Source organism: Vigna umbellata, chromosome 5, assembly GCF_029865625.1.
Source record: "Vigna umbellata cultivar VRB3 chromosome 5, Vumbellata_1.0, whole genome shotgun sequence".
Lineage (NCBI taxonomy): Eukaryota > Viridiplantae > Streptophyta > Magnoliopsida > Fabales > Fabaceae > Vigna > Vigna umbellata.
The window spans coordinates 56,476,160-56,548,248 of NC_142169.1; the positions used below are offsets into that span (position 1 = coordinate 56,476,160).

Here is a 72,089-nt window from a genome sequence, read left to right on the forward strand (position 1 = left end):
TAGCTGGAACCCCAAGCTATACGCAACCAGGCCTCTGCTATTCTCACCACATACGCTACCATTCTCTACTTGAGACTCGGTGACTATTAGAATGTCAGGATGAATGACATCTTAGTCTGACCATATTCATACTTTACAATTCTATTACTATTTCTGAGATATTCCTCCTTGGAACACTCGTTCATATCCATATAATACAATCACATCATATTGTAATGCAATCATACTTTTTCATATCAATACTATTCCACTCATATCACATTTTAAATACCATACTTCATTAACAACATATTTCCTCATCTATAACACCTTTAAATAACTTCAAACCAAACAGTAAAACAAACACCACCTTTGAGCACAACCGAACGGAAATATCAACACTTATTATGAACAAAATCGGATGGTAGAACACCCCCATATGCGAACATGACCAAACAGGATATTGTTCCCTAAAGGTGAACATGACTGAACGATCATGTAAAGAGTGAAACTCAAGCATGAGTCGAACACTATTAGCTTAATCCGAGTACTATTGAATTAGACCGAACGCTTCTTGATTAATGCCAACCACTATTAGACCAAACCGAACACTATTATCTTAGACTAGTCACTATAGACTTAGGCCGAACACTTAGGGCTTATGCCGAACGTTATAACCAGGCTAAACACTTTAATTGAACCAAATACTTATTGTGAGACAGAACATTTTCTCATTATTCAAAGACTATAACCGAACTGTATTTACTAGATAGAATCCAAAGAATTGTCTGAATACTATAGAACATCTATAATTGGACATAATCAAATACTAAAGCTTATAATCAAAATCTAAGAGCTTAAACCGAATACTACGAGCTTCGAGTGGACACTCTTAGTTTTCAATTTCAATTACATAATTTTGGTAATATGATGAGACCGAGTGCTTAGTGCATCATCGAGCACTACTGAAACTGAGTGCTGGCATCTGGCCGAGCATTACCGAGACCGGGTGTTGGCATCTGGCCGAGCACTACCAAGACCGAGTGTTGGCATCTGGCCGAGCACTACCAAGACCGAGCGGTCACTAACAGTTACAGTATATGACAGATCGAACGCTATATTAAATTATAAATCAACACTAGACTGAGTGGTCATTAATTGAGAATCCACAATAACAGAATTCAGTTAAGACCGAGCACTAGAGAAAAGTCGAACGGTCAATTAAAGACCTTCAGCAAACTACAAAACTCTGCAGAATAACTGAAAAATTATGATCACCACCAAACCTTACCAATTTCACTCGGCCATTGAACCATAATCGTACAGAAACTCCAAACTTCATGAGCATAGCATATAACAGTCCACACCCAAAATCACCAAACATCAAACAATTCAATTTCACATACATGCAACATCATCAAACAACAGTTTCATACATTAAAACTAAGTAATTAAATTAGTTAGCTTCCCTTACCTCTTTGACCGAACCGAACAACGATTATTATTTTCCAAACTTTGCTTCCTCACCAGAAAATCCCAAGAACACCTATATTTCATCAATTGGTGAAGAAAACCAACCCAAATTACCAGAAAAGTGATCAGAAATAAGAAGAAGCTGATGAACACATGCAACAAAAAACTTGGCTTGCATGTGTCCGAGAATAGAATTTCTAAGAACAAGAAGGACATACCAGCTTAAACAACCACTTGATCGGTGAAAAGAGAATTCTTGCCACTAACCAAGCTCAGACACAATATGATTAATGATCAGATGAGGGAGAAAGTGAGAATTTTAAGAGAAAAGAAAGAAAATTTTAAAGAGAAGTTAGAGAGAAGGAAGAGAAAAGAAAAGGATGGAGTTTTAGAAAAATACAGATTTTGAGAAAATGAGATGAGTTGTGGTTTGAGAAATTCTATAAAATATTAAATCTCTTTCGGTTGAGACATTTGTTCCTCCCTTCCGGGTGTCATTTGTTCCTCCCTTCCGGGTGTCATTTGTTTCTCCTTCCGAAAGAGAAATACAGATTTGGAAGTTTTTAATAAATCAACGAGGACAATTATAAAAAAAATATAACAGTAATTAATTATTAAAGTTATTTTTATAAAATTTTCCATTCAGTATTTTAATTTTAGCATTCATTTTGATTCTCTTCTTTTTTTAATCAAACAACCAAAAATAATATAGTGCTCAAAAATTTCAATTGTTTTTTAATCTTAATTTTCAATATAGTTATGATTATTTTTATTTGAACGAGTTTCATAGTAAAAGATCAATCAATTCAATAATATAATATTCATGTTTTCTGTCATTTGAAAAGTTCAAAATTGTTTAAGCAGAACATTTTGAAAGAAATATAAGATCCAAATATATGACCCTTAAAATAGAGATATTCTATAAAAATAAATTATTCGTATTGTGGATGCAAAGTTATTAAAATTTTCATCACTAACAATTCATTCCCCTTATGCATATAAAACAATATTTAACTAAATTTAGTATATATTTATTTATTATTTAACAATTGGCATAAAATATCTCAACTAAAGATTAAAATGAATAATAAAATATAAAGTAGTGTAACAATTTATGGGGCGTACTGAAAAACATTGATGAATTTCTAGGCTAGAAGAAAAAGTTGATTGAACAATTTAAAATACAAAACTTAGCATAAAGAATTGTTACAAATTATAAAATATTGCTTCCAAAAATAAATATCCAATTTATCAAGACCAATAAAGTTAGAGAATTTTGATGAATACTACTACATATTATATTATATTTTAATAAACTCGTATGATTAAACTATTTAAGTAAGGATTATTTATATATAATGACATTATTTTATTCTAAGAAATAACTTTTCTCAACAAATGAGAGTATGAGATATATTGTTAATATCTCAATAAAACATTTAATTTGTGAAAAAAGAGTGATGTTTTTATTAATAGGGTTCACAATAAATAACAATGAAAAATTTAGAAATTAATACATTTAAAAGTAATAATATACTTTTTATATAACTAGAGAAATATAGTGCAACCATTAATTACTTATATAACCAAAACCCATTCATCACTCAACCCAAAACCCTACCGTGTACCTACTAAATAGGCCCAAGTTAAAAAAAATTATATTTCGTTTTACACTTTTAATGGTATACTCCCATAATTTCTAACTGCACCCTTAAAATTTTCAAAACCTTTTGTAACGTTGATTTTGAGATTAGCTGTTTCAAGAATCTTTTAGAATGAACTTAATGAATTTTTCGAAAACAATTTCTGAAACAGAATTTTTAGAAGATAATTTCTTGAGTTGCCGTATAACATAGTAGTTCATTTTCACGGTCAAGATTTCCTTTTAGAAATTTATGATTAGATTCTCATAGTTTGAATTAACAATTTTATGTTTTGAGTTACTTTAACAACAATTTAATTCTAACTTTGATAATTTTTGGATTGAGTTTAAAGTTTTACGATATATTCTTGAGATAATATTTTTTATTTTCACAGCTTGAATTTACATTTAATAAGAAATATAAGTTTATAAGTTTTGTATTTGAAATAAGGTGTGAAATACCATAAATAAATATTAAAATATTTAAATAGTGAATAATGGCTTCACTACGTGAATCTATTAGAAAAAATATTAAAATAATAATATTATAATAATATAATCTTTTTATATGATGGCAAAATGAGAAGTGAAATCATGAGAGTTTTTGATAGTTGGGTCCATAAATCTTTCTTTCTTAAGTTATTCCACAACTTCATAAAATCACAATATAACTATGTCTTAGCTCCCAAATTTGATCAATTAAAGGTGACATAGAGGAATTATTATCAATAACAAAACCAAGATTCTACAAGAACAACATACACTCTCTAATACCAGTTGAATCAAACTCACATATCTTTAATTAAATCTTACAACAATAACTAGATTACACAATTACCACCACAAGTTCAATGTCAAACCATTTCACTATTTTAAAACCTATTGAGTCCAATTTACTAATTATTGAGACCAATCACACTAGAAGATTATGCTTGCACACACACCACTCGAATGACATGATCAACTTAACCAAACATCACATACAAAGTTTCAACCAACGAATTCAAACTATATAATAAATTCAATTTAACCAAATCATAATTTCATCACAATTGTATACAGAGGCACAACATATATTTAAATAACTCATTTTCCTTATCTATAAAACAACTCTAAAGTTTCTTAATAAACAAAAATGCCTTTAACATCCATAGAATATTCTATCAACACATACAAACATTACAAAAATATCATATCATACCATTATTGATGATAAAAAGACACGTGCACAGAAAAGACTCACATGCAACAAAAATCAGAAATAGATCAAGAGAAAGGATGATATTCAACTTACCCAAACTAAGAAATTGATCTGTCCAAATTAAAGAGTTTGTCGTGAGGATCAATCATACAATTTCGATTTTTCAATTAGATAAACAAATAGTGAAAAAGAGAAGAGAGAAATCAGAAAACACTAAAAGATGATTTTCATAATGTATTTTAAAATATCAATTTCTTGTGACACTTAACATTGTATTTACTATAATTTCAGAAATACAAATTGCATTATATATAAATTATTTACATTCAAATTCTATTTATTTTATACTTTTTTAAATAAAATAATTAAAATATTTTTCATTTCAATTTTATTATTTATATAAAATAATTTAACTTTCTTTCAATTTCACTTCAAAAATATTTATTTTAAAATATAACATTTAAAATTATACTTTATAAAAAAATATTAGTCGAATTTATATAATAAAATAACACTTTTACATTTAATTTTTAAATTAAATGTATCAAAATATGGATATAGAGAAAGTGACTAATTGTGAAATTTTATTTTTTTAAGTAAATTTCAAATTTTATTATTTTATTTTTGAATTACCTTCTACAAATTTTTAATTTTATTTTTATTTTTTCATTAAACAATTCTTTTTATGCTAACCAATTTCAAATTTATTAAATATATAAATTACTCTCTTATCAAAACACACCATAAAAAGAAAATAAAAGGACTCTCTGGCTCTCACTCTCTCGTCTTCTCTTCTTTTCTTTCAATGCTTGTTTTTATTATTTTTGAATGTTGTGAACATGACCAACAAATGTGGCCATTGCAGCTGAAACCATGGTTTTGTGAACACATTTTAAAAACCATGTTTCTAAATATATGGAAATAAAGTACTCTACAACTTTAAAATTAAGAACTCGCATGAAATATTATTGTTGTAATATGTTATGATGTGAGCTTACAATTTGATAAATACTAAAACTTTTTTTTAGGTTAATCTTAATGAATTTAGTATAAACAACAAATCCCACAACTTCTTTTGGTGCATATATTTAGTTCCTTATGAAACTAAACAATGCCATTCCTATACTTACTTAATGAGACTATGGTGCATAGACTTGAAGCCTCAACCAACAGCAGCATGTTGTTCATGACATCATACAACATTTGGTGAAAAACAGCCCATGTTCTTCACCATAATCACTGCACCACTACCTCTCATTTCTATATCTATGTTACCTTGCCACTCAACTTAATTCTTAGTAGTAGTAGTACTCTTGCTAGTGGAACAAAGTCAATTATTAGATTTTGACATTATATTATGTTTTGATACAAACATTTGCAAAGAAAAAAATAATAAGGAAATTGTCTTTTGTTCGCTTTCACGGACTTATTGGAAAAGTTTGAAATATGAAACAATAATAATATTTTGACACAGTTTTGTTTTTTAACATTCATTTGATACGGTGTGAGACTCATCTTTGCTGAATTTCTATACCATCATAATGTCTAATTTTAAAATTTAATGACATCTGATGTGTCAAATGAGTGTTTTTACCACTTTGACGTGTCAAAGTATGACTACTCAATATGAAAATATCTTAATAACGAGTGATTTGATAGTTGTGGAACGATAATGAATGATAAAATAAATCCAACAAAATAACAATTTTATTAAGATATATTTTATATCACTCTAATATTATTTTAAAAAATAGATTTTAAGTTTAAGTTAATCTAAAAACATTACTCTATAAAATAAAATTTACCTCTACTTTTATATATACAAATAATATTTTCTAGCATAAGTGTTGGTTGGTTTTAGTTGTTTTTCTTTTTTATAGAAGCATTAACTTTATAGAGCTACAAAGGGAAAGTGGGGTAGCCAAGATTTTCTCCAACCAGAGATAATGGGTAAGTGGTCACAATTTTACCACGAACTGAACTGATACAAATTATCAACATTTATTTTTCTATTTCTTATATACCAAATAAACATAGAGACACTGACAGCATGTTCAACCCCTCCAAGGATATATCCTTAATTAGTTCTCAACCGGTGATCTTTGTTTCAGCCAAATTTGCAACAATGTGTCATTAACTACACCCTGACAACTAGGCCATCCTAAAAGTAATTAGCAAAATTAGCCTTTAGAGGACAAACTACAAGCATAGTGGTATATGTTTTTGTGCCAATTCCCAAACTCAATCTTTAAATACTTTTGGAACCTTTTATCTCTAGAAAAAATGAACTAATTAGTCCTTCACACACAAAAAAGACTTAAAGGATCATTAGTCCTTCATACACACAAAATCAAATGTTATGAATGTACAATACATTTTAATTTGATATTACAACTTAAAGGGTCATTTTGATTTGTAGCACCCAAATGCTTTAAGGTTTATTTCATAATTTTTAAGAACTAAACTAATTTTTAATGTTTTATTTGCATATCAATTAATGAAATTTGATTTGTTAGAGTAACTGTTCTTCTTCACTGATTGCTTACACATAGTTCCTCAAAGTTTTTACATTATGACCATGAAAGGTAAGCCCTTTTCATGCTTTTTCTTAACCATGAGATGAGAAAATATGGAAAGATGTATGGGAAAAAAAACAGAGAGCATTAGTTTCATCTTTAGTGTATTTTTAAAATAGGAATGAAAGAAGAGGAAAATCAGCAGAGTACGTAATAAAATGACAAAAGATACTTGTTTTTGCATATTTTTAAATATTATTATTATCATTATTTTCTATTGAATTAAGAGGAAAAAGTTAGCTTTTTTCTTATGATGCAATCTAAGAATTATCTCCTCTGCTGATTCTCTTCTCTCCTTCATTCATTTGGATTCTCTTACTGAATAAAACATAACAAAACATATACTTGGTATCCCAACCTTCAGCACTTTGTGTGGTTGAAATAAAAGTGACATTGCTGTAACGTGATTTGTGGCAGATACAGACATGAAGTACCATGTTAGTTACAACATCATCTCACAACCTGTCTTTGTACTGTTGAAACGGCAACGTCAAAAAAGGCTTGGGCTATTTATGAATGGCTCTCCTTTGTTATTTTGCTTTTGAACTATGCTAACATTCTGAACACACCCAATTGGAAAAAATTGTTCATTTACAGTTTCATTTTTCAAGTATAGGACTTTTCTAGAGTGCAAGATCTGCTTTAAGCAGTAAAATTCTCAATAATAGCACTGCTTGAAACAGTTGATAACATAATTTTATCATACATTAACTGCTAATTGTTCAATTAGCATTTATTATTCTGTACTTTCTCTTTAAAATCCATTCAATACTCAGAACCAAATCATTAAATAGTTTTAAGTGTGTTAAAATTATAGTTGGCCGAACCATCATGGGAGGATTTTTTAAGGAGCGCAACTCTGACGTATATAACAGAAACGCTTATTGAAGTATATTAATTGATCAGGGTGTTGAGAAACAGATTCATTTCTAACATATCATGCTTTTCAAAGTAAGTGCTTTCTAGCATGTATGGTTTATGAAAGCTTATACATGTTACCTAACAATTGATTTGAGTAGGTAGCATATATATGTTCTTAGTTACATAGGAAATATTTTAGGGAGAAATAGGTCAATTTGGTAGCATCAAAACTTTTTTACTCGGACTTGGTCCAAGAATCTTGGTGGAGCTTGGGATCAGTCTGATAGTACACAATGTCCCCAGTGTCGCTAACGAAGTGATCCTGACTTATGCTTTGTAGCAAGTACTTCAATAGATGAAATGGCAATGGCCCAGATTTCTGAGGCTCACGATAATACTTTCCAAGCACTGATTTTGCTGATTTAGTCTGTGGTGCCAAAACAATAGAAAAAAAAAGGAAGAAAAGGGCATATCAGAACCATAGAAAAAAAGGAAAATATTATTGTGATTATTTAACTGATACTACTTTTGATCTGTATAATGATCTGTGGAGAAAGAAGAGAATACCGCTTCCACCAAATGGTAATGTGGAATTTGAGGGAAAAGGTGATGGATAACATGAGTGCCAATGTCATGGTGAACGTTGTTAATCCAACCATAGTCACGATCTACTGTTGTAAGACCACCCCTTAGATAGCTCCATTCCTGTGAAATTACACAGACAGAGTAACATGATGGATGATGTAATATCTTCTTTTCAAGTATGGCAAAATTGCACATAAATATGTTGATTGTTTAAATAACCATGTGACAAATTGAGCCAAAGTGGGTGAAAATAGTGAAAATAGTCAAAGAAAGGTGGTCATAAATCTAAAAAATTGAAAGGTAGTTACTTTTGTAATTGTCTTGAAATATTAATGAGATAAATGATGTTTAAGGATGATACCTGGCCCCGGTACCAAGGTAGTTTATGCGTGTAACCATGATGATGCAAGTAGGTGACGAAATCCAGCCACATGACGAAGATCTACACAAGTTGAAGTAAGTAAATGGTTGGAAATGAGTTAACCAATTAATAGTGAAGAGTGTGACAGAGATAGATTACCAAATAGGGTACCCCATAGAGCTTGAGCATGAAAATTGGACCTATTGTTAGGGAAAGATAGAGAAGCAGAGAAAGCACGATGCCCCAACACAGGGTCGAAGTTACCACGCCTTTTCTCTCACCAGAGGAGAACAAGTTGCTGTAAGGGTTGAAATGAGAACCTTCTTTCCCTGGGCTTCTGTTCCACTGAAATATGGTTCATATCAGAATGAGAGTGAGAGATGGAGAATTCAGAGTTTAAGGTAAGATATATCAGGAATAACAGGAATTAAAAACTAGAATAAAATAATGCTCTCACCAAATAAAAGGGATATGCAAAGATTGGAAAAGGAAAAGAGTATCTCAGCATTCTTGTCATGTTGTCTAGATTCTTGTAAACCTTCTCCGTTAACTGAGGTAAATCAAAAAGACACAACAATCATGAACTGCCTCATGAAGTTCAATCACATACCTAGATTTTTCCTCTTCCTCCTCTTCTTGTATCGAACCGACAAATCTAATCATTGATGGATACTGAGAAAAGAGAAAAAAGTGGAAACTAAGGAAACTCATACCGGAACCCAGGATTCATCGTTCTCAACATGGCCGTGGTTTTGGTGGTGAGTCCTGTGGCTGATTCTCCTGCAGAATCCATGAGTTGTGAAATGGTTAGGTTGTCAAATCAGAATAAAGATTTAGGAAACAAAAGAAATTCAAGGACAATGTGAACAAGAAAAGTTGCTAAAAGGAACCGACCATCCATTGTATGGTACAAGGATCAAGGAGTGCAAGATGTGGCCCACAAAGCTATTCAACTTGGAACTGTTTGAAAAACTTCCATGCCCGCTGTTCAAAGCATCAACAAATTAGAACTCACCAGGATGAAAAACATGGATTATAATCACGCAAAACTAAGAGAAATAACATAATCAATTCTTATTGAGATACCAATCATGTCCAAGAACAAACAGGGCCCAAAACATTGTGCCTTGTGCAGGCCAATAGAGTGGCCAGAAGAACCAGCTATTGAAGGCAATTGCTGCAGCCGCCAATGCTGTGACCACTGAGACATCCCTGAGAACATAACTGAGAGATCTCAGTGTGCTTTTCTCCCAGCAATGCTTGGGAATTGCTGCTCTGATATCTGCAATCTTAAAGGGTGGTGGAGCACCTGGATCAAAATAAGTTTGATCTCCTTCCCTTGCCCCATTACCAAAATGCTGCAGAGTTTGAGCTTGAACCATTTTTTCTCGATGGTTCTTTCTCTGTTACAATGTTTCTTTGGAGAGGGATTATTTATACACACACACACACACACATATATATATATATATATATATATATATATATATATATATATATATATATATATATATATATATATACACACACACACACATGTCTGTGACCCCATGTGTGATGCTTGAGAAAATTCACCAACATCTACCTCAACACTCATTATATATGTATAAACAATAAATCATGGTAATATAATAATCTTAATTATAACACAGATTAAATTTATTAATTAATTTAGTTTTGTACCTTTTATTTGCGCTGCTTTCTTGGCTATGTATGAAAATCAGAGAATCTGATACAGAGTGTTTTGGTTTTATCAGGCCAGTGGGTCCAACGGGAAAGGTTTTTATTATACCCAATATAGAAACATGCAAAATAAGGAGAAAATGTTTATTATGGCTAAATTTTAGAAATATATTTATTCTTTATTTAACCTGATGAGTTCAAATATACCAAATTACGAAAAAACAATTCTAGGAAATACTAACATTGATGTTATTATTTTATATGGTTAAAATTTTAACAAGTATTTTGATCATTAATTCTCAACAATCTCTTCTAAAGGGATTTGAAATTACTCATAAGTGAATTATCTTTTCAAAATTTGAATTCCTAAGCCTTTTTTAGTATATTTTATTATACTATTATTCTTTTTTTGAGTAATTTTTTTTTCATTATTAAGTTTTCTGTCTCTTGACTCTTTGAATATGGTGACATAAGCAAGGTTCATTCTCTCCCTAAATATGTACGTGTTACCTTTTCCCCATTCCTTATTTTTATAATACTTTTTGCAACTTACCTATTTTCAGCTTATTTTCCACGTCTTTTGAACAAGTCAAATGAATGAACTATGAATATACATTATATATATCATAATAAATGGTCACATGCATGTGTATACCAAATTCAGTTCAGTTTTATTTGACTTCTGAGCAAGTTCTTTCAAACTCTTAGGTATATTATTCTATAACGGGCTCATAAAAGTTCACCCTTGTGATCAAATCTCTAGTGTTCATTCAACAAGATATAAAGTTTCTTTCGTCGTTAATTATCAGTTTTTGTTTCCTCTATTTTTTGTTTTGTTATAGAATAATTGTTTACATTATTTATTTATTAATAATATAATATGATGTTTTTAAGTCTTTTCTCTCTAACAAAATGTAGCAAGATAAATAAGAATAATAACGTATTGAATATTAGGTTGGAGATTAATAATGTCTAATTAATAATGTCTGATTAATAATGTGTGTTTATTATTTGACTCACAATAAAAAGAATTATCGGATAATATTTGTTTAAAAAATATTTATGAGTATTTTAAAATTTATAAATTGATACACGTGAATACGTATTTAAAAAATTTATTTTATAAATTTTTAAAATAAAATATAAAAAAAATTATAAAAAATATAAAACATAATATAAATTAAAATTTAATTTTAATTGAATTGAATTTAATAAAATATAAATTAAATTTTAATTTTAATTTCTTTTGCAAATAATAAATATTATGCATGAATAATATAATATTGAAATCTATTTATAAATAGATATTAAAATATATATTATTTACACTTATAAATATTTGTAAATGTAAATTTTATCTACGAATATTTTAAATACATCTATTTTTGTCATCTGTCATGACAAAACAAAAAGGATATAAATTTGCTAATTATAGGAACTTGGAAAGCAAACGTAAAAGTTTATTTGGATAATTAAGAGTTTTAGATATATATTTCCTTTGTTTAACCGTGAGGACTTCAAATATATCAAATTAAAGAGAGAGAGAAATTTCTAGATGTTATCTATTATTACCAATTAACACCATTCCTTCTTATCACTATTTTAATTAAGTTTGATGGCACATTTTCTCACGAAACTAGCATCATTTCCTAAATCCTACTATCTAATTTTTTTTTCACATATTTTATTATTATCTATATTTTTAAAAATGTCCATATTTTACTACCTTGCCAAATTTATAACAAGTACTGATGTTTTAATAAAACGACCTCGTCTTATCACCTTTCCTTGCAAAAAAACATAGTTTAGGTATTAATGTAATAATAAAATTTGTAAAAATTGAAAAAACATAATAATAAAACGTCCGAGAGAAAAAATAGAGTAATAAAATGTCTAGAAAGTTAGAATTTATCGATAAATAGGTTAATAAACACATGCTTATCTATTAAAATTTCACGTGTAATAAACATTGAAATTTGAAGCATCACAATCCATGAGTTCATAGCATATTTTTCTGTCTATTGCTTAATTTTGACTTGAAATTAAATTTTTTTTATAAATGATTAATGATTTGATAGTGGATGACATAATAAATTATTAAACGTTATTTAAATATTTTGATATATGTTAACAAGTGATATTTAATTTATTTTATAAAATTAACTTGTAAAATAAAAATTATTCATATATATATATATATATATATAGGGGTTTGCTAACGCGCGTACGCCTGTTTTTCAGTTGGTACATTTTAGCAATGTGTACCGGATTTTAGTAGACAAAAATATCCTTATATATAATGAATTCTAAGTTTTAAGGTTAAGGGTATTTTAATAATTTTCATTTTCAAAACTAAAAAAAAAAAAACCCCAAACCCTTACTCACCTCTCTCATTCCTCTCAACCCTTTCTCTTTCATCTTTCTCACTCCAATCTTTTCTCTGTCATCCCTACTGTAACCCCAATTGAAAAAATCAGAAACACTTGCCGTTAAACAATCTTACAAAAAAATGATTTTATAACGAGTTCTCATCTTATAATTTTTGTCTTATCTAATTTTATCCAATTTTCACAAGCACAAAGAAATTGGTAATTGACTTGGAAAAAATCAGAAATACTCGTTATAATGAGTTTTCATTTTATAATTTTTGTTGTATCTAATTTTATCTAATTTTTACAAGCATAATGACATCCGAAAGAATTGGTAATTGGCCTGGAGGGTTTTTTTAGAGATGATGATTCAACGTATGCAGATGATGAAATTAGAGAGGTTAGTGAAGATGGTGAAATTGAGGAGATCTTGAATGAACCTTTGCCTGAAGGTGAATATGTCAATGATTCAACTCTTTACAAAGGCAAATTGTTTAAAGGCAAATGTTTTTTATTTTTTCAATTGGTGCTGCAGTAGGAATGACAGAGAAAAGGTTGGAGTGAGAGAGATGAAAGAGAAAGGATTGAGAGGAATGAGAGAGGTGACTAAGGGTTTGGGGGGTTTCTTTTTTTTTTTTAAGTTTTGAGAATGAAAATTATTAAAATACCCTTAACCTTAAAACTTAGAATTCATTGTATATAAGAATATTTTTGTCTACTAAAACCCGGTACACATTGCTAAAATGTACCAACTGAAAAACAGGCGTACGCGCGTTAGCAAACCCCATATATATATATATATATATATATATATATATATATATATATATATATATATTTGATTCTTCTTATATAGTTGATATAAGATTTAAAAAAAATGAGATTAAATTCAGCCTTAAACAAACAACTTTTTCATTTTAGTTCAAACAAATGTGAAAGTTAATTTTGTACAAACCCCAGTAAACTAAAATATTTAATGAAGCTACATACGTAATTAGTTTCTGAAGATTGATCCATTGCTTTTGGATAAGTGTTTTTAAAAATTGTACAAACACGTATAATTAATTTGTGAACTGAAGTTACAGAAACAAGTGTTTTAGAAAAAGTGTTTTAGAAACAAGTGTTTCTAAAACCTCAATTTTTTACTTTTACTTTTCTTACTCTTTACATTTCTTCCATCTCACTCCATTTGTTCAACAATCAGACCGTACCTGAGTGATCCTGGTATCTAAAGCTTTCCATTCCATCGATTAGTTCTGAGTTTTGAATCGGTAAGTTTTGTTCTTCTGTTTTTAGAAAATTTTGGTTTCTAACACATGCAAGCACAATTCTGTTTGCATGTGTTTAACTCTTTTCTTTTCTAGTTCTAACTTCAATCTTGGTTCTATGGTTGGTCTCCTTTCACCAATCGGAAATCTATAGACGTTTCTAGAAATTCCTACGGTCTAAGCAAGAGTTTGAAGGTGGTAAAATTTGTCCAAGTTTCTTTGAGATAAGGGAAGCTAGTTAATTTAATTGATAAATTTAGGCTTAATACCCTATTTTGTCCCCAGTTTCGCTTGAAAATGTCAAATTAGTCCATCCTTTAAAAAATGCGTCAATTACGTCCTCACTTAATAAAATTTGCATCAATGAAATCCCTTCCGTTAAATCCGTACAAACGGCGTTAATTATTTTTCTCTTTCTTCTACTTAGATAATTAACGCCGTTTGTACGGATTTAACGGAAGGGATTTCATTGATGCAAATTTTATTAAGTGAGGACGTAATTGACGCATTTTTTAAAGGATGGACTAATTTGACATTTTCAAGCGAAACTGGGGACAAAATAGGGTATTAAGCCATAAATTTATTGTGAATGAGAATGTTGTTTTGAAGTTGCATGTGTATGAATTGGGATGATTGTGTGTTCGACATTGGCTATGATCATGTTGAATTGTTCTGCATAATTTTCTGTTATTGTTTTAAAGTGAATTTTAGGAAGTGGAGTAGTGAAAATGGAAATTTGGGTTTAGGTGTTCAATCGGTTAGTGGGATAAGCTTTTATGAGTAAATTATGACTTGTTAGAATCTTTAAGTTACTTAAACTATGCCAAAAACCAGTAAGATTGAATTGAGTCCTTAAGTTAATGATAATGCAGTTTTTTATCGTGAATTTGGTAGCAGAACCTTTAGGAAATGTTTATAAAACTTTAAACACCCTTGGTTTAATGTAATTTGGTATAAGATACAAATCTAGAGGATTAGAAGTTGGGGAAAATGTTTAGTTTGGGGATAATCTAGCTTGTTCATAATTCTGCAGAAGTTCTGCAGAATTATGCAGAAAGCTGAGCGTTCGTTGTTGACCGCTCGGTTACGTTCAGGTACTCGGTCATTAACTGGATTCAGTCTGTAGAGTCTTACCAGTTCATGACCGTTCGGTCTTAGGTGGGTGCTCGATCTTGGTAGTGATCAGTCTTGTACTAGCACTCGGTCTTGATAGTTCTTGGTCTTGTTCTAGCGCTCGGTCTTGGTAGGGCTCGGTCTTGGTAGTGCTCGATCTTGTACTAGCACTCGATCTTAGTAGTTCTCGGTCTTGTTCTAGCTCTCGGTCTTGGTAGGGCTCCGTCTTGGTAGTGCTCGATCTTGGTAGTGCTCGGTCTTGTACTAGCACTCGGTCTTGGCAGTGCTCGGTCTTGTTCTAGCGTTTGGTCTTGGTAGTGTTCGGTCTTAACTGCGTTTGGTTTCTTCTGGGTCTTCTATTAATAACGGTTTAGTCACGCTTTAGTAATCGGTTTTATGATATTATTCGATCTACAATATAAATGTTCGGTCTAGGCCATAAGGATTATGTCTAACTTCTTAGTATTCAATTTAAGTTCTAAGTGTTCGGCCTAAGCTATAAGTGTTCGGTTTAATTATAGTATTCGGTTCTCAAACTGTGTTAGGCTCATGTTTGAGCCTTACTCATTAAATGACCGTTTGGTCATGTTCGTGTGTTGTGAGTGTTTTCCCGTTCGGTCTTGTTCGTAGGTTATATTTATCTTTTTCGTTCGATCTTACTCATGGGTTGTGTTGTTGTCGTTCGGTCTTCTTCTACGAAATGTTATTTGGTATTCAAATACTGATTTTATGGTTTGACTCTGATTGCTTATTATAGTTGTATTGATCTATTATGTATGAGAAATTGTATTAATGTTTAAATAAGGTATGTTGTTTCAACTGGTATAAAAGAGAATTTCAAGGAGGAATGTCTCAGTGATTGGTTATCGAGGTGGTGTTATAGTATGAATATGGACAGCGAAATCCACGGATTTCGTCCTGACATTCTAATGATTACCAAGTCTCAAGTAGAGATGAGTAAGTCATGTCGTGAGAATAGCAGGAGGCCCTAGCCGAGGGAGGGGGAGGGTTCTATGGTGAGTGATAAGAGGTTAACCTCGTGCGGCAGCTAATGAGTTTCCGTTACTGATAAGTGTCAAAAATTACATATACTGAGCACTTATTTTAATCTCCTTTGATGTATTATGGAGTAAAATCTCATGAAAAGTTGTATAAAATGTATATATAATTGATTTTATATCAATATGAGTGTTTTTGTGTGTTTATTTCGCAATAGAATAAGGATTGGAAAATATCAAAGAGACCCTGCGTGCATCAGTAGCCCAGCCAGAGTGCATCAGTGGCCCAGCCAGAAGGAGCAGAGTGGCCCAGCCAGAGCGCATCAGTGGCCCAGCCAGAGCGCATCATTGGCCCAGCTAGAGGGAGCAGATTGGCCTAATGACCAGGACCTAGTGGCCCAGCGAGTTGACCCTGCTCGCCCAACGAAAAATCACTTATGACCCATCTCTTTAAGGACACGAACCAGAGGCAGAGAAGGCAGTTTTAGAGGGGGAAACTCTCCCATAACTCAGGTCTTTGGTTCTTTGGAAGCGCGATTTCACTGCAGGAGCTCATGAAGGGCGCGAGGAGCTTGTGGGAACATCTCCTCCTCTTCCTTTGCGTCTCTTTCTTCTTCCATCCACCATGTTTGTAAGCTTGAGGTTCTTCCATGGAAATGGAGAACCAAATTCATCTTGTTAAGAATTGATGTAATTACTAGATTCTTGTGTATTTGTTGAATGATTTGAATATATATATGCCTGCTCTATTAATTTCTAGTTTCTTGTTTCCAATCTTTAATGCTTTCTTGTAATGGAAACATTCATGAATTGATTTTTGGGATTCATGGGATATGGGAACGTATCTTGTGATCTAGACCTGAAACAAGGGGCCTAGTGAATGTATGAATCTAGTAGGGAACTTACTACATTAGTTGTCTTAAGATCTTTGTTCTTTAATGCGGATTTTCTTATTAATTGATCATGGATTTGATTGTTAATAGAGGATTTAGGCTTTTCACCTAAGAAATTAGGGATAAAGTAATTTCGATGGTTGACATTAGTAATTAATGGAGAGGAGATGAAACTTTTTATGCACAAGAGTGAAAGTGGTGAAATCTAATCTGAGCAAAGCCGATCCATATCATTTCTTACCTTTATCCATATCTAAGTGTCTTCACAAAGTCCAACCTTGTAATTATGTATAAATTTATGTTTCTCCACTTGTTTGTAAATTGATTTTATGTTATTGAGTCTAGATTAGTTGTTAATCGCACAATTTTCTAGTATTACGAGTCTTTTGGGAAAACGATACCTAGTCTTACCATGGTTTATTACTTGAATGATTCGGTACGCTTGCCGAAATCGTCTAACAGTTACTACACCCACAAGTGCACGAACGAAAAAAGGCTACATATTCATACTAGTCCAGACAGTCAAGTTAAAGTGGTCGGTCAATATGTGTTTATATGTTTTATACATGTGTATGATTATCTGATTTGTATGTTTGAATTTTATGTTCACATGACTATTAAATTATACTAGCTTATCCTTGTTTTTCTGTGGTATGTCTTTGTATGCAGTTTTCTCTTTTGCAATGATCACTTTGCTGGTGTGAGCTTATGGATACAATCTTTCCGTTGTCGCAGCGGGAAACTAGGAGTAAAGCTTGTAGTTTAGGTTGAATCTTTATTCTTCAGGTGAAGAATTTTGTTCATAGTTAATCTATAGTTCTTATTATATCATTAACCATGTAATGTTTTATTTTATTAGTTTTATATTACTAAATTGGGATGTTACATAGTCTATTACCTTTAATGCTTAAATAAATTTTTTTAAGTCAATTCTAATAGTTATTTACGTTTAAATACGTTTTTCCAAATTAAAATAAATATATTTTGATTTTGATTGTCATAAAAGAAATATTCATTATTTTTTATTATTAAGGATGGTTGATTTTTACTTTTTGGTTTCATGTGATAGACGTAAGGTCCAATCTATTTAACTTAAAGAAACGTGGTTTTAAGATATTTACAAATAGATTTAAAATATTTTATTATTTACTCATTTTGTATTTCTAAATATCCTATCTTTGTCTTAAGGTATTAGTTCATCAATTATCTTTTTCATTATCAAATTATAATCAATGGTAAGACAAGCTAATTAAGGTTAAATATTGAAAATTACAATCGAAATGCATTCTTTTCTATTTCAATAGTTTTGGTTGCAATTTTTTTAGCTTTTTACATATTTTGCTTGAACACTAAGTTTTTATCCAAGTAACACTTAAGCGATAGTATTATATCTATTCAATATTATCATTCAAGCATCACATTGGTGTTAAAGTGAAAATACTCTATCCTAAAGTATTTTACTTGAAATAGTATCATTATCATTTGTGGTGCTGATATTAAGAACATAAACTCATTAAGAAAATAAAAAATAATAAGTTCACTTATAGTCATTATGTATATTAACATATAAAGTTAAAAGAGTTCTTGCATCAAATTTTATAGAATAGGTACAAGAAACTATTTTAACAAATATAAGGAGTTAAATTAAATTGTCAATAATACTTTAGATGGATAAATATTATTGTATAGCGAAAAAAAAAGTACTTATAGAAATTATTTAAAAGATACTAGAGATGTTAAATAATCTTCTTATTATAAGATACAATTAAATATTCTTGCAATCTTAGATTGTATATAAAATATAATTTATTGTTATTATACTCTTAGAATTATAAATTTATCTAATTATGATAAAAGTCACCCTTCGTCCAACGTCATTTCTTCTAGCCTAGCATTTTCTATATGTTTGATAGTTTCTCACTTCTATATATTCATGTCTTCATCTTTTCTTGCAAGATTTGTATTAGAAAACTTCTCTTCTATTAATATACATCTTTTATAGTTTTTCTCTTCCTTTCTTTCAAACTTTATGTTCTCTTTATTACACCTATAGTTTCTTAACCATGGACATAACATCAAGTCTCTTATGGTATCATAAATCTTCTTTTGAAAAGTTCTATTGTATAAATTTTTTGACTTCGTTCTTGTTTTTTTTCTTTTTTTGAATGGTTGAGGAAAATGTAGGATCAGACGAAAGTATTGTACCAAGCTATCTTTATGTGCATCCTAATGAATATTCAATCATCTCCCATGTTTCTCTTATGTGGATGTCTTATTTATAAGGTGAGATTTATACTCACTTTTTATATTGTAAATTAATTTTATCTCTAGTCAACATGAGACTCCCAACACATATCTCTTGCATCAATGCATATACATTTTGACTGTGAGATTAGATATTAATGGGTAATTCGATAACAGTTCAATAATAGGTGGAACAATAAACCCAACAAACAACAAACTTTGCACAATATGCTCTAGCTATTAGTTATAATATCATGTTAAAAAATAGACATCAAGCGTAATTCAATATTACAAAATCAATATATTATAAATTAATTTTATCACCAGTCGATGTGAGATTTTCGGTACACTCTACTCATGTCGAAACATATACATCTTGAGCATAAGACTAGACATTAGTGGATGATCTAATAGCAACTTGATAACGGATGAAACAATAGAAACAAAAAACTTCACAAAAATAGACTCTAATTCATGGTTTTGACACCATATTAAAAAAATAGACTTTATTTCTAATTCAATTTTATAAAATTGTCTTGTAAGATAAAATTTACATCCATTATATATATTGTAATTTAGTCTTATCACGATAAACTCTTAACAAATTTCAACTATAATTATATACATTTTCAAAGATATGATTGTTTAAAAACAAATGTTCGTTAAAATGAATTTTAAAAACTTAACAAAGATATGGCTATGTTATGAAGCTAAACTTTTCACGCCAAAAGATATGAAGCAAGATATATATATATATATATATATATATATATATATATATATATATATATATATTAAAAAGAAAAATAAAGACTTAATTAAAAGAATATTTAAATGATAGGGGAAAACAGCGTAGAAGAAGGCTAAAAGTTTGGTGCGTGCAACAAATGATAAACAAGTTGTTGCCGTGCAAGGTGCAACAATTAATCTACTTTACATAGCTATTCCTCCATCAATAAATTATACTTAATAGGGTATTGGCTACTTCTATCCAAAACCTTTTGTATTATCTAGCCTTTTTTCCAACTAAGTATCATTGTGTAGGGTTTCACTTTTTTTTTTTAATAAAAAAGTAGAAATAAAGCAATAGTCTTATTGACAATCGATATAAAATAGTTAATATTTTTAACAAAGGAACAATTTACTATGTACATAACAGCTGATTCTTCATCACAGACAAAATTACTTTATTTTTATCTTTCAAAATAAATTATTCACTTTATAAATATGATTTTTTTCCTCTAAAAATAATTATATATCTATTATACAAGGACACACAGCTTCCTAGATATTAATTAGTGTGAACATTTGAGAAATTGATAGTGAAAAAGAAAAAATAGTCAAACCAATTTAATTGCACAATAGATAAAAACGTGATGTTAGAATAACGGGTTGAATCGATTTATATATAAAAAAAAGTCCTTTGCGTCTAAACAAGTATTACGCAAAAGATTTTTAAATAAATAATTATTCGCTTATATATAGATTACAGTTATTGAGTTGTTCATTATATTCGTTACTCTTCTACAACTCATAATATATTCTTTATGTCAATTTAAAATTTTATACAGATGCGCATTACATGACAAAATATTTATTTTATATAATTAAAATCATAAAATGGTTATTTATTTGTTCTATGACACGTATTTGAAGATAGAAAAATGTATAGTAATAACGTTACGTTGATTTAAATCTACTGTTTGAAATTATATATCTCATACAACTACTTGCATTAACTTATACACGTCTCTTTGATACTTTTCCCTTTCCGTTTTTATGTTGTCCTTTTTTTTCTATATATTTTGTTTTCTCCTCTTTTTTAATGCATTCTCATTAGAATAAAAGAGATGGTTGAAAACACCTCAGCATCACCCATGTTGTGGCCTTAATAAATAGTATAATGCAAGAAAAATAAAATATGAACGGATGCATATTAAAAGAAATACAGAAAAGAAAAGTAGATATAGACGGAGAAGATCATAGTTTCACACAAAAACACGAATTAAACATGTGATTATTTTCATTTAAAACATTAATTTTGACCATAAATTTATGTCATCAAACTCTTCCATAATTCTTTTTGACTTTATATATCTCCTTTAAACGTGTTCATACAGATTTCTTCCCTGTCACAATAATCATGTTTATCTTACAAAAACAATAAACCTCTATTATATGAAGGAAAGAATAGTATATATATAACCATAGTGAAAATCCCTTTTGTTGTGTAATTAGTAAGTTAAAATCACTAATGTTGTGTCTATCGTGTTATTAAGTATCGTGTTATTAAGAGGATTGACTTTAAAAACATAATTAAGCTATATCATCCTGAAGTTATATTGTCACACTAAGTACATGAATATGATCACCATTAATCTAGGTATAGGAACAGCTGTTTTTTAAATCTGAAACGCAATGATTTGTTAGATGTAATTAATTATAAGTCACACGTTTTGAGTGCTGACACAATAACTATTTTAAAATGTTAAGTGGTCTTTACATATTTAATTTGATTGTAATTACAGATAGTTTAACACTAATACATAGACTATACTTACGTTTAGGTACAATATTTTGGGAGTGGTGTCCCCTGACAGGGAAGCCTGGTTTTGAAGAAGTCATTGCATTTATTGGAAGATGCTACGTGTTGTTGGGTCTATCGAAAAAGATGTTCTATATGAGTTAGACAAACACTAATAACATCTGAGCCAATTATATTAAAGATCGACATCACTCTTTACCCAAAACCTTAAAACAATGTATTAATGCGTCTTTCATCTTTATATACTGGTCTACTTTCTTATTTATATCTAATGTGAAACTTAGACTCACACTTATATTCCTAACACATGTGTGTTTAAGTCCATGGATTTATATGTTTATTCACATATATAATAGAAAATTTGAAGATATTTTGTCATATAAAAGAAGTGGTAGTTGTTATTTAAATGACCAAATTGAAACCTACCTACTTAATGCATGTACTATAGTTAAGGAGTGAAACTTGCTCACGTAAAACCTTAAATTATGCATTCATTTATGTTTCATGCTTTGGTAAATAAAAATGTGTGCCTCGTGCGTTTCTTGCGTTTCTCCGTCAATTATGCTATAATTGCAACCAAATATATTTATCTATAATTTAAAAAAAAAAAATTAACGAGAGTTGTTCAGAGTTTTTATTTCTTGATTTAGCTTTAAGAAAATGAGAATAGAGATTACAAGAAATAGCAGATTCTTTTAAGTTCCTTTGTCCAACTTTGTAATTAGCTGGTTAATTTTTTTTTTCATGATAAAAGTTAATGAAGATTTAAATAAAAAGTTATTTGCTTCACTTACCAATTATGATCCATAATTTTTTCAACTTTTATCTCTTAGAGGATGACTTCGAGAGTGATACTCTCCAAAACTTTTGAGAAGAATAATTTCATCAATAATATTATAACAAAACCTTTCTGAATTTAATAATATGAATACACTTTAATAAAAATTGCATTAGCCTTGTTAGAATAATGGTTAAAGTTTAATAGTATTTTAATAAACTTTAATTGAGCGAACAATTTAGATATAATATCAATCAAATCTAAATCTCGATCATATCAAAATTGATACCACTTTTAATCCAAAATTTGAAGAAAATGAATTTATTAATTTTGTATTCTATATGGTATTTAATTTTCTCAATTCTATTCTAAGATTTAAATTTACATTTAAAATTCAATAGTTTTTTTAAAAAAATAGGATAGTGTTATTTTACTTTTCTTTTATTATTATATCTTCAAAGTATGAAGGTGAAAAAAAAATAGTTAGCGAGAATAGGTGTATTTTCACTTTTAATATAATAAAAAATATAAAAATTTTAATTTCATTTGTAACATCCCAAATTATATTGAACATATAACATAGTAAGTCCACATTTATATAAGAGATAACAGTTAGAGTAGACTGTAAATAAAGTTAAGCTTACAGTCATCCCAAAACGAGGCAGAACTTAAAACTTAAGCAAATGGAGTATTTCAAAAGGGTAAGAACCACAGGTGGATTCATAACAACTGAATAGTAATTCCAAATACCAAAAAAACAATTATAGAACCCTGAGGAGACTAAGCAGCAACATCGTCTTCCTCCAAAGCCTGCTCCAGAGGCACCTCATCCGCCTCTGCTCTCATCCAAATGGATGATCATTGCAAAAGAAAGCATACCCAAGCAAACACAAACACGCAAGCAAGGGTGAGCTATATATAAAAGTCATGTTATAGCAATCATACACAATAGACAGTTAAATACAGATACTAGCCCATACAAACTTGACTTGTTACACTTAAACTTGACTCGTCCGGACTAGAATGATTGCCGAGCTATGACGGGTTATGCACTCGTGGTGGCCTCTACTGCTTTGCAAAGCCATTGCCAATGGGTTTCACCCTACCACACTCACGAGGTTAGTCCGTTATCACTCACCTTGGGTCATACTGGAAGCATCCAAGACTAGGACCTCCTGCTACTCCTCACCACATGGATCAATCCTCTCTACTTGAGAATGAAAGACCATTGGAGCATCAGGAAAACCCCCAATATTGAGCTACCATGCAAATCATTCTAAACATTAAGGGCACCACCATGAATCTTCTCCTTGAAGATCATGAAATTACGTCCAACACTATAGGGCACCACCATGTGACCTCCCTTTGAGATCCATGGAATTACGTCCATTAACCATACTTGTTGCACTTACGCCAATCACAACTTTGTTTCATATATACTTTCAAACTATAATTCACATGCAATACACATACCCTCAATCATGTTGCAAAATCAAGCCACCCAAATCAGCTATATAGACATACATACACCCTGGCAGTCAAACAACATCAAACAACTCAAATAGATGAGGAAAACTGTGAAACCCACTGAACCAGGTCGCACAGCGCACCACCCTTGGTGCGCTGAGCGAATTTTCTTGACGAAGGGAGTGTTTTTCAGCTAAAATTCGCATAGTGCATCACCCTTGATGCTCTGGGCGAATTTTCCTGACAAGGGAACAACTAAAATTCGCATAGCACACCAAGTTTGTGCGCTATGCTAAACTAAAAATACTAATACAAATTATCACACCCTAAACCCTCGCATAGCTCCCCAAATTTGCTATTTGAATTAATTTAGTCTTTTCTTAGGCAACCCCTAGTCGCACGGCGCCCGGATTCGCTATGTGAATCACCAAACAGAGAACAACCCTCTCTAGCCATTCGCAGAGCGCACCAACTCGCGGTGCGAATGATTAAACAAAGAGCACCTCTCTACGAGGACTCGCTATGCGAAAACATTCGCTTAGTGAGTCTGCATAATCTGCAGAACGTAAGTTTTGCTAAATTATGCAACTCACACACCCCTTACCATTTCTAATCATTTTTCCCAACTTATAACACCTCTAATTTATATTTTATACTTAATTAAACTTGTCTAGATGATCTAAAACCTTCCTACTACCATTCTAAATTACAACTCAAATTCAACTCTAAAACATAAATTTCCACCACTTAGGTACCCAAATTCGATTCAACCATTTTGCACCTGTTTTGATCAGTTTGATGACTCTAACAAGTCACAAATAACCTCCCTATATTGTCCCAACAGACTACAAGACCCCTAGACCCTTAACTCTCAAATTCACTATCCCACTTCCTCTCAAGATGACCTAAGAACTATATAAGCTCCAAATTTCCTATCCAACCAAGGTTATATAGACTTCACACTTCACTCACTTCCAATCGATCAATTATAACCATTCCAAACCCATCCAAATCAATTCCAAACATCACAACACAGTTTCATAACATATGAACAATACGTACCATTTCATACACTCAAAACTTAACATATAGTCCAAACAGCAGAATATTACATATTTCATCACGCATGCACACCATACAATAAAATCAAAGAATGTCTAGCTCCCCTTACCTTGTGGTTACAGTACAATACAACTCACAACAATAGCAAGGCTTTGATAGCTACACAGCCAACACCCAACAAGACCCTACAATCCACTGAAGTGGGAACAACACAGCTCTTAGAGCTAGAATGGACAGAAAATCGAAATGGGGCACCACCAGTTGCATGCAACCAGTAGAGTTGCATGCCCTAGGTTCAAGAAAATGGGAGGAATTGACTTACCCGTCCAAATCAGAATTTCAATCAAATGAAAGGGAAGCTCTCAACTCCGTGAACGAGAGCACACCACCTATTTGAAATTTCAACGGTGGAAAGTGGTGGAAAAGTAGAGAGAAGTCAGAGCAAGAAGAGAAGAATGGAACTGAGTTTAGAGAGAGAAAGAGTAACTGAAAAATGAGTTCAGAGTTGGAGAATGAAGGAACCCCTTCTAAGGTCATGGTGCCTTTGGCCCTTTGGGCCTGGCTGCCTTAGAAAATAAGGCCCCACAGCCCATAGAGTTTTCCAAGACCTTACATCATTAATTTTGTTTAAATTTTGTTAATAATTAAAGTAACAATTTTAATTCTATCAATTTTATTTAATTTTTTTAATTGATATAGTAATTGAAAACATGTATTATTACTTCTGTTTATTAAAAAATATATGTAATTAATCTTAAAATAATTTATTTTGTAAATTTAAAATTTTGAATGGTTTCTCCAAAATTAACTACATGTTAGATTTTTTTTAATAAATACACGTAAAATCACTAAAAAATGATATAAAAAATTATTAACGAAGTTAAAATATAAAAAAATTATAATAAAATTATAATTTTTCTTCTTTTATTGTACTGTAAAAAAAGAAAAATATCAACACTTGTACTAGAGTATTTACACTAAAAAAAATGATATTTCAGCTTTATATTAAAAGTTGGAGTACGAGAAAATAAAAAAATAAAAGATTGATTGAAATTAATATTGAATGTTTTGAAAAATAAAGTGTTTTGTTAATTTGACAGCTACCATAAACTTGTCGTCTTACTTTATTAAATGGGTGGAGGAAAAGCAATAGAAGTTTGTGTTTGTAAGATGTCCTAAGGCTGCTACCCTCTGCAAGAGCATTGTCCGTGTTTTCTTTCTTTTTTTCCCTATGTTTGCATATACAAAGTGAAGCAATGTTTTTGCCCTAATACCTAACTTTGTGGGAGAATTAACACACAAACATCTTTTTGCTTTTCACTTTCTGACTATGGGGGCTGTATATATCTATGCCTTTTCCTTTTCATATTTTTTCCCATATACTATTCTTTTTTTATTTTAATTAATACAATTATCATGAATTTCACTTAAAAAAACTAAACTAATTTGAAAATAATAATTAACTGAACTAAGTTAGGATGCTTGTAAATTATATATTTTCATCTCTTTTTATTTATTCTTGTATTCCTTTTAACATTTATTTTGTTAAGAAAAAAACTATATATTTATTCAAATAATAATTTTGTATTCAGTTCAGTAAAAAAATAGCTTAAAAACTTGTAAACAATTCACTATTAACAAAGTTTTTCTTATTCATTCACATAGTTTTTTAAGCCTTCTTTTCATACTGATATGATTTATAAATATTTCATAACTTAGTTCATTTCAATATAATTTGACGAAGCAAATCTACTCAAAGACTCAAGTAGAAAAACCAAAGTAGAAAAGATATTGCATCGATTAATTTATCTTTATCAGTTTTTTTAATGATATTAACTCAACTGTTGTGAATGAATGTAATCTCATGGATGCATATGATTTTAAGATTCACTAGTTTGTAATAATTGTACACAGGATTTATTAGGTTTATGTCACCAATAGAAGTTGCTTTCAAGGGGTCCCGAATGTTGAACTTTTTTTTTAAATAAAAGTTTAAAGAAAAATAATAGGATGGTGTTATTATACTTATTATAAAAATGTAAAACTTTCTTTAAAAACGAACCTTAGATTTAATTCAAAAATAAAAATATAGTGAGTTGTTTAATTTAATTTGTCAGAAAAAAAATTATCAATTGCTTTAACTAATTTTAATGAATATTTGAAAACAAATAATTAAAAGTACACATTACTAATTACTATTTTTTATTAAAAAATATATTTTTCTCATAATTTAAGAAACATTATTTTTTGAAATTCAAATATAAAGTTTCCTTGACAATAATTACAAGTCCTTGTTAATGAATATGAATAAAATATTAACCAAACCAATGAAATATAATATGTTAAAAGAAATTATTAATATTAAAAAATAATTTGTGGTCAACATTATTTATATTACATTATCTCAAGTAAATCTTGATCATTTATATTATATTAAGTTAAGTAGATTTTAGATCATTAAAGGAGTGGACCTCAGATCGATGATTGAGATAGTGTGCAAATCGTGACACATACCGAAAACTTAATTTAATATATAAGAAACAAGTTTACGTATAAATTATATTTTTAATCAATAGATCAAACAATAATCAATCATTAGAAAATGTAGATCTCCCATTTCTTAAAATATTGTTATTTATATATTTGAGAGACAAGAAAATAATAGTTTTATTGGAAGAGAATATTTGAAGTAAGAAAAAAAATATTTCTCAGCACATGTAAGAACAATTGGAGTCGAGAAAGATTCTTTCCTCATTTCAAATATTTTTCACTAAAAAACCAAAACATTATTTTCTTTTATCGATGTTAATAACAATACCTTCAGAGAAGTCCAAGATAAAATTACTTGCAAAATGTCTTTCATTTAATTAATTGATATTTATGAGGAATAAATATTGTTCAACTAAACTTCATAATTGCAAAATGTCTTCCTATTTATAAATTTATAATGGACTTATGATCCATATTTTAAAATAAATTATTATTGTTTGATTTATTGATTAATGGTAAAATGCATATATAAATTTGTTTCTTATGACCCTAAATTCTCACTATATGTATCTAGTCATTTATAAACAATGTGGACCATTCGTCCAAGATTCTCTCTATTATAGTGGTGCGAGGTCGACTTGGCCATACATATAACATTCCTTAATTCAATATCAAATTATCAAAATTGTCTGATAATATATCTCATATGTCTCATAAATATAAGGAAAGAATTCATTACTTGTAATTAAACAATTTGAAACCGAATAGAAAGTACTTGCATGCGCAAATTGAGAAGAACCCTCAAATCAAATAAGTTCAGTGCAGCTCTTATTTGTAAGATTAAATTTAAATTAGGAATTGTCAAAATAATTATTGAGAGTGGCATTGTATTGGGAAAAGAAGAGTTAGGAAGTTATTATGTTACGTTTTTTTTTATATTCATTATAATATGTTATTTGTAATGATTGAAGATATTAAGATATGTATATGAAAAATCTAACGTTAACTTTATAAATTGAAAATCTCTATAAAATAAAAATATATCAAAATCATATTTAAAAGTATCTAAAGGAGTGTTATTGTTTAATTAATTAGAATTAGAGCAATGTTTGAGTGAGAAAGAGATAGTGAGAGAGATGTCCAACCTAACAAACAATGTGTTTATGTCTTAGTTGACAAAGAGAGTCAACTTTGACAATTAAAGTGTGAGTCTTTATTGGATCCCAATACCTGTGAGATGTTATTTCGAATGGTTACGAAAAGTCAATGGATGAAGAGTAGACAATGACTCAAGTTATTGCATTGAGAAAATAACTTGTGAAGATTAATTAGCTCTGTACATATTGTACCAGACTGTTGACGAATTTGGATTTGAGAAGATAGTGAATGCAAAATCTTCAAGAGAAGCATGACATATTTTGGAGAAAACATACAAAGGTGATAACTGTGTCTGGCAAGTCAAATTTCAAACTCTTAGAGTCGAGTTTGAAAGTCTGAGAATGAAGAGTAGAGAACGAGTGACCGATTGTGGAAAAGATCATAAGGTCGCTGACTAAGGACTTTAATGATATTGTGTATGCTATCAAGGAGTCCAAGAAATTGACCTTGCTCTTAGTTGAACATGAATAGCGAAGAAGGGCATTGTTTGAGCCACTCAATAAGTCCTTCAGGCCAAGCTTGACCTGAAGGGAGGCGCTCGAAATTCTCAAGGCTAATGTGGTCCTAAAGGAAGAGGTTGTGGACAAAGTGATGATGAAAGTGATTATAAAGACAACAAAGAGCAAATCGGTCAACATAACTAATGTGACAATGGAAAAGAGGAGACCGAGGAGGTCGGTCAAGTAAGTCTAATGATGAATGTTATAAATGCGGCAAACATGATCGCTATGCGAATGAGTGCAAATCGGTAAAATGTTATTGTGTTTGTAAGATTGATCATATAGGAAAATACTATTAGGATGAGAGAAAAAAGGAGACAGATCTTCTTATTGAGGAAGTTAGTGAAGAAATTGGAATTCTCTTAATAGCAAGAAGCTCAAATGCCAAGCTACCAAGTATGAGCTTGGATGTTGTGTTGCCGAGCGACAAGATTGGGGTGCTAAGCTTCAAAATCGTGGTGTTGAGATTCAGAGAAAGAGCCTAGAAAGGGGAAAGGAAAGCTCACACAACCTATAGAACATTGACAACTCGGTGTAGATCTCGAAGGAGAATTTAGTGAACTCGGTTAAGACAACAACAATGCAAATCTTTGTAGAGAATTCGTTTGAGACCTCGATGCACTAGTGCAGAAAGGGCTTTAGACGTCTGTTATTTTGGCCTTTTGACGTCCAACATGCACCCGACGTCTTTGTGGGTGACGTTAACCAAACGTCTGTTGTACAAGGTCGGACGTCTATATAGACGTCCGTTCCAACACAACAGACGTCTATATAGACGTCCGTTTGTGTCGAAACGGACGTCTAAGGGTTATTTAGGGTTATGGGGTTTGGACGTCTATTTGTGCACTGCCAGACGTCTAAGGGTCACTCAATGAAAATTATAATAAAACGTCAAAAACATGCATACACAAAACACTATCAAAAAATTATTAAGGAAGAAACTAACCTGAAGAGCATATTCAAAATGAAAATGGAGGGAAATGGAGGAGTGCACGACCTAAAACGTAGGCCAAAAAACACCGCCCAAGAACACGGAACAAACTGCACCAAAACGCACCGAAAACAATTTTTAATCGGTCCAAATGAAAGATATTTCATCACTGAACAATTTAATCGGAATAAAAGTAAGATTAAATGGTCCAAAACAGATAAAAACCAACCTGGAAATGCAAGGCACAGAGGGAACTCTCACGGAAGCGCGTAACTCCTCGCGGGTTCGCGTTTTGGTATATATGTCCTTCTTTTAAACGTCTTTTAAACGTCCGTTCTTGAGGGGGTCGGACGTCTATAATATTATAGACGTCCGACCCCCTCCAGAACGGACGTTCAAAAGGCTGAAGCAATCAACTCTTCAACTCCCCCCTTCAACCTTTTGAACGTCCGTTTTGGAGGGGGCCGGACGTCTACAATATTAATATTATAGACGTCCGGCCCCCTCCAGAACGGACGTCTCCACACTCAATTATTTACATTTATGCCACCGGTCAATTATTTGCGTTGGGGTTTTGGTGGACCGACGTCTATTGGGTGACGTTAAAGGCCAATTCTACACTAGTGATGGATGGTTTACGAGAGAGTTCACTGGATAGATTATTGGAGAGCTCGTTTGGGAGCCTAGTGGAGCATTGGACAAGCCCATATTGATGTCTACATAGTTTGAGGGAGAACTTGGAGGAGTTAGTGGAGTGCCCGAATTGTCCAGGAGAGTAGGTGGTGAGCTCGAATTTCTCTTTGTGAAGACCAAGTAGCTCGGTAGAAAGTGAGACCGGCCTAGTTAGCTTGGCGGTGCCTTTGTGTATCTCGAAAGAGAATGTAGGGAGCTAGGTTGATTATGAGAAAAAGGTCAAAAAGGAAGTGGAGAGCTTAGGAATGGATAAGGTAAACTTGATTAACTTTTTGAGCAATGAATTTGACGAGATCATGTTTTAAAGTGATGATGAGGGCAATAACGATGAAGACGACAATGATGATGCTCCTGAGGAGGAGGAGGCAAAGGATGATCTAGAGCAATTGGCTGAAGAAACATAAGGCAAATACAAGGATGCTAAGAAGACAACACTTGAAGAGGCCAAGAAGAAGCAAGCAAGAGGAAATGCGTATATCTCATATTTTGCCTAATATTGAGGGCTTGAAAGGATACCTCGTAAAAATCTAGGAGGAGAAGCTTCAATTACTTGTAGAGAATTTTGTCCTCCTAACTATACTTTCGCAACCAAAATCTAAGGAAGCAGAATTGTTGATAGAGAAAGGGATCCTAGAGTAGGAGTTTGAAAACACAAGAGAGCAACATGTATTATTGTAAAAGGTTATGCTTGAGCTTTTGGAGATCAACATGCAACCTAGATCTGAAGTGACCAAGGAAGAGGAAAAGGAGAATGAGTTACAATCCAAATTAGAATCCCTCCATCTGGACTTGATGGATTTGCAAAGAACTAATCTATTGGTCAACAAGTCGACCAAGGTAGCTAAGAGGACGGCCAAAGCAAATAGAGGTCGATCAAAGCAATGGAGAAGAGAACCACAATGAAAAAGAAGTCAGTCATGAACCCAATTGTTATTATTAATGAAAGGAGCAAGTTTGATGTGAGTTAATGTAGGAAGAAACATGAAGTAAGATAAAATTTAAGCTTATGAAAGAGTTTTGTAGAAATAAACTTAAATTTAAGAGTTATGGGATCATTATTGAGAGTGGTAGTTGTTGCCAATGAGGAGCATTGATGTCTTGAAGTGATTTTGATGATGATACCCTTGAAGACTTGAAGAATCTTTATTATCAATGTTAAAAGCATTCTTTATAGAAATTATTGTATTGAAATCTCTTTGCATTAGTAAAAACACTTAGAAGTTTTGTATATAGTGACCTTACGTCAATAATCGATTATTCCCTTGGATAATCGATTATCAATGACTAAAACAGAAAAGAGTTACTTGCGGCAATAATCGATTATCACAGGAGATAATTGATTATTAATGGCAGTTGGGAGCAAAATTTTCAATTTCTGACTCCTGGCCTATATATACACCTTTCTTAAACCTTTAAAAAGAATCTAAGCCTTTTGAGAATACAAAATTGTTCCGAGGAAGTTCTTAAGCTTTAGAGTGTGTTCAATCAAGTCCTGTGAAAATGAGAAGCTTGTGTTTAGTGTGTTTAAGGTCCAAACGGTTTTCTTCAAGTTGATTGAGCTGAGTTCTTTGCATCGTGTATCAAAGGAAGGTGTTTTCTGTGTCTAAATATTTGCATTATTTTGTTTGTAATCTGATATTAATTTTTAGTGAAAAAAGTTAATCAATCTTTATAGTGATTGATGACTAGATGTAGAATTTATTGATTTCAACCAGGATAAAATCCTTTGTACGATTTTCTTCAACTCTATAACTCTTGCTTATAAATTGTTTGATAAAAGTTACGAAAGAAAATCATAATTTTAAAAGAATCCATTCACCCCTCTTTCTTGGTTATTGACGGTTTACACGCTCTTTAAACGTTCTGCTAAGCCGATACCAATTTCAACAGTAGTGGTTATTGCATTAGAAGATGAAGAGACAAAATTTTTTTCTATTATGATTTTCTTATTTATGGTCATTATAGTATGTTATTTGTAATAATTGGAGACATCCAGATGAGTGGATGAAAAGTCTAATGTTAACCTTATAAATTGTGAGGCTTATGTAAAATGAAAATATACCGGACATATATAAAAAATATGAAAATACACCAGACATATGTTAAAAAATATGTTAGTGAGTGTTATTTTCTAACACCATTTGATTTGCATGAACGATCTGCTCATTCGCTTTCAATTTAAGTTATAACAATCTGTTGATCACCGAAAGAAATGCAAGGTCTCCACTGCAAGGAGTTATGCTTGAATAAAAATTCAATGAAAAATGAAATTTCCACCTCGTGCTTGAAATTCAAACCCATCACCAATTCAAATCTGAATCAAGGGAACCTCAAGCTACACACTGGATTATTATCAAATTCAGTGTTCATGCTTGGAAATTCAAAGTCACCAAACAACGTTGCTTAGTTACATATCAGTGATGTACGAATGAACAATGAATCTGTTCACGCTGACGTGCCTAAATAAATCGAACTGTTGATTGCACATAATTACAAGTCCATCAAAATGCACCAAATAACTCCAAGATTCATAATTAATGGGCCACTGACAAGCAAATATTTGTTCAGTTTCTTCCTTGTTACAGTAACCTTTGCAAAAGGAAAAAATTATGACACCATTGGAATACTTTTACGAGAATAACATGTTCTTATCAAAAGTTAACTTTTGTATTTTTAAAATAAAGAGGGACTAAATAGTAATGAGGGGTAATGTCAAATAGTAGTAAAAAAAATTGGGGTGTCAAAATACAAGTATCCTTTGCAAGATGAAAGTTTACACATAGGTGCGTCATATTCCTATAATGTCATTATTACATGGTTGATATGCACAATCATAACTCTTATGACTTCTATACAAACAATGGGCAAAGATTGTTGTTTGATTATACAACATTTGAACGACTGAATAAATGCAACTTTTGCTATCTCTTGATTCGAGTTTGACTTGATGTCTTTCCACTAACTCCTGATAACTGCTTTAGAAGGGTAAGAGCATCTTGAGCATGTTTCCTCGTGTTGGTATTGCCATGCTTAAAGGCTTCAACCAAAGCTCTCACAAGAGAATGATTGAGTGCATACCGACTGCTGATATTTTCCACTCTCAATATCTTTTCGATCATCCAAATTGTCTTCTCCCGAAGCTCCTCAGATCTAACTTCAGTAAAAAGAGTGGTAAGAGCATCAACTGCACCCAAATGTTCAAGCTCATCAACAACTCTTTTAAAACTGCGAGATGTGTGATCTAGTAGTAGTAGAGTAGAAAGTGCATCCACTGCAGCTAGTTGAACATCGGTGTCACTGTCATTGAGGATATTAACCAGGGGTTTGATACAGTTGCTCTTGAGTAGGCACAATTGACTATCTTCATGGCACGGACGGTTGTGAATTGGACAGGTGGAAGGTTGACTAGAGGCTCTCCCGCACACAAGCACAAGGGAGGAACAGAATCCACTAGAAGATGGTGGTTTAGAATCCCTAGCAGTATCTGACCTTCCAAATTCAGACAAGTTTTTCAGTCCGATGGCAGCTAGTCGTTTTACCTTTGGTTTTGAACTATAATCTAGCTGCTCGCAGAAAATGGCCATAAGGTGATTTTCTCTAATTATATTAAGAGTTTCTTGATCAAGGTTCCTAGTGAAGTGAAGCAAGAGACCTATAAGACCTTCCTGCATGCCTGCTGCAGTCTGAGAAGACCTTGCATTGGAAACACGCAGCTGATTCTTGAGAGTAACAGCAGTCCATTCCACAAAATTACCTCCTAAAAGTGTCCGTATTTCATCTTCTGAGAGGGAAATATTGGCAAGTATCTGTGCTGCATCTGATCTCTCATCACTTGTAGATTGGTTATTTAACAGTTTTTCTTTGAGTATAGTAAGCTTGTTTGAAAGTCTCAACTCATTTGCAATGTATTGACTAAACCATTCAGATAGTAGCCTTGTAAGCTTAAAAGCAAACACTCTATGTTCAACTTCTAGATGTTCCAGAAATGGTATAATCGTTCCAAAGCCACCCTTAGACGTGATATGGCTTGCTACTAACTCTACATAGGAGAAACAAATGTACAAAATATCATTAACCATTATGTCAGTGTGAAGATGGATCCTTCTACTCCACATAGCAAAACAATACAAGCGAGCCCCCACCACCAAAGCAGGATGACTATCATTACATATACCATTTGTTAAACCAATCTCATCTAAAACTATTTTACATACGAAAAAGAAAATCACGGAGAAAAATTATTAATCATTATCTAGAAAACGAAAATAACAGAAAAAAAAGATCAATAATTACAAGAAACTAGAACTATGGACCCTATATAACTTCAAATATTTGGGTTTGTCGAAAGTTGGAACTATTACTTCAAGAAATGTGCGATTTTTGCAAAAGTTTTCTAGCATAAAATTCTAAGTTATTACAGTTATTTTGAGTTTTGACTTTAACAAATCAAAACGACTAAAATGCACCCTAAATATATTTGAACGCAGCCACGCACACAAACTCTGGATTATAACATAAACTTTATTATTTGGATTTGTGAAACTTTGACGTTTGCTGTAATGCAATTAAAAGTTACTTTTCTCTGTAACAAAGACCTAACGATTAAAACAGTTATCCTGAACATTAACACATTGACAGGAATAAAACATAACCAGAAATAGGAATTGAGGGGAAGTCATTTAATTGAACAGCACCATGTGCACACACACCAAAAGATAAGTGCACTTTTTCAAAAGGAGTAACTGGTTTCTTTCCAGTGATATAATCTTCTAATACTAACTTCTAGGAAAGTGTCACAAAACTGCTTGAATATTCATTGTTTGTATAACCATGAAAAATAAAAATTTAGTGTAAATATCAAATGGTGCAGCTCTCACTTAATTACAAGGCTAGATTGAGGTTGTGAACTCTAGAAAAAGTGCAATGCCTTCATGAAGAAGTGCTATTAATTTAATGCTAGCTTGTGGAAATTACCTGATGCTTGAGGAGATAATGTAATACCACAAAGAATGCGAAGAACTATCACTTGACACTGAGAAGGCAAGCAGTTCAAAAGCCCCAAAAGTCTTAAAACAATAATTTCTGAATGCATTGGGTTTCCATCCTTGTCAGCAGATGCTAATTCCCAATGCCCTGGCTTAGATACAATATTCGCAATTGTTGAAGCTGCTAATGACTTCAGCTCATGAGATGAATCCTCAGTATCAAATAAAACTTCTATAAGAGATGGAAGAACTGAAGACTCAATAAGGATAGTTGCATTGCCATCCAATCCTGACAAATTATACAATGCTTGCAGACTCGGTCCCCTTCCTTCTTGATGAGACAGAAGTTCAACAAATACTCGGGCACCTTGCCTTGCAATTTGTTCTTTACAGCTATTTGTCAAAGTCATCCTTCCCACCAGAGAAGCCATCTCTATCTTTACACCAACAGAACCTGCTCCCGAATTTGGAAAAATTATAAATTATAATTTAGTATATTCAACCTTAAAAGTTACCAAAAACCGTGTTCAAACATCACCAGAAGTTTATTTTGTGGTGCTATATTTAACCGATAGAAAAGGATAAATATCCACAAAAAATCATTCAACTGGTATATTTTTAATAAATAATCATTAGCATATACTCCATTGGGGACAAGCAGAAATGATACATACCATCACGTAACCGTGAAATCAATGGTCCAAATCTTCCAGCTGCTGCCAAACATTGAACATTATCCTCTACCCTCTCCATTAGCCTCAAGACTTCCTCAGCTAATTTTGACAAAGAAGGATACTCCATATTTCCTGCTATACTTGAGAGAAGAACTAAAGCACCCTTTTCTGATGCTATTCTTGCACAACAATCTTCATCATTGCAGAATTCCAGTAATAACTTGGTAGCATATTCTCTCTCCTTCGTAGAGCTCCCAATAAGACTATGTACGGCCAATCTAGTGATACCCCGTTCCAGCATTATTTTCTAGCATTAAGTAAGAAATTGAATCAGGAACAGTAGTACATATACAGAAAAAAGCATACGTTCCAAGAAACCAACAGAAAAGTGTAAAGCCCAAAAAGAAACAGTTGGCATCAACATCAATGTAAATAATTTCTTAAAGCTTGCTTTGTTTTTGGGTAATTTGTCTGTCATTGATAATGTAAAATCAGTACTCAGTTTTCCACTAGAAAGAGAACAAGGAGAAAAATGCGATTTTCCAAGAGATAAATATGGACGAACATTTGATATTTACACCACAAAACAACTATGTAATGATGTTTTCTACTTACTTCCGCATGCAGCCATCCATCATATAGGACTGATACTGGTTAGATTTAATTTGGGCTTAATTGTACTTTTAGTTGCTCTAGTTTAAACCTGTGCAATGTAAGTGTCTCAAGTTGTTTTAAAGTCAATTAGCTTAATTGTACTGAAATCCCTCAAATGTTATTTTTTTCACTCAAAATCATCACAAATTCCATAAATTAAATTAAGTTGTTTTTGTTTATCAAAGCCCTTGAAGGTTTGAAAATTTTTTAGAATGATGGTTGGTTTTGATGATGTATCAATAAGCTATTATGAGTTGCTTTCATGTGTGAATGTGAATTATTGATGCATTAATCTCAGTCTGCATCAGTTTATGCAATTAATATTCATTAGCTTATGCAATTCATATTCATTCCACGCCTTTGAGGAAAAGTTAAATATTTTTCCGAAATCTTCTGAATAGTGATTTGAATATATTAATCGATTACTTTAAAATATAATTAGTATCTTTTGTGTTTGCACATTGTTGTACTTTCACCATAAGGTAGATAATTGATTATCTTAGGTGGTAATCAATTATTTAGAACTTGGTTCAAATACAAGCTTCATAGATAATCAATTATGTCTAGATATAACCGATTAGAATTGTTCATATTAAGTTTCTAAATTCATTATGAACAATATAATTGATTATCCTTATAGTTGATCGGTTAGACACTTCTGTATCAGTTTAATAAAAGTTTTTCTGCGTATTTCAAAGTCTCAAACAATTATAATCATTCCTTCTAGCTTTCAAGAACTCTCCAACATGTTTCTCTTCCGAAAGGTTTCTACATGGTTTTGTAGTTTTCTTGATAAGTTTTCAAGAAAGTTGTACATCTTGTGTTATTGCATGTTTTGCATATAATATGGATTTCAAGGTGGAGAAATATTTCCAATAAGATTAAAATAATAATTTAAAAGTGTTAGACAAAAAAAAAACAACATAACCAAACTTTCCTAATTTAAAAAATATAAAAAACATTACTAGCTAAAAAAATAAATTTAAAACGCCAACATCGCAATAAGACAAAATTGAAGGGACCAAATGAATTTAGTTTTTAATTTACTATGTGTCATGCTGACGATAAATTATAGATGCCTGGTTTAGAAGAGTTGTAGACGGTGAATACAGAACCCGACATGAAGTATGGGAACCTAAGGAAAAACAATCTTCCAAAGTTAAGAAACTTGTGTAACACAGAATAATTATCAGTATCCTGTAAAGGAAAGAAATGCAGCAAGCGAAACTTTTTTATATGATTTGAACATAGTCCTGTTTTCCTTTTCCATACCTCGTCATGGCACTTTGACATATTGGTTGGTAACACTAGCATAATCTTATTTTGTTAATTTGTTGAGAAAATTAAAGAAACAAAAGATTAAAAAATAAGCACAGAAAGATAACTAACTGACCTTGCTTTCTTCATCCTTGGCCATACTAAGTAAAGTCGTTAGAGCTTTGCTTCTCAAACGTGATCCAATAGTTTTGGAGTTATTACTGAGCAGTGTTACTATCAACTGCACAACACCAGCATTTCTGATTATGTATCTGCTAGAGGGGTGCTCTTCAGAAACCTTATAAACATGATCCAGAGCACGCTCAACTTGATCAACAGACAAGGGTTCCTCATTAAGAGACTGCACTGAAGATTTGATTTGATAATCGATAACCCTGCCAACCCACTCTTCAATTGCCCCAGCCAACCCAATATTAGGTTTCAGCTCCAAGGACTTAAGAACCGTGCCAGTAACCGGACAAGTGGGATCACGGCCATCTTGAATGCACCGTTCAAACCAGTACTCAATAGCAGCCCTCTCATAGGCCTGAGAAGACTCCAGAACAACCACAGGGTCCCTCATGACTTCCTTGGTCAAGGGGCAGAGAAAACTCTTAAATGGAAAAACAGGAGCAGCAGCATCTTCAGCAATTTCAAAGTCCCAATTGGGGGTCACAGTGACAGGCTCCGCAGACCAGTTACTAAGAATTCTCTCCAAGGACACCAACACCCTTCTCTCAGGTACAGAATGGGATCTAAAAGGATCACCTTTGAAGAACTTCACCTGGTTACAAAACTCAGCACGATCACCAGGGTCGAACCCCAAACCACGAGCCAAATCCATGACAATACCACTTTGCACTGCTTTACTGCTGTCTCTCCCATCTCCTTCCTTTTCCAGCGTGCACCAAACCCTCTCTTCGTTCTCTGAGACCTATCATCGAACACCATATTAGTCACAGTATAAACCCGAATAATACACAACATTAATCCTTGAAATTCTAAGCCCAAGTTAAATGTAAGCCTTCACTGAAATTACCACCCACAATATTAACAACAAAACTTAGATAATAATCAAAATTAAAGGTATGCCCAAGAATCAGACACTAACCCTTGCGGCGTAGACATCCGTGTTTTTCTGTACGGACAGACTTAAATATTGATTCGACGACAGTATGGTAAAAGGAGGTGGTTAATGCATTATTTTGAATACTATCATTCATCCATAAATCGTCATTGATACATAAACTTAAATAACTCCTTCAAAAATCATATGAAAAAACTATTTTTAGTTGTTTAATAATATAATATTTTATTTACATTCATAAGACATGCATATTAAAAATCCATTTTAATAGGAAATGACAATAACGTCATTTATATTTTAGTGACTTGGAATATTGCATCTAATTTTTGTTCAATTTGAATAGCAGATAACTATATGACTAAAATAATAATAGTGCAATTTTAAGAATTATATTAAATATTTGAGTTAAAAAAAAAACGTAGTGAAAGAGAAGGTACTCTGAACTGGGCGAGCTTCATGTCTCTGGCGAGGTCGGAGACCTTCTTGCGGAAGTCGTCGTCGCTGTTGCCGGATGGGAGGGCGGAAGCGAGGAGTGCGAGCCAGGCGGCAATGGCTACAGCGCGATCTTGAAGGGAGGAGCATAGGGATTTACAGTGGACGAGGACGAGAATCTTGCTGCCGTTGTTATAGACGGAGAGGGTTTCGGCAGCCTTGGAGAGCTCGGCGGCGAGTCCCTTGAGAGCGGTGTGGACAGGGGGAGATTGAGGAAGTGGGGGGAGGAGCAGTTGGGAGAGGCGGTTGGCGAAGGCGGCGAAGCGTCGGGGAGTGTCGAAGGGGCGGTGGTCTGGCGGCGGGGAAGAGATATCGGAGAGAGAGCGGCGGATGGATTGGAGGGTGGGCAACGAGGGCGGAGAATAGTGGATGGACATTGTGTCATGGTTTGGTTGTGTGTGTGAGAATGGAGTGAAATCGAACTGATACACAGAATTTGAGAAGAATGTGAACAACAAAGAAGAAGAACGAAGGTCAAGACTTTGACTAATTTCACTCCTACCATTGACATTTCTAAATTACTCTTTTATTTTCTCACTTTATAATAAAATTAGGATGACAACAAAATATTTGTATTGGCATATTTATGGATAAAATTTATGGTGAATAATTGATATTTATAAATATTTATAAATTAAAATGTAAATTGTGACATAACCAATTACTAATAATCAGAACATCATTTTAGAAACATTACATTTACAAAAATTATAATAAAGAAAAAATGTGTTTAATATTTTCAAGATATAAAATATACTTTATGTTTTATTTAATATAAATATATATAATATAGCTATGCAATACAGTGAACGTATATATATTTTCATAGTGATGGGTTAGAAGACCTTATTTGGAGTGTATTTATATATAAAAGTGTATTAATGCGGAATAGTAACGTAGCTAATGGGGAAATTTGCATTATTAATAGTGGGATTGTAAACTTCATAAAGGTATTGAATGCACTTGATTTAAGTGGTCATATCTATTATCTATTATAATATAAAAAAATATTAATAAATTTATTTTATTTTGTTGATAAACATTTAAAAGTTAATTTTTTTAGTTATTTAATTTTAAATTTTTATTTATATTTATTTTACTGTTATATATATAAATTATTTTATTTTTTAATTTTTTATTTACATTTATTTTGTTATCACATATGTACAAAATTCATTTTATTTATTTAATTTTTAAACTAATTTGTTCATATTATTTCTTTATTCTTTACTACATGTACATAAAGTTTATTCTTAATTAGTTTTAAATTTGTGTTTACCTACAAGTTGAAGTTGGTTTGTGAGTTTATTAAAAGAGAGTTAAAGATAAAAAATAATAATAAATATTTTTGCACACTATAAGTATATCCGTATATTAATTAAAAAGTCTAGCAATACATGTTAGATCAGTTTATCGATGTATTAATTAAACGAGTCTAACAATTATACATTATATGAGTCTTTCCATACACCGATTAGAAGAATATAGCAAAAAACTTACACGATATTGTCTATACAGTAATTAGATGAGTATAACAAAAAATATCAGACAAGTCATTTCATACGTTGATTAGATGTATAACAAAAAAATTTATACAATTCTAGGAATATATTGATTAAACGAGTTTAAAAATACACATTAGACAAGTCATTCATATATTTATTAGATGACTACATTAAACAAGTCTTTCAACACATAAATTATGAGTATATTAATAAATATTAGACAAGTTTGTTCATTTACTGTATAGATGAATCTTGTAATACACATTAGATGATTATATTTATACATTGATTAAATGAGTATAGCAAAAAACATTACACAAATCTAACAATATGCATTACGACTTTATCCATATATTGATTAGCTGAGTATAGAAAAAAAATATTAGATGAGTCATTTCATACATTGATTAGATGAGTCTAAGAATACATATTAGACGAGTGTGTCCATACACAAACAAGTTTTGTAACACATATTAGATGGATTTGTTCATACACTGATTACACCAATCTAACAATATGCGTTAGACGAGTATGTTCATACACATATTAGATTAATATACCATAATACACATTATACGGCTTTGTCTATTCTATGATTAGGTGAGTCTTACAATATACACATTACACAAATGTGTTCATATATTAATTACACGAGTCTAACAATAAATATTAGACGAATGTGTCTATAAATATACTGATTATTATACGACTCTAACAACACATATTGAATGAGTTTGTCAACGCATGATTAGATGAATCTAGCAATTCACATTATTTTAATCTATTCATACACTAATTTATATTTTTTAACAAGTCAACTCTACATATTTCTACATGTCTTTCATACTAGTAGAGAGTCTACTCTAATTTTGCACATGTTTTATCCTTTATATTTTTATAAAGTCTTCTATTTATATTTTTATATACATATCTTTCTAAACTTAAAAATTATTTTTAAGATTAATTCTATTCAAAACTTAATTATAAACTTAAAAGTAATGATTATTTTTTCCTCGATTTCTTTCTTTTAAAATTAGTTTAACTATAAAATCGTTGTGTACATGAGACACAAATTCTTGATCTAAAGTCCTTCCTTTCATACATAATTTATTCAAAACTTGTAATAATTTTGAGGTTTAATGTTTCGGTAGGTCCTTATTTTCGTCCAGAATCTCAAATAGGTCCCTTACTTGTTCGGTGTCTCAATTGAGTTATTATTTTTGTAAAATTGAAACAAATAGAGGCCTTCCGTCATATTGGAGAAATGACGTAGAAGATGACGTTACGTGGCATGCTGAGGGTATTGTTTAATTTGACGTGTAATTAAAAACGTGTGTGAAATGTATTTTGTGTTAAAAATTGAAGTGCAAAGAAGGGAAATCAAATTTAATTAAGGGCAAAGTGGGCAAAACAAATAAATTAAGTTCAGTCCATCGAAACTCCCCTCATTATCCAACAAGCTCCACAAACAATGTCGAACACCAAACACGCCCCCCAACAACAACACTCTACTTCAATTCACTGATAATCGGGAATGCAAAGCTTCTTAACACCACCACCTCTTCCTCCAAACGATGTCGTTTCATTCTAACTCCAAAAACAACCTTAGTTTCACTCCTCAGCCACCGTTAAATCCCTGGCACAACTCCGTCATCGCCGCCACCTCCACAGCAGCAACTGAACCACTCAACCCTATGGTCCTCGCCATGCAGCTTTCCGACCCCAAATCCAAAACCCTAATCCCTAATTCCACGCTGATACTAATGGACCGAACCATAATTCTCTTCGACGATATTCTCATCAAAATCTTCCAAAAGCTTCCAGATTCATAGCGAAACTCGAATTCTCTCATCTGCAAGCACTAGATGAACCTCTAGGGTCAGTTGGTCCGAACCTTGCGGGTCCTTGACTGGAACTTTGTGCTCTCAGGTTTGTTAACCCACTGCTTCCCGAACCTGAACCATGTCGATTTGGTTTCGGGTTCATTCGCTTCACCGCAAGACTTAGCCAACATTGTAGTGAGTCACAAGTAGGTTTCGCTACGTGTGGATTCCACGTGGAGGGTGGAAAAGTTGTTACCTAGTGAGGCTGTTGACGCGGGTCTCAGATCGCTCTCGAGCGGCTGCCCCAGTCTATGGAAGCTCAAGGTCGCCAGTGCTAGCGAGGCTGAGATTTTGACTGTTGGTTTTGAGTACCCCACGCTGCAGGAGCTCGAGTTGCAGCGTTGTGACGACGCCGTCTTGCGTGGCATTACGACGTGTCAAAATTTGCAGATTTTGACATTGGTTGGGAGTTTGAAAGGGTTCTATGATTTCGTGGTTTCAGATATTGGGTTCACGATTCTGGCGCAAGGGTGTAGGGGGGTAGTGAAGTTCGAGCTTGTTGGGTGTGAGGGGAGTTTCGATGGGCTGAACTTAATTTTATTTGTGTTTCCCACTTTGCCCTTAATTAAATTTGATTTCCCCTCTTTGCACTCCAATTTTTAATACAAAATACACTTCACACATGTTTTTAATGACATGTCAGATTAAACAATACCCTTAGCATGCCACGTATTGCCATCTTAAACGATGTTTCTCTAATTTGATGGGAGGCCTCTATTTGTTTCAGCTTTATAAAAATAAGGACCCAATTGAGAAACCGAACAAATAGGGGACCTATTTGAGATTCTGGACGAAAATAGAAACCTACCGAAACATTAAACCTAATTTTGAAATTTGTTTATTTATGTTTTTTTTGTTTTTTTGTTAAAAGAGAACCCATATATGCTTATTAGATTAATCTTCCTTCATATTATCTTTGCGTGAAGTTCTTTCTACAAATAGATTATGATATATTTATTAACAGTTACATATTTATTAATATCATTCAAAATATGATATCACCTTGAGTATTCTTTAACACTCATTAAAAATCATGCAAATCATTCAATCATAGCCACCCAACAAGGGTAAATCCTTATATACATATATCTAACACGTATACATGTATATAAGTTGGCACACTAGGATCCACCACTCAATAAAGGCTACCCAAAATGGTATATATATGTCATGCATATATCATGTTATGCATATCATAATTAACCACATACTTTTTATACATCACACCATTAACATTGAACATATGTATATACACATTTAACGTAACATCATCACGTTCTAACATTTTATTGCTTTAGTAGCAACATAAACAAAGTATCAACTTAGGTGGTATATATTCTTACCACTTGAATGGAGAGTAACATTCCCTCTAGTTCCTCCTTGCTTCAATGATCACCTTACAAGATGCATAATGCAACTCTTAACCATCCACTTAAAACAAAAGGAATAAAAATTAAGTAGGATTGATTATACTCACTAAATATAAGATGTCTAAAATGATTTAAAACTCTTTTAATTCCTCAAATCTTGTCTTTTTTTATAAAACTAAACATTTTAAAATAAAATAAGAAATGAATCTAACTTTGATTTATGATTTTCATTTCTTATGAGGGATGAAAAATGAATATGTTTGTCTTTACAAACATTGCACAAACTCATTCCAACACTCACACAAAATCCTGCATTAACTAGATACGTGTATGAGTTTGGATAACACTCGACTTTTAACTCGAATTTGGAGACGAGGATGAATATACACATATTCATCTCGTTCTCGTCCTCATACATGTTTACTAAAACATTTTTAGTTTACTAAGTAATATAAAAAAAACTTCTATTAATTTTTTCTTAGGTCTTTAGTTTCATAACTTATTTTTAAGACACGTCATTTGGTATTTTTACTTTGTTTATAACTATTTGACCTTTATTCAATTATTAAAATTATAATTTCTTTATTGATATTTGTCTAGTTTCACGCTCGAGATGTATATACTTCGACGTGAGGGGTGTGTTGGAAGTCCCACATCGACTAGAGATAAGGTCAATTTAAAGTATATAAGTGGGTGTAAACCTCACCTTACAAGATGATTTTGTGGGGTTGAGTTAGACTTAAAGTCCACTTCTTAACATGGTATCAAAGCTAGGTTAGAGTCTATCCCAGTGAGATTTGTGTGGACATATTGTTCCACCCACTATGGGTCACTATTAGACCACCCATTAATGTTTATTCTCACGCTCGATGATGTGGCAAGCAATCACTTCCTCCATTACATTTTGAACTGATTAATTATGAAGCAAGTTTTATATGCTTGTATGTCTCTTTTGGAAGGGACACATATATTTTTATTATTTTAGTTTGTGTTGTATTATCTAGGTCATATATTGCCCTGCAACTTATATTTATGTTGACGATTTTCAGGTTTAAGTGTTCAAGATCTGTAAAGGAAGCGTCTGAGAGATATCAAGGAGAAGATTTTCTTTGATTTTTCTCTAAAGTTTATTTATCTGTAATTAGAGCTTGAGATTTTGTGAGTTTGTCTTTTATATTTAGAATGATGGTAAGACTTGATTGTTTTGAGTTGTTTTGAAAATGAAACTTTAATTATATTTAGTGGAATATTTGTGCTATGCCAAATAAAAATGGAAGTCCCACATCGATTAGAGATAAGGTCAATTTATAGTATATAAGTGGATGCAAACCCCACCTTATAAGTCAATTTTGTGGGGTTGAGTTAGGCTTAAAGTCCACTTTAACAATATTTAATATTAGATAAAAATAATGGTATCATTCTAATATTAAATACTTAATAATATATTATTTTTTTACTGTGATTTTTTATGTTTTATAAAAATATTATTTAATTAATATCTAAAACAACAAAGAATAGAAATATGAAAAAAAGTTTTATATCCAATGAGAATGAATATTTCCTTCACATATGAGAAAGAAACAGTTAAACCCGCATTCACTGTCATCTCTATTTTCTATTCATTTAAATTCATTATCAAAAGGAAAACGATACTTAGACAACAAATTTTGACAACATTTGGACACAGGACGCGTGTCTAAATGTTACTGGTGCACGTGGAATTTTTTTTTAAAATCGAAGAATGATGTGGCAATGGCAGAATTGGGGCAGATTCAAATTTTTAGGGTTGTTTCGAAAATTTCAGATTCAAATGTTTTGAGAGAGAGAAAACGGAGAACATTTGATGGAGCACCTTCTCTCCTTCTTTCCTTCGAACCAGCCACCACAGCTCTCGCCAGATACGCCAAGCCAGTAGACGTTGCCGTTTTCGCTCCATCCAGTGCCGCCGGTGTCCGTCGTCTTCCACCCAGCCACGCAGTTCGGTTTGCGGGTCGCCGCATTGCCGGTGTTGGCAGACGAACCGAAGACGACATCGTCTTCCCTCCGGCCAACCAACCAAGTTTGCGTTTTGAGTATCGATTCCTCCCACCCGCTTCCTTCCCTGTGTCGGACCCTTGCGGTGGTCGCCGGACTGCCGTCGGAGCGTCGCCGGACCAAAAATAGTCCCACTTGGTCCCTTCCCTTCCCTTGATGATATTTTATGGACTTGCAAATCTCTTTTGCCAGTAAACCAACTTCCTTAAATTCTACTGATTCATTGGATGGTAGAAATACATAAATTTGTTGCAATATATGCTGTCTTTTTGGACGAAGAGTTCTCTGCCTGATTTCTAATGTCGCCGGCAGTTCCCAGGAGTTTCCAAGGCCGCCACTGGCCGCAGCGTCAGATATTGCTCCCACTCTGCTGTTGATGGTGATTTGGGAATGAGTTGGGTCGTTTCTGTATTTCTTGCAGGTTTGGTATGGTTCACGGTGGTCGGAGGTGAACGTTGAGGGTGGAGAGGATAATGATGAAGGGTGTTGAGATGGGGAATTTGGAGTGAAAAGGAAGTGTGGTTGATGGGTGGAGTTGAACTGGAAATTGAATTGGATGTTGACGAGTGAAAGGGAAATGCTGAGATTAGGAGGGTGGGTGTTTAGATTTTCAAGTTTTGATGTTGGGGAGATGAAGTGGAAGTTGGGTGGAAGGATGGTGATTGAAGATTGTGTGGTGGCCGTGAGTTTAGGATGTTGAAGATGGTGTGAAGGATGATGAATTCCAGTAGTCGTGGGTGTATTTGGGTTGTTGGGAATGGATGAAGAAAGGTGGCCGTGAGGTGTGTTGGTAGTGTTGATGGGGCACGGGTATTGGAGATGGAGAAGAAAGGGGTGAAGATTCATGAGCTGCTGGAGGTTGGCCTGCAACCATTAAATTGGTAGAAGGAATGTGAGTGTCGGCAGCTCTGATTGGTGGAATGTGTGGTGGAATGTGAGTGTCGGTAGCTGTGGTTGGAGGGTTGCAGAAATTATTGGGTTGGTGAAGTGGGGAAAGGTAGAACTGGGGAAGGTAAAAGTGGACCCTTCGAAGATTTTGGAAGATTGTGGAAATGGGAAAATCTGGACGAGCGGCAGTGGAGAACGATGAGGACGAACAGTATAAGGGGAGTGTCTTGGACGAGCGGCAGTAATGATGAGAGCAATTGAATGATTAACGAACGCTCATTAGAGAACGAACGTCCATAGAGAACGAGCGCTCAATAGAGAACGAATGTACACTAAAAACAAACATCAAGACCGAACGTGGATGAAAATGACCGAACGTTCAACAATAAAGACAAGACATTCAAGAGCATTAGGACCGAACGTCCAAGCGTTCAACAGCATTAGGACCGAACGTCCAACAATAAACATATCCAACCGAACGTTCAACTTCATCAAGGACGAACGTTCAACTTTAACAAGGACGAACGTTCAATTCATCAAGGACGAACGTTCAATTCATCAAGGACGAACATTCAATTAATCAAGGACGAACGTTCAATTCATCAAGGACGAACGTTCAATTAATCAAGGACGAACGTTGAACACGGATCAAACCGAACGTTCATTAACTATTGGTATGGATGGACGAACGGTTGAATAAGGCTAAGGACGAACGGTCGCGAAGGCACAGGACGAACGGTCGCTCAGTGAAAGGACGAATGGTCGCTCAGTGAAAGGACGAACGATCGTGAAGGTCTACGGACGAACGGTGTGGGACGAACACTCACATCAATGGTCAATACCAAGGTTCATCTCCAAGGACGAGCGCTCTGTTTTTTTTTTATTTTTATTTTTATTTTTATATTTGTTTTTTTTCTTTTTACATATATATTATTTTATTTTTATTTTTGTCTTTTTATGGGAAAATGCAATAAACTAAATTTATTTGTCAATCCGGACGAAATTAAGTGTTGACACACATAATTCAAACAAGTTCATGCATTAATAGAAAAATTACATAGAAGTTCAGAAATTTACTCTCAACCCCAGTGAAATGGAGTTTTAGCTACACATATACATCATAGAAAAGAGAAATGATGGATTGGATGGTGGAAATTGGTGATTTTCCACCATGGAAGCCCTTGGAGCAGCTGCTGCAGCGTCTCCCCTGGTCTCCTCTCCGTCCAAATCTGCTTCCCGTGAATTCTGGATCTGGTTTTAAAAGAGAAGCTCCAATAATTGAGTCACGGGTTCTTTCTGGACGAGCGTCCAATTTCGGGACGAGCGTCCAATTTTGGGACGAGCCTCCACTTTCGGGACGAACGTGCTTCTCTGCTGGACGAATGTGGACGAGCGTCCTCTGCTGGACAACAAGCGTCTGGACGAATTCCCCAGTTCTACCTTTCCCCACTTCACCAACCCAATAATTTCTGCAACCCTCCAACCACAGCTACCGACACTCACATTCCACCAATCAGAGCTACCGACACTCACATTCCTTCTACCAATTTAATGGTTGCAGGCCAACCTCCAGCAGCTCATGAATCTTCACCCCTTTCTTCTCCATCTCCAATACCCGTGCCCCATCAACACTACCAACACACCTCACGGCCACCTTTCTTCATCCATTCCCAACAACCCAAATACACCCACGACTACTGGAATTCATCATCCTTCACACCATCTTCAACATCCTAAACTCACGGCCACCACACAATCTTCAATCACCATCCTTCCACCCAACTTCCACTTCATCTCCCCAACATCAAAACTTGAAAATCTAAACACCCACCCTCCTAATCTCAGCATTTCCCTTTCACTCGTCAACATCCAATTCAATTTCCAATTCAACTCCACCCATCAACCACACTTCCTTTTCACTCCAAATTCCCCATCTCAACACCCTTCATCATTATCCTCTCCACCCTCAACGTTCACCTCCGACCACCGTGAACCATACCAAACCTGCAAGAAATACAGAAACGACACAACTCATTCCCAAATCACCATCAACAGCAGAGTGGGAGCAAGATCTGACGCTGCGGCCAGTGGCGGCCTTGGAAACTCCTGGGAACTGCCGGCGACATTAGAAATCAGGCAGAGAACTCTTCGTCCAAAAAGACAGCATATATTGCAACAAATTTATGTATTTCTACCATCCAATGAATCAGTAGAATTTAAGGAAGTTGGTTTACTGGCAAAAGAGATTTGCAAGTCCATAAAATATCATCAAGGGAAGGGAACGGACCAAGTGGGACTATTTTTGGTCCGGCGACACTCCGGCGACGCTCCGACGGCAGTCCGGCGACCACCGCAAGGGTCCGACACAGGGAAGGAAGCGGGTGGGAGGAATCGATACTCAAAACGCAAACTTGGTTGGTTGGCCGGAGGGAAGACGATGTCGTCTTCGGTTCGTCTGCCAACACCGGCAATGCGGCGACCCGCAAACCGAACTGCGTGGCTGGGTGGAAGACGACGGACACCGGCGGCACTGGATGGAGCGAAAACGGCAACGTCTACTGGCTTGGCGTATCTGGCGAGAGCTGTGGTGGCTGGTTCGAAGGAAAGAAGGAGAGAAGGTGCTCCATCAAATGTTCTCCGTTTTCTCTCTCTCAAAACATTTGAATCTGAAATTTTCGAAACAACCCTAAAAATTTGAATCTGCCCCAATTCTGCCATTGCCACATCATTCTTCGATTTTAAAAAAAAATTCCACGTGCACCAGTAACATTTAGACACGCGTCCTGTGTCCAAATGTTGTCAAAATTTGTTGTCTAAGTATCGTTTTCCTTATCAAAATAATACTAGAGTTATAGAATTCCTATATAATACTTAATTTTTAAAAGATAACTTACTTTTATTCTAAAAAAAAGTTAAACTAAAGTGAAATTTTCAATTATTTTCTTACTTTTAATTTTTTATTATATTAAAAATTATTTAAAGCAGAAAATTTGAAAAAAATATAATAAAAATTCATTTAAAATTGAATTAAAAATGAAAGAATTGAATGCTTTCTTAATTGAGATAAAGAGCCTTAAACAGGTATTATACAATAGCATCGAAAATAGTATTCTAACTTTGAACAAAGAGATATTAATATATCCATATAATATATAATAAAAGATGTAAAGTAAAAAAATGAATATTTTACCTAAACTCAGAATTTATTAAATTTCTTGGCTTGTTGAAAGGAAGCTTAAACTACATTTTAGAATGAAAAAAATAACAAGTAATTGTACGTAATTTTGGAGGGATAAAAAAACCTTAAATAAACTCCACTTGTTAAAGAAATAGGAAAGAGTAATTGTGAGAAAAGTCAAAGGAAGAGGTGATGCCACGCCTATGGAGACAAGAGTATCCAATCAGAAGTGGACAACATTTGCGGTGTTCTCCGAACTTTTAGGATCAGTCAAATTGAAACAAACTAAATATGGCAAAGTGTTGTGGCAAGTTGCCAATTCAAAATATTTCTAGAACGTGTATTGTGTTGATTGCGTTGCGTTAGTTTTCTATGTTGCCCTTAAAAGGTACACTTTATTTTTCTAATCTTCACAAGGCAATTAGAGTAGCCTCCCAAGAAAAGTAGAGAGTAGAACTGCTTCTTCAGCAATTCATGTAATCATTTTGTTCAGTATTATATTTTCATACAAAAAGATCTCTATTTAATGCTGATATGTTATCTTTCCACAAGATTATAGTTAAAGCAATTCATTCATAATGGACACAACAAGAATAAGTAAACGCCTTCTAAAACTGTATGTTAAGTATGTCTTTGTTAAAAAAAACAATTAATTCTTGATACTTTTTTGCTCTATATGGATTTCGGATTCATAACTTACTGGTTAAATATCTTTTTAATCCTTCAACTATCATGCGATTTTAAATTTAATATCTATTTCAAACTTTGGTACACTTTGATCCTCTTTCTTAAGGAAACTATAATTTTTAGTCTTCGAAATATAACGGCGTTAAATTTTGTTTGAAGTGACTAATGGTGTATCACGTTGTCCAGAAACTCGCATTCTTCATAACCAATAAAAAAGTGTCACATCAATAGTCTTGACACATCATCTGTCACAACATCACCATCTTCTCCTAAGAGTGAAACCCTAGCCACCGCCACCTTCAACGCACCATCCACCACGACTACACTGTCGTTGCGCAACGGTCCATCATCACAACCTCAGATTAAACCTCTAAATTTTTTCAACTCTCACTCTAAATTTTTTCAATTGTCGGAAATTGCAGAGAATAAGCTGGCAGATCTCCAGAAGAAAATAGATTCATATGGACGATTAGAAGAATGTCCTTGTATGTGCATAATTTGTTTTGAGCCCAACCACTTGGCAGTTTCTTGTCCCACTTCAATCTCAGCTGGGAAACATGAACTGAAAGCTAATACCTTGGTTAATGATAGGGGAAAACATTTCATCCCAAGCAATCAAGAGTGTCAGGCTTGATGAGGATGACCGAGTTTTATCTTGTGGTTTTGTTAATGGTGAAACTGATCATCCAACATGTCAATATATTTTTTTGAAGCGGAAATCAAATGAAATCATGACCTTTAACGAAGTGAAGAATGCATCATTCAAGAAATAATGTGGTTCAAGTTCAGAGAAAATCTTATCTCAACTCCATCCAAATTCACTGAAAAGCACACTTCACACTTCACACTTGCCAGAGAAAATATTTGATGCAGTGAAAAAGCTTCGACTGTCTCGCACTGAAATCCTGAAGTAAGTAATACCAGACAACACTTACACAGTAATTCTCTTTTGTTTAGTTAGCCAACAAATAAATTGAGTTAAAGAGTCTATATTGCTAATCTTTCTAATAGGTGAAGGGTTAGACAATAATTCTCTTTTGTTTAAGTTCGACTGTGAAATTGAAATTGAGATTGATGATTGTGATAAGAAGGAAGACACACAATGTGGAGGATTTTAAAGATTGAGGATTTCAACTCAATACAATATAGTTAGTGATCTCATAATGGCATGATCGCGTAAAAGTGGCTTGACCAGGGGAAAGAGGACTCATGATTAGAGTGTGTGTGGTTTTACGGCAAGATTTCAAAATTTGGAGGGTTGTAGGTTTGTGTTTATAAATAAAAAACTATTTTCTATATCAATTATAATTATAATCGATATAGAATTTTTTCTTATTTATTACAAAAATGTCACCGCGTCTACTTTTTATACTGATTATAACTACAACTAGTATAGAAATTGTTATCCTATTTACAATTATGTCATCACAACATTTTTTATACCTCGTGGATTATAACTCGTATAAAAATTCGTTATATAAAGTGTTTTGTGCACTAGTGAATAAAGTAAACTTTGTCCACTTTATGTAACTCAATATGACTTATCTCTTTGAGTGATATACAAAATCACTTAATGGATTGAATGCTTGAATGAATGATGTTCTATTTGTTACATTAAAATTTTTTCCAAAATTTCACTCAACTTAGTAATTTAAGTGACCAAATAATACTTGAACAATGATATTTCTATAAGAGAAAGAAAACTATGCAACTCTTAGACGATGAAGAATGTCATACCTTGAGGGGCTTTAACCCTCTCAATTTTCTTATATATATATATATATATATATTATATATATATATATATATATAATATTATTATATATATATATATATATAAAAGAAATTTATAAAAATTTTGTGAATTTTATATATTTGGCACTTCAAAATTTTTGTATATCCATTTTGGTTTCTGCAAAATATTTCTTAAAGATCAATCGCAACTCTCTTGATCAAAATATATATTGTAGCTTGAATAAGAAATATTATCAGTTAAGTATTGGTTTGATCACTTAATAATACTTTGCATTGAAGTTTATTATCCCAGCAACAACTCATCACTAAAAAAAATTAAATACAATTAGTCTCTTCTCAAAATTTTAATTTTGTATGTCCTCTCACTGTCTAAAAGAATACGTGAAACTCTCTTTTTTAGATACTATGGATTTATATTACATTTGAATTGTTATATAAAAATTATGGATAAAATTATTATTCTAATATAAATCTTATGTTAGAATATATTTTTAAAGACTAGATGAAGTAAAAACATGGATGGATACTTTATATTATCCTGAATTTGTTTTTCTATTACATTTATTATTCACGTATATTATTATAACAATATATGATTTCTGTTTTTAGTTTTGATGGATAATATCATTGTTTGTTATATAAGTTTATAATTAGGGTTAAATATGTTTTTAGTCCCTAAACTATTGGTCGTTTCTGGTTTTCGTCCCTCTTCCAAAGTAAGGTACAATTTGGTCCTCATTCTTTAGAAAAACGTTCGTTTTAGTCCTCAAAATTTTGTTTTTAGTCCTCGTTTTAGTCCTCAAAACGTTCGTTTTTTCGACTAAAACGAACGTTTTTTAAATATTGAGGACTAAATTGTACCTTACTTTGGAAGAGGGACGAAAACCAGAAACGGTCAATAGTTTAGGGACTAAAAACATATTTAACCCTTATAATTATTAGCAACAATTTATTCTTAAAAGAAGTTTATGAAGAAATTAATACAATCCTAATATCATTTATAATTTTTTTTACAGTTTGGATATAAAGTTTTTACTTTTAAAATGGTTAGAAGGATGTGCTTCGCACGTTAAAGTGGTTTTTAATCTCAACTAGTTTTTAGTTTTTCTAAACATTTATAATGTAAATTCGAGTTTAGGATTATAAATTTAATATTTAATTTTTATAAGAATCTTTATTAAAAAAATTTAAAGCCTTAACTCGAGGAAATAAAATTTATTACTTTTTATCTTAAAGTATATATTTTATTATGTAAATATAAATCATATAAATAATACCGAACAACAGAGCCTATAAAAAATGAAAATAAAACTTGTCTTTGTACTTCAAATATGTTAGTGAAATTTAGTTACATATATTAATTCTTATTCTAACCTTAAAATATTTATTAAGTTTATCTTTTTAAAACACATCTACTACTTAATTTTTTATCATAATAAAATTATTATTTTTATGTTGTTATTATTATGATTATAAAATTAAATATGAACAAATTTTATAATTTTTTTTATTTTATAAGTAGTTTTATAATTAAAAACATCAAGTGTAAAAAATAATGAAATTAAAAAGAACAATAAAATTAAAAAAATGATAAAATTGATAAAATAATTATTTTAATTAATTTAATTTAAAAGATAAATTTAAAAAATAAAAATGAAAGGAGAATTAGTATAAATTATATCAAATATGATTTTATTTTAATTTTTTATCCACTTATAAAGTACGATATTATTTTTTTATTTTTATATAAAATATTGTTTAATATCTTATAAATAGAATATTGAGTATAATAGAAAAAGAATTTATTGCTGTTATTTAGATTATATAATTTATATATTACTTTTATCCAATCCAAAAAATATATTAAGTGCATTATTTAATAAATTCATTTAAGGTTTTTCATCATGAAGTAACTTAAACTTTCATATGATAAAGTTTAGTTCTTTTACTGACTTGAATATTAGAGAGATTTTACAAGTGAATTTTTCCTTCTTAGCAATAAGGAGACCTTTTCCGAATAGATGGAGCTATCAAATTATCGTTAAGATCTTGTCATTTGTCCACAAAGTCTACGCTCAAGATCAATGAATAACGCATGCAACAATTGAAGCTCTGCATAATAATAGCATGAACAACCTAAAAAAGTAACAACCACCTCTTCAGTCTTAACCACCGTTCATCATTGTAACAAATGTTAATCCTAATTAAATCATAGACATTCCTTTTGATGATGGAGGCAACATCGGAAGCATGGACTCCACCATCCTACTAACACTTGCAGGTAAAAGATGTCTATATATCTTTTATGCACACTGACGATATAGTTGTAGAGGAGAGGCTCGAACTCAGACTTCCACTCCATCCACCTACAAAACACATGTTGGGTTCTTCCATGGAGGGTACGACCACCATCAACCATACCCACCACTGTCCAACATGAACTTTTGTTTTTTGTTTCAGAAACATAAAGGTGAGATCGCCATAGCATTAACAGGACGTTACCATGGAACCAAAATATAGAGTCGTCGTTCATCCATACTCACTGACAAGGACCATTGTGATGTCCGGCAACACTGCCAAAGATCAACCATCACACTTTCTGTTTCACTCATTTAGCTCCACCTTGCTCACATCGCCCCTGACGAAGTCAATATTCCTTTATGGACGTCATCTTCTTCAAGGAAGCATGATATGAACCCTAACTTTATTCTCAAGTGTGACATCAATCGTAGAGCTCGACTAGTCAAGCTTCACAGCCCAAGAGCCCAACGAGAATCCAAAGATGACCGAGATTGACCTCCTCAATGCTGACCTTTGAGACAACAACCCAACATGCAAGACCTCGACCTGCAAAGGATTATCTCGACCCTACAACTCAGCCTGTAGAGGATGACCTAGCCTCACAGCTCGGCTTGTAGAGATGATTGCGGTCCCACAACTCGGTTTGTAGAAGACGATCTCGACCCTATAACTCGACCTGTCAAGGATGAGCTCGATCACCTCTAAGTCCTACCACAACGCAAGATAGAAACAAACTGCTACAAATGCCACATGCTATATTGCAAATGGTGCCAACTTAGCTAATGCTCCCAACTCCAGAATGGAGCCTACAAACTAGAAGAGCTAAGAGGCAAGCTTAGAACACCATAAAGTTAAAAACATATTACAGGTGAATAATTACACTTGTTTCCTTTAGATATATCTTTCAATTTATATTTCTGATAACACCACAAATGTGGTACCTAAAAGAGCTCGAACGAGGCAACAAAGATACCAAATTGTAAGCCCACAAATGTAGCATTTGAAGTTACTAACAGACAACTCAAAGAACCAGATCAAGTATAGAGCAAGCTCGACATTCCCATTTCCGAGCACAGTAGTTAACTCAGTAGGTGAGCATGAAAGGAGGACAAAGCACAACTATCATCCTAGGGCACGATTGCGAACAAAGCTCGACCACCAAAGAACAATGATTGGTCACGGAGCCCGGCCAATAAAAGATTCAAGTCCTCTAACAAAGAATCCCACCTATATAGGTATGAGCTAGCTCGATATAAAACAACAGGTCGAGAAACAACGAAACAGAGAGAAATTCATTCTCACAACCCGTTAAGTACAAGAGCCACTTGAGCATGTGAACAAGAAAAACCCAACATTCCATTGTCGACTGCAAAAAATAAACTCGCATGCACCCAAGTATAAAAAGAAAGCAAAGTATAATTACCATCTTGGGGCACCAGGTAAAAGCTCAATCGTGCAACATGGTCGTAGAACACAACCCGACCTCAAAGCAAGTTGCACGATATGGTCGATAGAAAGCGTAGCTCGGCCATTAGAGAGCGGCCACTAGAATATTGTAGTTCGACCATGAAGCTCAACCATCAAAGGATCGTAGTTCGGTTATGAAGCTCGACCTTAAAAAAAGCGTAACTTAGCTGCGAAGCCGAGTCATCAGAGAACATAGCCTGACCTCAAAGCACGATAGTACAACTCATTTATGCCCAAGTACAAGGATGTGCTCGACAAAACTATTGACCACGACACAACATCACAGGTAAAAACTCAATGAGTATGGAGGAACACGACTTCCTAACAACTGAGTTTCTTGCTACAAATCAAAATACCAACCAAGATTACCCTAAGACAAGAATCAAAAGGTGAGGACAAAACATTCACTGAGGAAAGACCACTAAGATGGTACAAAAATAACATCGAAAGAAATAAGCAAAAAATTATATCCTTAGAATTTTTACTTCAAATTCATGATATTGTTTAAATTATTTTCTTTGTCCTTTATTCAAAAAATTATAGAAAAGACATGCAAAGGAAAGAAAAATAGGACAAGCGTTCAACCTATATCATTCCACAAACAAAGCACTCTAATCCCGCAAAACGAGGCATTTGGGTCATTAAATAACAACAACAAAGTTCATGAAGATAACAAATAATGAAACTCACAAAGATGGCAAACAATAAAATCAACAAAGATGGCAAAAACAAAGTCCATAGAGATGGCAACAACAAAGTCCACAAAGATGGAAACAACATAGTCCACAGAGATGGCAATAATAAAGTTCACGGAGATGGAAATAATAAAGTCCACGAAGATGACAACAATGATTAGCAACATTAAAGTCCACAAAGAAGGCAACACTAAATAGGAACAATGATCATAAGAAACAACCTTGGATTAATGAGAAAACACCATGGCAGTAGTGCCCTACTTAAGGAGCACCTAAGTGCAGAAACTACAGAAAAGAAGCAATCTCAGAAATCGACACAACAATATAAAAAAAAATCAACAAAATCCAACATCACAAACTCAAAGTAACAATCTCTAAAGGTGGCCTGACACTAGAGTCATCCTTCCGCTCTTTCTGGCCAGGTTGTCATCCTTATTCAATAAACTTCAACACAAAATAAACATCATGCTACTCAAATTAGACCAAATATAGTATAAACTTGGCCTTTTAGCACTTAAGCATGAATACACCCAACTTAGAAAGCATCTCGACCTTACAGTACGTCGTGCACCTAAATAAAAAGGCAACTTGACATCATAATGCTCGAATGCAAGAGCAACATATATCAAAACAGAAAATAACATGGCCTCTCTAAAGCCTAGCCTTACAGTGTGTTGCGTACCTAAATACATATACATTCTGGCCTAAAAATGGTGCACATCCAAGCTCATAACCATACTAGGCTACACAACACGACATACTACCAGAAGTACCGTAGGAACCCAACTTCACCAAAGGAGCCCAACCTCAAGAATGCGACATGACTAGGCACTATTCTTCACTTTTAATACCTGAATACAAAACACAAAAATACAATGGCCTAGTGTCCATACACAATGGTAACTCAACAAAACCCGAGTCCATGAAACACGACGCAAACTCCTGATCCACGACACAAACAATGGGTCCATAGAAAAAAAGAACAAACAAAATAAAAATGCAGAGTAGCCCACTCAAAACAACATAAAAGAAACTATACAAGACCAAACAGTGTCTCAAAATGTCCTAAAAATTCAATGGTAAAAGCCATCCTCTCAGCCTCTTCCAGCCAAATTGACGCCTCTACCTAGACCACCCTTTCCTGATGGACCTCCAAATAAAAGAAAGGACACCCAAATTGGACCAAGTATTGATATGATCCATGCAATGCTCAAACACGAAAAAATTCTAGCCCTACCACACCTACATCCAATTCAAATAGTGCAATAGCCCAACTCCTTATTATTAGAGCCACAATAATTCATAAGGCGACCACTTTATTAGAAGAAGGTACACAAAAGATAGACCTTAAACAACAATAAAACATCAATAAAACATCCTTACCTCAAACACCGAGGCCACCCTTGCCTCTCTACCTTAACCACTCCTACTCCAAGATCCTCAAGAGAAAAACAACACACCAACTAAGCATGGAGAAGACTCCGAGGAGGGCAGAGAGTCATGCCCAGAGAGCACAAAGACAACTAAGCATGAAGAAAACTTAGGGTAGGGTAGAGAGCCATGACCAAAGAGTATTAAGACAATTAAGCATGGAGAAGACTCAGGGGAGGATAGAGAGCCATGCTCAATAAGTACCAAGACATTCCAAATAAATACCAAAACACCAAGAACACCAAAATGTTATCCAGCTTGGCAAACACGAAGTCATGCCGAAGTTGGCATCTAACTCAGTCAAAGCAAACAATGATATCATGCCCAAAGTCGTCACCCAAACCTTAGTCAAAACAAAACTACAAAGTAGTATTAGAGTAAATAATGCATGAAGATCGGTAATTCCAAAATGAAACCTGTGATGGCACCAGCCTTAGATAGCCTCAAATCAACAACACAAAGCAAAAGCTCGTCTTGAAATGGAAACAACAGGCCATGATGGCCTAAAATCAACAAAACAAGGTGGAAAGGCCATACCCAAACAAAGATGAAAAGAGCCCGACCACTTAGGGAGCTCAACCTCAGGGCCAATTAAAGAGATTGACCTTCACTTCCATCAAGAAGCTCGACCCCAATAGTCATCAAGGAGCTCGACCGAATGGCCAAACTCGTAAAGAGCTCGGTCTTAAAGCCATAAAGAAGCTTGGCCAAATGGCTAAACTTCTGAAGAGCTCAGCCCTACAGTCATCAAGGAGCTCGACCGAATGACAAACTTCCAAAGAGCTTGACCTTGTAACCATCAAGGAGCTCGAACTCTATCACCACCACTTATAAACAACTTGACCTCTATGGTCACCACTTCTAAATAGTTTGACAGAATAGCTAGTTAAGGAGCTTAACCCTAAGACCAAATTACTTTAACCTTAGAGACCTCAGCCCAAAGGCCATATTATTTTAAGCTCAGATAGAGCTCGACCCTAAGGCCATACTACTTTAAACTCAAATGAAGCTGGACCCCAAGACTATATTACTTTAAGCTCAAAGAGAGATCGACCCTGAGGCCATACTACTTTAAGCTTAGTGAGAGTTCGACGTCGAGGCTATATTACTTTAAACTCATCGAGGCCATACTACTATAAGCTTAAAGAGAGCTCGACCCCAAGGCCATACTACTTTGAAGCACGAATAGAGCTCGACCACGAGGCCAAAATTACGTTGAAGCACGGATAACGCTCAACCCCAAGGGCAAAATTATTTTGAAGTTCAAATAAGAGCTTGACCACAAGGCTAAAATTACTTTAAAGCTCATATAAGAGCTTGACCATGAGGCTAGAATTATTTTGAAGATTGGATAGAGCTCAACCACAAGGCTAGAATTATTTGAAGCTCACATAAGAGCTCGGCCCACGTGGCAAAAATTATTTTGAAACTCATATAAAAGCTTGACCAAAAGGCCAAAATTACTTTGAAGCCTAGTAAGAGCTCAACCAGAAGGCCATAATTACTTTGAAACTCATATAAGAGCTCAATCACAAGGCTTAAATTACTTAAAAGCTCAAAGCTCGATCCAAAGGCCAACTTGTATATTAGAACTTGGCCTCGAGGCCAATCCACTTGCAAAGCATGGCCAAATAACCTAATTATGAACTCAGTTGAATGACCAACCCCATTTGCAAGTCACACAACTCGACCTAAACCAAACTCCTGAGACTAAAGAGACTTACTAAAGGCATATTAAGTGCACAACCCAATAAGGTCATTTAAGGTTCTTGTTATGAAGCAACCTAAACCTATTTGGGTCATATTTATATATTATAACTAAATCTCAATAGTTTGGCATGTTGATTATTATTTATCTTTTTTTATTATTATATTGTTATTATACTTCCAAGGTAAGTGTTATGATAATAGGGACATAGTCCCACAACTCATGTTGATCTAATAAATATAGTAGTAACCCTTAAGGGATACACACTTGATACTTTATAATTACCCTCGTATAATAGATCTTAACAATTTTACTGACTTGAGCACTAGAGACTCTTTGCAAGTGAATCTTCCCCTCTCAACAACGAGAAAGCCCTCTCCAAACATAAAGAGTCATCAAATAACCTAGAGATATTGTCATTTGTCCGCAAAGTCCAACTCAAAATCCGAGTAAGATCATATACTTTATTTTAACTGTTATATTATTTACAATATGATAATTATAGTTTGACATATTAATATATGGTAAATTTGTTTATTTTTATATATTTTGTATAGTAAAGGGTGTATTTTAAGTATTTTTGCATTATTTTAAATATTCTATTTTTTTAAGTACGTTTACTTTTACTTTGTTTTAAATGTGATCAGAAATATTCTAATATTTAACGTATTATGATTGATAATAGAAATAGTTATTATTAAAATTACTCATCTATAAACTTATATTACAAGAGTTTAAAATTAATTAAAGTTAGAAATACTCTCAATATATTTTGCCAATAAAAATATAAAATTTACAAAAAGTTATAATATAAATATCTAATTCCATCATTTATATTTATTAGTAGAGTTGTCAAAATAGGTAAGTAGGCTCGACCCAGCCCAGTCCACCGCGAGTTGGTCACTTAATGAGTCATCCTAACCCAGCTTACTTATTAGCAAATTGAAAAAATTTGAACTTGGCTCAACCCACGACGGGTTGGTGAATTAAATGAGTTGGTTCACTAGCTCACTTAATTATAAGTTTTTTTAAATAAAAAATTATAATTTTTTTTGAATTCAAATCTAAATAAATTTCACTCTAAAATGATGTTAAACTCCAAAGACAACTCAAAATATAAAAAAATATCATACAATCTAAGCGTAACCCAAAAACAAGCGCAAAAGACGAACAAATAAGTTTTGAATATTGATAATTTTTGTATCACTTGTCCTTTTATAATATTAAAGTCTTGAATAGATAAATCTATTTTCCTTTCTTGAAATATCTTTTTTTTTTCTCATCTACGATATAATAAAAAAAATGTTAACTAATAATATTGGAACACAAAATAATAAATAATTAAATTAAATTAGATGGGTTCAATTCGGGTGAGCCGGATTGAAAACAAACCCGTATAAAAGAATTATATTTTTTTCAAACTCAATCCAGCTCAAACTCATGGTGGACCGAATGTCCATTTTGAAAGCACTATTTATTAGTTACTTTAACTAATAATTTTATGAAATATTTATAATTCAATAAATTAGCTTAACAACTTTCTACCATACACCAATTTTTTAGTTATTAATGATTTTACTGAGCAGTTATCAATTTAATGAATCACCTTAACAATTTGCCAACTTAGTCATAATATATTAAATAAAAAATGTCTTTATTATAAAATTTATTTAATTATATAATTAATAGTTGTAAGACAAGGTTTGCTTGCTCATGTTTTATTCAACTAAAAAAAAGAAGTAAGAAAACCGGAATTGATCTCTATAATTAAACTAGGAAACATCCCATTTCTTTCGCTTTCTAAAAGAATCATCATTCAGTTTTTCATCAACATCAATGTGATCACTGCGATTTTGAAGATGAGCCTTTTCTTAAATACTTTAAGTATAATTTGGTTTTTTAATTAATGTGGTATCTTATATTATCACAATGAATGCATTGGTCTGTGAACTTTAAATATTCCATCATAGATGGACGGCACCTGTACAAATATTCCAAGTATGAACTTTAATGTAACATAGAAAGTTCCATGAATTTCACACAGCATTTTGTTGTGAAAATGGAGAATAAGATTGTGGGAAAACACTGTTATGTGAATGTGACTGTCACACATGAAACTGTCAATGTCTGGAAACACGAGACTCGTTTCTATGGAGAACCTGATTCCCTTGCTTTCAACTCTTCCCCTCCGTGGTGCATTCCAATTAACTTCTTCTACATAGTCACCTGTCAAGAATAAATGCTCCTTTTTCTCTCCATAAGCTTCTCTTAAGCACACCCTAAATGCACCTTTTTTTTTTCATAAACTTCTCTTAATTACTCCCTAAATACACCCTTTTGCTTTCATAAATACAGTTCAACTTCTCTATTTGTCTCTCTTCTCACAAGCACAAGAAGATGGTATTGCAAACTTAAAGAAGTTTTTGTTATTCATGAATCAACTCTTTTTTGTGCTCTTCAACCTCTTTTTTTGCCTTACTTTTCTAACACCTTAGAACTGAATGATGTTTTGTGCAGAGTTTTGAGGAGAAACCTGTATCAGTTGGACCATGGGGAGGCAGGGGAGGATACCGTTGGGATGATGGTGTGTATTCAACAGTTAGGCAATTGGTGATAAGTCATGGAGAAGGAATTGACTCCATCCAGATTGAATATGACGAGAATGGGAAATCTAACTGGTCACTCAAGTATGGAGGAAGTGGAGGCTACAAAATTGACAAGGTAAATTTTTTGTGACCGTAATTGTTCATGTTGAAATTAGAAGTATGCTACTTGTAACCTAGAAACTGAGGTTTTAAATTGATGTTACAATTGCATTTTCATTGCAACGCTTGATGTTATGGTATGTTATGAACAAATACTACTGATGTGACTGTAAGTGAAGTCAGAGAGTACGAAAACCTTACGATTGCAGCAAAACCTTAAGAAAGTTGACCGAGAATTGATATAACATGGACATGTCATAATACAAATTATCAAATTAACTTAAGACACAAATCTTAATTAAATAATAAGAAAGAGTTGTTCATTGTTTTCCAAACAAATTGAAGTTATTGTAAACTAAATACTGTGTTACAGTTTTTCTAATTAATTGAATTTTGCTCCATGTATTAGTATAAGTATTTTATAAGATTATTCCAGGTGTATATATAAGTCTAACATTTACAAAATTTATTGTTTACAATCATGAAGTGTTTGTGCTTCTTTGCTACGTAGGAAACTCATGCATCATATTGTGATTGTGTTCCAGATCAAGCTTGATTACCCAGATGAATTCCTAACATCAATTGATGGATACTTCGGTAGCTTAAGCCAACGGGGACCAATCTTCATTCGGTCTCTGAGTTTTGAGAGTAACAAGAAAATCTATGGACCGTTTGGACTTGAACAAGGGACATATTTTTCGTTGCCAATGACAGGTGGGAAGATTGTTGGGTTCCATGGCAGGTATGGTTGGCACGTTGATGCCATTGGAGTCAATCTCAAGTCCTCTCAGCAACCAAGCCCTTCCAAAGCTTTGTCTTATTCACAGAGCTACATGACTAACACTCCTGAGAATGGTAATTATAGTGTAATACAAGGAAGTGTTGGCCAAGGCTTTGATATAGTTCTTGCTGTAAAACAGAAAGATGATTTTGGAAAAGCTCCAACCGTGAAGATTTCAAGCTTCAAAGAACCAGACAACATTGAGCCAAAAGAAAAGGTAATACAGATAAAGAGTTTTCATGAGTATTCTCTCTGAAATGTTGCTTAATTTTCTTTTCAACTTCAGCCATGCATAATGAAATGCACTCCATCAAGTTTTGTTTCATTCCTATTTTAAACAATGCAAACACTGAAACAAGTATCATTCCACTATAGTTTACACCTTCAATTGATTTAAACATAGCTGTCGTTTGAATTGCATGAAATGAAACTAAGAATTTATATTCATTTCAGGTAGTCTTTGTGGAGAGGGCACCATCAATGGTTGAAGGAGTAGTCACATACGGACCATGGGGTGGTACTGGTGGATATGCATTTGATGATGGACCCTACACAGGAGTTAGACAAATTGACGTGTCCCGAAATGTTGGAATTGTATGGATTAGAATTTTGTATGATCTTGATGGGGATGCAGTATGGGGATACAAACATGGAGGGACTGGAGGATTCAAACATGAAAAGGTAAACTAGGAGTTAGAAAACCTTTGTAGTATACTTTTACCTAATAAACTAGACAGTGGAATTGATATTTTTACTTTTATACCATTTGTTGTGCATCATGTTGCAGATAGTCTTTAATTTTCCATATGAAGTCCTAACACATGTAACTGGCTACTTTGGATCTCTGATGTACATGGGGCCTGCTGTTATAAGGTCACTGACTTTTCACACCACCAAAAAGTCCTATGGTCCATTTGGAGATGAACATGGAACTTATTTCACAACAAAACTTAGAGAAGGGAAGGTTGTTGGTTTTCATGGTAGAAGTGGCTTATTTCTAGATTCTCTTGGTGTGCATACAATAGAAGGAAAAGTAATAGTGCCAGTGGCAGCTCCTGCTTCAATGGAAATCACGTCAAGAGAACCAACTATTACTGATACAGACAATCCTCAACTGGCAATTGTTGCCAAATCAGCACCAATTGAACAGGTATTCGTTGAACACCATTTGTATTTAAGGTTTAACCATTCATTTAGTCTCTATGTTAATGGCATGGACCAAACTTAATTTTTATGCATAGGACTAATGCTACAAATTTTGTATAGTTACTACAGTTTAGAATGAAAACAACTATATGAACAAGTGAATATTTTAGCCTGTATATTGAAGGGGTGTGGATATTCTATTCACTTTTGTTCTGTATTTCACATCACAGGTTTCTCGTTGTGTGATTAAAGAACCAGCCCCATGTGGACCAGGTCCATGGGGTGGGGATGGAGGTAGACCTTGGGATGATGGAGTTTTTTCTGGGATTAAACAGATTTATTTGACAAGAGCACCTGAAGGAATTTGCTCAATTCAAATTGAGTATGATAGATATAAGCAATCTGTGTGGTCTGTAAAACATGGTGGTAATGGAGGAAATAGCATGCATCGGGTATGATTCTGAATCGATGTTATTTTCCCACTTCAAGGGTAAACAGTACATGAATATAGTAGAAAATTACACTGTTACCCAATCATAAATTACTTTGTTTAGTAATTTCGTTAACTCTTGAATAACTATCCTATAAATCATATCCACCATGATTTCTGTATAAATAGTTTTACATGAGAGTGCTAGATATTAAACTCATGTTTTAACCACATTCCTTCTGTTATAGCAGCAAAATTAACTACACTTTGCATTCTTAGTCTAACTCATGGCTATTCTGGTTTCAGATCAAACTGGAGTACCCAAATGAGGTAGTGACTTGCATATCTGGCTATTATGGTTCAATCACTGCTAATGAACAACCTACAATCATAAAGTCACTCACATTCCATACTAGTCGAGGACAGTATGGTCCATTTGGTGATGAAGTAGGGAAATATTTCACTTCAACCAAAACAGAGGGTAAGGTCGTTGGTTTGCATGGGAGGAGTAGCATGTATCTGGATGCCATTGGTGTCCATATGCAACACTGGCTAGGAAGTCAGAAAACTTCAAAGTTATCCTTCTTCAAGCTATTTTGATTTGTGAAGAACAATAATGAATATGAAGAGCAATGAGCTGAAATAGCATGATTACTTGTATACTATCTAAATAATGCTTGGCGAATGTTCTAACCAACTGTAAGATTTGCTATACGATGTGAATTAATATAATGTTAGTTAGCCTCTGTTTGACTCTTATCGATGCTGAAAAGGTTAAGAGTATATTTTGATACAAAATTAAAAGGAACTTCTGCAAACTTTTTCTTAGATTTATAATACCAAAACTCCTAAAGGTTACTTTAACTTCTATCCGAACAGTCCTTCTACAGAACACTTAGGTAACTGAACTGATATTAATGTACATTTCATGAACATGAAAATTGATTTCTTGGTTTTCTGAATGTACAAAAGGACTTAGGAAAACTCTTAATCATGGTCAAAGTTTTACTGGCTTGTCCTTCAAGCCAGTTCCTACTTAATTACATAAAACCTTGGGGAAACTCTTAATCATGGTCAAAGTGATTACCACAGGATCTTCATAGTCTGCTTATATCACGGCCGAATACTACAGTTGAAATCCAGTTTATAAATACATAGAATCTGTTCCTCCAGCTGACAACACGGGTGATATATGCAGAACGCCAAATAAAAAAACTAAGAAATCCTGCCAGAGCCAACCCTTTTGCCTCCTGGAAGAACCATAGTAAGTGAGACACTCAATGTTTTTGAAGCACCAACAACAGTATCACAGTAATGATAAACATTACCTTGCCCTGTCGAAGGTCAACAAGGGCCTTGTATCTACCAATAGTTGCCATGCTTCCAAGGTGCTTGTAAACAAATGGGTCCCCAAATCCTATTTCTTTTTCACTGTTTGCATGGCCTGCACCTGCTTTACCAATTTTGTTTAACAGAGCTGCTAAATATTTACCTTGCCTCTCTGCCACCTGTGGTATTCAAAAGGCAATGTATCATATCTGACATTAGCCAACAACATTCTTTTTTGCCAGAGATGAAACTACAAACACTACACATTAGCCTAAAACAGAAGCAACAAATTGAAAGAATTTAAGGAATGAAGGAGTGTGCAGGAGAAGCCAATGAACCCAATATCACTTACTTGGGCTAATGCAGGAAGTGTTTGTCTTCCAGTACTTTCAACAAATCCACTGCAGTCACCTATCGAGAACACATCGTGTACCGAAGGAACACGAAGCCACTCATCAACACCAATCCTATGAAACAAAATCGTTCAGAAACTTTCCTTATATATGGCATAAAAAAGCTATATATACCTCAAATCAGCTTCTAGTTTGTAACTTTGCTTAGATTGTCACAGGGAATGAAAGCAACTATATTGAGTAACAGGAACTAACCTTCCTCCAGGAGATTTTGGGAGATCCAAGGATTGAATTATAGGCAATGGACCAACACCAGTGGACCATACCAACAACCCATATGGAACCTCAGAACCATCACTAAGAACAATCTTATGAGCTTTAACATCTTTCACAATGCCACGAACAAGACGAACTCCTGACTGAGAGAGACTACAATATTGGCAAAATATAATGAAACGAATACAGAAAAGTAGAACAACTTGCTAGTTTAGCTTGTCAACCAGCTTCAGACAGGACTACAGTGATCAAGAGTGACATATAGTAAAATGAATATTCAAATAAATGAAATGACTTTTCATCAAAAATATATTTCACCTTTGTCAATTGCTTGGTAGCATATCGCCTAAGCCGGTCATCGAATGAAGACAATATTTCATTTGCCTAACAAAGCATGCATGAATTGGTTAACAACATAAACTACCTGATCAGACAATTTTGGCTTCCACAAGTTCACAAATCATATATCTAATGATGCTTAGCATACTTCAATTAAGGTGACACGAATGTAGTCCTTCACATGGGCATATCTTTGACGAACATCTTTCATGATAAAATCACTAAGCTCACCACTGAACTCAACTCCAGTAGGACCACCCCCCACAACCACACAGTGCAAAAGCCTTTGTTTTTCCTCTTCAGAAATTCCTGCTTACAAACAAAGCACAACCAAACATTAAAGAGCAAATCATGTATGAAAAATACTTTTACACTGTTATCCAATGATATACTGTCATACTGTCGTGTGTGTCAGGTTTATTGATTTTTACAATAATTATCTAAAAGGTCATACAATAATTATCCAATGATTAGCTGACAATATAACTTTTTTAAGTTGAAAAGGGAGAAAATAACAGTAATAAAAAAATTATGATGACTCAATATTTTTCTAACATAGTAACACTACTGTTTAACAGACCTGGAACATCAGAGAGCATCAAGTTGAGGAGGAGCTTTCTACGAATTTCCTGTGCATGGTGAACTTCTCTGAGAAAAAAGGCATGTTCTTTGACTCCTTGAATTCCAAAAGTGGAAGGCTGTGATCCTAATGCAATGACTAGCTTATCATATGAGATTCTGAATTTCCAGGGAGCTATTGTTTCCACTCCCTCAGTTACAGTCTCACAGTGCACCTTCAAAATCAAGCACCAAACTCTCCATAACTAAGCCACACTGCTATGATACCAATCTTTCAAGTCCAACCAATCACAACCCTTTTTAACATCATGAATCCAACAATAGTTATAATTAAATCAAATGCTTAATTATATTTTTAATCTTTAAAATTTTTGTAGTCCTTCAAATTGAAGATAAAACTAATCACATCTTCAAAAAAAATCTATTTGTAGTTCCTAAAAGTAGATAACATCACGTTACTCTTTCTCACCACTTTTGTTGACACCCTCTTCAAAAATCTAATTTTCCAAAATTATTTTTTCTATTTAGAAGGTCAAAACAAATTTACTTCAAATGCAAAGAAAATAATTAGGCATAAAGACTTGTTTCAACAAGTTTCCTATAGAAGTACTTTTGGGAGAGAAAACCACAAATAAAAACGAAATGAATTTTTCCACAAAAAAAAATTTGTATAGATTACATAAGAAACTTTTACAAACTAGCTTATGCCCAAGTTAAAATTAAAATCTTTAAACAAGCTATATGAAAGAGTCTTTCCAAATTAGCTAAATAAGTATTTTTCTTATTTTTGTTACTCTAGAAGGACTTAATAGAGAAATTTGTTCAAAGATACATTGTCTTCAAGTGCTAACTTAGAAACTGATAAAACTTCAGTGCAAGAAAACACTGATATATAAGAAGAAGAGAAAAGTAGTTAACACAAACATACACACCATGTGGTTATGTGCATCAATGTGAGTACAATTGGCTAGGAAGAAATAAGAACCAGGTTCTCTGGAAATAGCAGGTTGGATCCTTCCAATGGGTTCAGCAACAGATCTAAACTCAAGAGTTCCAACACAAGTGGAGGCCAACAGGGGGGTGAACACCATGTGGTTACGAGGTGAAACACAAACTATGTCATACACACTCGTGTCCAAGCCCTTGAGGAGCCTGCACCCGGCCCACCCTGAGCCCAGCACCACAACACGTGGTTTCTCATGGGCCCTTGTTGGCTCCAGACCCGAATACTCAACAACGGGCTTAACACAAGGCTTTTCCTCAACTGGGTTGGTGCTGAAGTGGGAGAGGAAAGTGAAGGAGAATGAGTATGCGTTTTTGGGTGTTTGAGTTCTTGTTAGTGATGATGATGATGATGATGATGATGATGCTTTCATCATGGTGGAAAACTTGGTGCAGAGGTTTCTTAACAAAGCCATGAATGAATAATCCTAGCTTGTATGTTTGTTTCTTTGGTCTCAACCTCAAATGGGTTTCACTGGATTTTGTTAGATGTGCATCACAGAATTTAGATTTGGAGCAGAAAATGAAACATGTTGGTTTTGTTTTCAGTTGAAGAAGTTTGGATTTAGTTATAACATAAGGTGGCATTGCCACCTCTTGTTATTGACAAATGTCTTCACATCATTTCTCATGAAGGATAATAAGGATTATCTGCATGAAAAATTTTATGTACACAATATGAGTTAAATTCTACCATAATTTTTTTAAAAATGGTGCACAAGCTGATGAGAAAGTCAACTATTGTCCAATTAATGGTGTATTTTTTTAAGAATAATTAGATTTTCTTTTACATTGATATGAAATTTGAACTCATTTAAATTTCCAATAAAATATAAAAAAAAACTTTTTTTTTCATTTTTAGAATAATTTTCCTCCTCCTTTATAATATAAAAGGTTATAAATATTATTGACTGCATTTATGAAGAAAAAACAAATATTTCATTTACTTCATTGAGTGAAATAACTTTAGATAATATTACATTTGCAGTAAAAAGGTGTAAATTAATTGCAGCCAGTTCTTCCTTCTACATGATTTCCCCAATTACAAGCCTTCCATGGATCGTGGCCTGGATTTGCAGTTGGTTCACTGTAATCTTCAAGGTTTACTGTCTTCAATGACCTTCCAACCATGCTCCAAGCTTCATCATCATCTAATAATCCCAATCTCAACAGTGTTTTACTCAAAAACATATATAAAAACAAGATATAATCTGTACTTACTTATATTAATGTGTTTATCTTCCTCAGAAAAACAACATTAAAATTAACCAAGATGTTATGATTGTAATATTACAATGAGGCTAACACATATATTTAAATTTAACTGATTAAAGATTTTAATTATATCACATTCATGATGTAAAAGAACTTTGTACTATTGTAAATTATCATGTAAGCTTTACATTTATAACAATTTGCTTAGAGCTTATAAAAATTATTTTAAAGATCAAATATAAGACGGTTTATTATCAATAAACATATATTATATTTTAAATAATATTACTTTAAGAAATAAAAGTAAAACATATTTTTAAAAATTTTATTTTATTAAATAATTAGTAATTAGAAATCATAAAAGAAAAAAATTATACTAAATATAAGTCATTATTTAACATAATAAATATGTTGAAAATATATTAAGAAAAACTTTTAATAATGGTTAAAATATGTGTAAGGACTATTTATTTAATTTAAAGAATTATTTATTTATTTTAAAAATCTTAGTTTAAAAATAATTTTTAAGAATGCAATATGGATTAACATGTATATTTTTAATTTATTATTTAAAAAAATGGTTAAATATGTTTTCTGTTCTTAATTTTCAATTAAATTTATAATTAATTCTTCTTCAAAACTTTAAACCAATTTAGTCTATCATCTTTAAAATTACTTGAATTTAATTTCTTTAACCAAATTTTTTTAAGTTTATTTGACGTTTTAAACATGCTAACTTTGAAACATAAATGTGTCAAATAGAGTAAACAACTTAAATAATATTATGAAATGTGTCTGAAACATCAAATAAATTTAACAAAATTTAGTTGAAATAACTAAATTCACGTTTTTCTAAAGTTTGGAACTAAATTAGGTTAAAATTTCGAAGAAAAAAAATACTAATTCCTTTTTTTATTAAAAATTAAGAGATTAAAAAACATATTTAACCTTTTTTATAATAATCAACTATATTGATTGATAAAAGAATTTCAACTTTATATACGAGTAAGTTA

General features: G+C 33.0%; 4 protein-coding genes and 1 pseudogene across 5 annotated transcripts; 2 read left to right on the top strand and 3 right to left on the bottom strand.

The window, feature by feature from the left end:
- Window positions 1–7,738: 7,738 nt before the first annotated feature.
- Window positions 7,739–10,108, bottom strand: LOC124829301 (omega-3 fatty acid desaturase, endoplasmic reticulum). The gene is made up of 8 exons (XM_047302775.2): window positions 9,765–10,108; window positions 9,573–9,662; window positions 9,392–9,458; window positions 9,136–9,228; window positions 8,838–9,023; window positions 8,679–8,759; window positions 8,300–8,437; window positions 7,739–8,159 (listed from the first exon to the last, which is right to left on the bottom strand). Exons 1-8 carry the CDS (start codon window positions 10,058–10,060, stop codon window positions 7,968–7,970), a joined length of 1,143 nt encoding a protein of 380 aa, XP_047158731.1. The 5' UTR covers window positions 10,061–10,108; the 3' UTR covers window positions 7,739–7,967.
- A 23,479-nt stretch (window positions 10,109–33,587) lies between these two features.
- LOC124829300 (U-box domain-containing protein 44-like) lies at window positions 33,588–40,550 on the bottom strand. Of its 2 annotated transcripts, none has more exons than XM_047302773.2 (5): window positions 39,965–40,550; window positions 38,577–39,374; window positions 36,530–36,836; window positions 35,845–36,309; window positions 33,588–34,909 (listed from the first exon to the last, which is right to left on the bottom strand). In XM_047302773.2, the coding sequence occupies exons 1-5, from the start codon at window positions 40,394–40,396 to the stop codon at window positions 33,792–33,794; spliced, it is 3,120 nt and encodes a 1,039-aa protein (XP_047158729.1). In that variant the 5' UTR covers window positions 40,397–40,550; the 3' UTR covers window positions 33,588–33,791. The 2 variants fall into 2 exon arrangements, with proteins under 2 accessions (XP_047158729.1, XP_047158730.1); XM_047302774.2 differs by lacking the exon at window positions 39,965–40,550 and adding an exon at window positions 39,552–39,689.
- Window positions 40,551–42,996: 2,446 nt separating this feature from the next.
- On the top strand, window positions 42,997–44,010 carry LOC148198683 (F-box protein At5g07670 pseudogene; annotated as a pseudogene).
- Window positions 44,011–63,174: 19,164 nt separating this feature from the next.
- Window positions 63,175–66,729, top strand: LOC124829298 (jacalin-related lectin 3-like). The gene is made up of 7 exons (XM_047302771.2): window positions 63,175–63,321; window positions 63,439–63,642; window positions 64,172–64,624; window positions 64,861–65,088; window positions 65,195–65,557; window positions 65,784–66,005; window positions 66,290–66,729. The coding sequence occupies exons 1-7, from the start codon at window positions 63,319–63,321 to the stop codon at window positions 66,581–66,583; spliced, it is 1,767 nt and encodes a 588-aa protein (XP_047158727.1). The 5' UTR covers window positions 63,175–63,318; the 3' UTR covers window positions 66,584–66,729.
- Window positions 66,730–66,883: 154 nt separating this feature from the next.
- Window positions 66,884–70,409, bottom strand: LOC124829299 (internal alternative NAD(P)H-ubiquinone oxidoreductase A1, mitochondrial-like). The gene is made up of 8 exons (XM_047302772.2): window positions 69,792–70,409; window positions 68,861–69,074; window positions 68,429–68,589; window positions 68,260–68,325; window positions 67,921–68,084; window positions 67,665–67,779; window positions 67,312–67,491; window positions 66,884–67,233 (listed from the first exon to the last, which is right to left on the bottom strand). Exons 1-8 carry the CDS (start codon window positions 70,275–70,277, stop codon window positions 67,081–67,083), a joined length of 1,539 nt encoding a protein of 512 aa, XP_047158728.1. The 5' UTR covers window positions 70,278–70,409; the 3' UTR covers window positions 66,884–67,080.
- Between the last annotated feature and the right edge of the window lie 1,680 nt (window positions 70,410–72,089).

Excerpts from the sequence above, each read along its gene's own strand:
- LOC124829301 (XM_047302775.2), bottom strand. The coding sequence starts at position 10,060 with ATGGTTCAAGCTCAAACTCTGCAGCATTTTGGTAATGGGGCAAGGGAA. Across the intron at positions 8,438-8,678 it reads TACCTTGGTACCGGGGCCAG|GAATGGAGCTATCTAAGGGG; the intron begins GTATCATCCTTA and ends GTAATTTCACAG. Across the intron at positions 8,160-8,299 it reads ATTACCATTTGGTGGAAGCG|ACTAAATCAGCAAAATCAGT; the intron begins GTATTCTCTTCT and ends TTGGCACCACAG.
- LOC124829300 (XM_047302773.2), bottom strand. The coding sequence starts at position 40,396 with ATGTCCATCCACTATTCTCCGCCCTCGTTGCCCACCCTCCAATCCATC. Across the intron at positions 39,375-39,964 it reads TGAAGCTCGCCCAGTTCAGA|GTCTCAGAGAACGAAGAGAG; the intron begins GTACCTTCTCTT and ends GTTCGATGATAG. Across the intron at positions 36,837-38,576 it reads CCAAGGATGAAGAAAGCAAG|AAAATAATGCTGGAACGGGG; the intron begins GTCAGTTAGTTA and ends ACTTAATGCTAG.
- LOC124829298 (XM_047302771.2), top strand. Across the intron at positions 64,625-64,860 it reads ACATTGAGCCAAAAGAAAAG|GTAGTCTTTGTGGAGAGGGC; the intron begins GTAATACAGATA and ends TATTCATTTCAG. Across the intron at positions 65,558-65,783 it reads AATCAGCACCAATTGAACAG|GTTTCTCGTTGTGTGATTAA; the intron begins GTATTCGTTGAA and ends TTCACATCACAG.
- LOC124829299 (XM_047302772.2), bottom strand. The coding sequence starts at position 70,277 with ATGGCTTTGTTAAGAAACCTCTGCACCAAGTTTTCCACCATGATGAAA. Across the intron at positions 68,326-68,428 it reads TTCGTGTCACCTTAATTGAA|GCAAATGAAATATTGTCTTC; the intron begins GTATGCTAAGCA and ends ATGCTTTGTTAG. Across the intron at positions 67,780-67,920 it reads CCAAAATCTCCTGGAGGAAG|GATTGGTGTTGATGAGTGGC; the intron begins GTTAGTTCCTGT and ends TTTGTTTCATAG.